The sequence below is a fragment of the Oreochromis aureus genome, linkage group 1 (genome assembly GCF_013358895.1).
Source record: "Oreochromis aureus strain Israel breed Guangdong linkage group 1, ZZ_aureus, whole genome shotgun sequence".
Classification (NCBI taxonomy): Eukaryota; Metazoa; Chordata; class Actinopteri; order Cichliformes; family Cichlidae; genus Oreochromis; species Oreochromis aureus.
Window position 1 is genome coordinate 1,732,038 of NC_052942.1, and position 72,089 is coordinate 1,804,126.

Here is a 72,089-nt window from a genome sequence, read left to right on the forward strand (position 1 = left end):
CAGGCTCGTCTCAGAGCCCGTATCCAAATGGATCTGTCGCAGTTTTGTGGAGATTAGATTAAATTTGGTGGTAATGTGATGCTGAGCTGTAAAGAGAGATAAAGTACCATCTGCTCCTCTATCCCATTTCTTGTTCTCTCGTCACAATCCAACGAAATCTTTTTTACTCACATTCCCAGGCACTGCCTGTTTTTCCTCATACATGGTTATTCCATCTATATTTCATAACTCCTAATTAAACATGTCCTTCTCTTTCCACTCTGCACTTCTGACTCTATAACTTATCTAAAGTACGCATAACTGTCTTGTCCATCTGAGTTTTAGTATTTCAGGATGCAGGGCCAGAGCAGTGGGCAGCATTTAACTATAGCTGCCAGTGATCTGCAGAATGCTGGTGGGTGGTGTAGGCACCAGTCTCATGCTGTACTCTTACTGCTTGTTTGTCTCTTATGAATTCATTTAGCATTTCTGTCCATAGTGAAAAAGCAGCATGCTGAGATAAGTTAAAAGGTTCATCTTCCAAGCAGTCGTCATTCCTGAATGACGAATTAAGAAGGCAGTCTTGTAACTACTCATTGATCTGTTCACCTTTGATGCAGAAAATCATAGACGTGAAGAAAAAACACCCACCTAGCACCAGATGTCCATGCATGTTTTTATCCTCGGCTAAATCTTGCTTGTCTCATTTGCATATTCAATTCAGTTTTATTTATACAGCGCCGAATCACAACAACAGTCGCCTCAAGGCGCTTTATATTGTAAGGTAGACCCTACAATAAAACGCACAGAGAAAAACCCAACAATCATATGACCCCCTATGAGCAAGCACTTTGGTGACAGTGGGAAGGAAAAACTCCCTTTTAACAGGAAGAAACCTCCAGCAAAACCAGGCTCAGGGAGGGGCGGGGCCATAATGTTTAATTAATTTATATTATATGTCGACATGTAATATAAATTCAGGGTCTGCAGCATTTTTTACACAGAGACACAGACAGGCATTCACACTCACATTCATTTAACCTAACGTCATGCATGTCTTCAGACAGTGAAAGCCAGACAACCGAGAGATTATGCAGATATAATATCTAGTAATATCCACCATCTCATTTAAGAAAATGGGACAAAAAAAGAAAATAAATGAATAAATAAATGTGTAAGTAGCTTTACTTTGCCAAAGATAATGTTTATTAAAGGTGCCTCTTAACATTAACCTTCACTCACTGAGCTACATTCTGTAAGGTCTAGTATTGCTTAGTTACTGTTAGTTTAAGGCCAGGACGACTTGCACTGGAAGTTGGTCATTTTATACATATTAAGAGCAACAGTGAAACTCGTGTGTCCTCTCGAATTTGGGAAAGATACCTGGATTATTTCCAGAACCTCTTAAACAGATTAAGGCAGTGGTTCCCAAACTTTTATTAAGCCCCCCTTTGTTTTACAAGAAAATCTTTGTGCGCCCCCACGACCTATCCCCCCCGCACAAACACACCCTCCAACCACACACACCCATATTTTGTTCTCAAACTCCATTGCAGTTTATTTCACACCTCAAACATTTAGTAAACAATTAAACAAATAAGAGTAAACTGCAATAAATTACAGGCAGCAATAAAATAAACTACTAACTCTTTTACATGACGTCCACATGCAGCTTTTTCTATGCGTTTGGACCTTTCGTCCCCACGTAAGCGGCGTTTCAAATCACCGAAAGTTTTTGCGTTTAGGTGTGAACGAGGATTACAGAGTTCGTCACGCAACGTCAAAGGTGTGTGCCTTTTTTCACGTCACGCTGTGCGCCACGTTATTGTTTATATGAGATGAATTTCTACAATGGCGGATAGAGACGAAATACTGTTAATCTGACTATCTTCAGGTTTTACACGCTTACATATACACACGCAGTTACTGTCCCTCCATTTAGAAAGGCAGAGGCGTCACGGTGTCATTATTTTACGTGTAGTTGTTTTTTTCCCTGTGTAATAATATTCAACATTGCTGTCAATACATTTTTCAAAAAATGCCTCTCTGTGCAAAATGGGTTCAAAAACATAAACAGCTGGAGGATGCTGTTTGTCCGTGATTTGGAGAGCCCAGCGCTGCTCCCGACTAATGAGGAGACCTACTGTGGCACTTGTGCAGGTGAAGCCAAAGGGAAGATATGCTTCACCATATTTTCTAGTCTTTGGCTTGGAATGAAGTTGGTTTGGAAACATATTGGGTGGGTGGTGGGGTCAAAAACCTGTCCATTATGCTAGCAGTGTCCAAGCGTTCTGTTTTTCTTTTCTTTTTGAACCACGCCCCGCTGCAATGGCTCTGCGCCCCGCCGCCCCCCCACCAGGGCGCCCCCCCACCAGGGCGCCCCCCCAGGGCACACGCCCCCCACTTTGGGATCCTCTGGATTACAGAATATCACTATATCACTATATCAGGGATGAGTTCTCTTTTTTTCTTTTCTGTTTTAAGGACTTATGTTAAAACTTAATGTATTAATCGACCCATTCTTATCCAAAAGTGATCAAATGGTGCCGTCATGTTGAAAAATTAAAAATTAAAATTATTATTTGCTAATATTTCCTCAGGAGTCAGCTGGAAAAAAGTTTAAATGGATGAATCCTGTTGTTGTTTCTACATTCAGTTCTGCCAGGGTGTATTCTTCTAAATGCCAGGCTGCTGTGTATTTTAATGTGTGTATTGTTTTGGAAAGTTCACTGAGGTCATGCCTTGTCAAAATTAACCATTGCTGATCGCTGCTTTTACACAAAGGCTGTTTGGTTTGACTCAAATGAACTTTAGGCTTGTGCGAAAGTTGTCAATCAACTTTTAGTGTGCACTAAACAAGTAGCCTGACAGTAGCTGGAAAGGTTCACCTCTAATTGGATCTCATGCTGTTTCTTTGTGGTCTGAAAGCAAATACATGTGAGGCTGAATGCACACTTGGAACTTGATGGTCTCTAAAGATGAAAGAGTTAAAAACTATGTATGACAGTGACATATTACACTGTGTAACACAGCTGCTTCAAGTTTCAAGGTTTTACACAAGGTTAAAATTAAAAGACTGAGTACTGTGTTCCAAATATATAAGCAGTACGAGTGTAGTCTGCACCACTCTGAGTGATAGTGATATAGTGAAATATAGTTAAAGCTGTAATTACTGTATTAGTTCTCATTTCTGCATAGTTCTTATTTCCTTACATCCTTTTTTTTTTTTTTTTGCCTGTCCCATTTGGATCTTTAGCCATCAGAATTGTTGTCTGAAGGCCAAGAAAGATGCCAAGCTTATTTACTTTACCAATTGGATCATCATGGCCTTGCCATATTGGTCCATTTGATTGACCTTTATTAGAATTATGTATTTATTTTATTTTATTTTCAGTTGTTACAGATGGGACAGACATGACTGGGGGATAGGACAGGGAGAAAGAATGAAAGAAAGAGAGGGAGAGAAAGAAAAATAGAGGGGAGAAGAGATGGTGAGAAAGGCGGGAAGAAAAAAAAGAAAAACAAACAAAACACCTGGATCACCTGTATGGAGATAAGAAAACAGAAGAGAAAACAAACAAAAAAGAGCAACATAATAAATACAACACCATCACAATAAACTAGCTAACAGTAGATAACAGTTGATACTAAATATTAAATGTTATTGTGCAGCACGCAAGATCAACAGCGCACAATGTGCTTTGAGGTAGCAGCCAAGAAAGGTGTAGCTTGTGTCTGTGAACACACGTGTGCACAACTGTGTGGATCAGCACGCTTGTATTCAAAAGGTTTCTCCATGTAACGATCTGGTAGGGAGTGTGGGGAGCCATAGCCCCGTCCCCCAGGGCATGAAGCAGGTATGGAGGAGATCCAGGCCCCAGACATCCAGAGGGCCCAGAATACGAGGACCCAAGGAGGACCATCGGGGCGGGGGCAACCGTGTTAAACACTTAAAACTTCTTTTAAGTTAGAATTAAGTTTTGGGTTAGATTAAAGGTTTACACATTTGTGACAGTAAACTCAGAGGTAAGAGGCTTTAAAAAACCATTAATACAAATGAAGGTCTTCTCAACGATTTGTTGATAACAGTCTCTGATTGGTTGGTGAACTATCAGAGGTCACTGAAAAATACCCATTGCCCAATCCTTAATTTGTGATCAAATGAAAAAAAATGACAGCACAAATGGACCACCAGTGCACTCGTTGAACTGTAGCACTGTCCTTTTTGTCCCCAGCTTGGTCTGCACACTTAATATTCTCGCAGCACCTGGTGAGGTTACCGCTGAGTTTTGTCCTATCATCACCTGTTGTAGACTTTCTAAAACTCTTACTTGCTGCTCCCTACAACCTGACTTTGTCTCAACCTGCTGTCCAATAATTATGCAAATTTAGTCTGTTTCAGTGGCTGTGCATACTTTCCTGCTGTCGCCTTTCTTCTTAGCCTCACTTGCAGCTGTTTTCTGTCCTCAGCTATCTGAATGTTCAATGTGGTGGCAGTGCAACAGTATCCAGATGGACTTCTGATGCCAACACTGCATACAGAAGCTCACAGAAAAGGTCACATTGACACTAAGCCAAGAGTAAATAAAGAACCTTTTTTTATCTCCTACACTCCACTGACATTCACACAGTAACAGCTTCTGTAAGCTATTGTAATCGACCTCTCCAACTTTGTTATTAATTATTATTATAAAGGTATAGCTTTAGCACATATGCTCGTCACGATCCTGGGTCTTATGACCCAGTGGTTTCAGTTTCTTGTGTTTTGTCATTTTGTATTATGGTTTGAGCAGTGTTGCCAACTTAGCGAGTTTTCAGACCCCTTAGCGACTTTTTTTTCTAAAAAGCGACTAGTGACAAATCTGGCAACTTTTTCTGGTGTTATTGGAGACATATTTATGACGACTTTTTGACGTGAAAACGCGTATCGCTCTTACTCTCAACAAGCAGCGGTGCTGCCATGGGCACCTCACCCGTGCCAAAGCACTCACAGGCGGAGGATAGTCCTCCCCCAGCAAATGAATCGCGCATGAGCGACGCCGCTGCTCCCGCACTGACTGTAACGCAGTTAGTTCTTCTTTTACTGTTATGTTGTTTTGTGGATCACAAGGTTTAAAACTACTTATAAACACACACTCACACACACAAAGTAACTCTACCAGAGTGCCAATCTCGGGTCACTTTTGCGGGTCCAAGCCCGGATAAAGGAGCAGGGTTGGAATTGTGACATTAAAAAACAATAATTACTAAAAGAAATTTAATTTGTAGTTCTAAATAAATTCTAACTGCATTTAGGACTTTTTTTCATACTTTATGTCTCTTCCACCATGTTATTTCTCTCTCCAACAACGTAGGTTACAATTACATTAGCGTGACCAATTATGCAAATTAGGCGATGACGTCATTTAGGGACTTCTAGCGACTTTTAGGACAGCCAATAGCGATTTTCCTTACTGAGGAGTTGGCAACACTGGGTTTGAGTCCACCTTATTAGTTTAATGATAATACCCAGTGGCCCAAAACACACTGCTAATCTGTTAAAACAGACCTGGATAGAAAAGGAGCTTATGGTTCATAGACTGGATTGGGCTTTGAGTTTCTCTGACTCTGCACTGGTCTCTTGGTGGCGCTGTCACTTGGTGTTCGCTCGCTCTGTGGTAGAGTATCACTTCCTGTTCCTGCTCAAACACAGTGGTGTTTCTGAGTAGCTTATCTGCTTAGCAATTTAATTAAAAACTTCTAAATACTTTCTTTCTTCATAGTATAATCTTCACGTGCTTCATCTGAAGCACACTCTCTGTGTACTCACTACCTAATTTATAGCCAAAGTATTCACTCACTGTCTCTGTACTGTTTCGATAGCTTAGCTTAGCTCGTAGCCGACTCGTTAGCACCATGGCTACTTCACCTGTCCCTCCTGCACTTTCCTGCTCATTGTGTCAGATGTTTAGTTACTCCTCGGCCTCCTTTAGCAGTAATGATACCTGTAACAAATGTAGCATATTTGCAGCTCTGGAGGCCAGGATTACTGAATTGGAGACTCTGCTTCGCACCCTTCATTCACCCGTAGCTAGCCAGGCCCCTGTAGCTGGTGCAGCCGAAGATAGCGTGGGCCCGCTAGCTGTTCCCCGGCAGACCCCAAGCAGCTGGGGAAAGAGAGGCGGCTGGGTGACGGTGAGGAGGAAGCATAGTCCTAAACAGAAGCCCCAGGTACACCACCAACCTGTTCATGTGTTCAACCGTTTTTCCCCACTCGGCGACACACCGCCGGGGTCAAACTCTGGTAATGGTGATTCTGTTCTCAGACATGTGAAGATAGAGACACCGGCAGCCATAGTCAATTGCCTTCCAGGGGCCAGAGCAGGCGACATTGAAGGAAATTTAAAACTGCTGGCTAAGGGTAAACGTAAATACAGTAAAATCACAATTCACGTCGGTGTCCCAGAAACGATGTGGGCTTCATAGATAATTGGCAAACCTTCTGGAGGAAACCTGGTCTTGTTAGGAGCGGCATCCATCCCACTTTGGATGGAGCAGCTCTCATTTCTAGAAATATGGACCAATTTATTAAACCCCCAAAATATGACTATCCAGAGTTGGGACCAGGAAGCAGAGTTGCAGACTTACACGCCTCTCTGCAGCTTCTCTCCTCCTGCTACCCCCAAAACCCATCTCCATAGAGACTGTGTCAGCTCCCAAACAGACAAAAACAAACTAAAACCAGCAACAAACAACTTAAACATAAAAATCACAAAAAAGAACAATACAGTATCCACATCTGAACCAAAGAGTAAAACAGTGAAATGTGGATTATTAAATATTAGGTCTCTCTCCTCCAAGTCTCTGTTAGTACATGACTTAATAATTGATCAACAAATCGATTTACTCTGCCTTACAGAAACCTGGTTGCAGCAGGATGATTATGTTAGTTTAAATGAATCAACACCCCGAGTCATTCTAACTACCAGAAACCTCGAAGCACAGGCCGAGGGGGCGGTGTGGCAGCAATTTTTCACACCAGTCTATTAATTAACGAAAGACCAAGACAGACTTTTAATTCATTTGAAAGCCTGATGCTTAGCCTCGTCCACCCCAGCTGTAAAACTCAGAAACCAGTCTTACTTGTTATCATCTATCGTCCACCTGGGCCTTACACAGAGTTTCTCTCTGATTTCTCAGACTTTTATCTGATTTAGTGCTCAGCTCAGATAAAATAATTATTGTGGGTGATTTTAACATCCATGTAGATGCTAAAAATGACAGCCTCAACATGGCATTTAATCTGTTATTAGACTCAATTGGCTGGCTTCTCTCAAAATGTAAAAGAACCCACCCACCACTTTAATCACACTCTAGATCTTGTTTTAACCTATGGCATAGAAACTGAACATTTAACAGTGTTTCCTGAAAACCCTCTGCTGTCTGATCATTTCCTGATAACATTCACATTTACAATAATTGATTACACAGCAGTGGAGAGTAGACTTTATCACAGTAGATGTCTTTCTGAAAGTGCTGTAACTAAGTTTAAGAATATAATCCACCCACTGTTATCATCTTCAATGCCCTGTACCAACATAGAGCAGAGCAGCTATCTGAACGCTACTCCAACAGAGGTCGATTATCTTGTTAATAATTTTACCTCCTCACTACGCACGACTCTGGATACTGTAGCTCCTGTGAAAACTAAGGCCTCAAATCAAAAGTACCTGACTCCGTGGTATAATTCTCAAACACGTAGCCTAAAGCAGATAACTCGTAAGCTGGAGAGGAAATGGCGTGTCACAAATTTAGAGGATCATCATTTAGCCTGGAGAAATAGTTTGCTGCTTTATAAGAAAGCCCTCCATAAAGCCAGAACATCTTACTATTCGTCACTGATTGAAGAAAATAAGAACAACCCCAGGTTTCTCTTCAGCACTGTAGCCAGGCTGACAAAAAGTCAGAGCTCTACTGAGCCAACAATCCCTTTAACGTTAACTAGTAATGACTTCATGAACTTCTTCACAAATAAAATTCTTATCATTAGAGAAAGAATTACCAATAATCCTCCCACAGATGTAATATTATCTACAGCTACTTTTAGTACCATCGATGTTAAGTTAGACTCTTTTTCTCCAATTGATCTTTCTGAGTTAACTTCAATAATTAATTCCTCCAAACCATCAACGTGTCTTTTAGACCCCATTCCTACAAAACTGCTCAAAGAAGTCCTGCCATTAATTAATTCTTCGATCTTAAATATGATCAACCTATCTCTAATAATCGGCTATGTACCACAGGCCTTCAAGCAGGCTGTAGTTAAACCTTTACTTAAAAAGCATCTCTAGACCCAGCTGTCTTAGCTAATTATAGGCCAATCTCCAACCTTCCTTTCATATCAAACATCCTTGAAAGAGTAGTTGTCAAACAGCTAACAGATCATCTGCAGAGGAATGGCTTATTTGAAGAGTTTCAGTCAGGTTTCAGAGCTCAGCACAGCACAGAAACAGCTTTAGTGAAGGTTACAAATGATCTTCTTATGGCCTCTGACAGTGGACTCATCTCTGTGCTTGTCCTGCTAGACCTCAGTGCTGCGTTCGATACTGTTGATCATAATATCCTATTAGAGCGATTAGAACATGCTCTAGGTATTACAGGTACTGCACTGCAGTGGTTTGTATCATATCTATCTAATAGACTCCAATTTGTTCAAGTAAATGGAGAGTCCTCTTCACACACTGAGGTTAATTATGGTGTTCCACAGGGTTCAGTGCTAGGACCAATTCTATTTACATTATACATGCTTCCCTTAGGCAGCATCATTAGAAGACATAGCATACATTTTCACTGCTATGCAGATGACACCCAGCTCTATCTGTCCATGAAGCCAGGTAACACACACCAATTAGTTAAACTGCAGGAATGTCTTAAAGACATAAAGACCTGGATGGCCGCTAACTTTCTGCTTCTTAATTCAGATCAAACTGAGGTTATTGTACTCGGCCCTGAAAATCTTAGAAATATGGTATCTAAGCAGATTCTTACTCTGGATGGCATTACCTTGGCCTCCAGTAATGCTGTGAGGAACCTTGGAGTCATTTTTGACCAGGATATGTCCTTCAACGCACATATTAAACAAATATGTAAGACTGCTTTCTTCCATTTGTGCAACATCTCTAAAGTTAGAAATATCCTGTCTCAGAGTGACGCTGAAAAACTAGTTCATGCATTTATTACTTCCAGGCTGGACTACTGTAATTCTTTATTATCAGGATGTCCTAAAACTCCCTGAAAAGCCTTCAGTTAATCCAAAATGCTGCAGCAAGAGTCCTGACAGGGACTAGAAAGAGAGAGCAGATTTCTCCTGTTTTGGCTTCCTTCATTGGCTTCCTGTTAAATCCAGAATTCAAAATCCTGCTCCTCACATACAAGGTCTTAAATAATCAGGCCCCATCTTATCTTAATGACCTTGTAGTACCATATCACCCCATTAGAGCACTTCGCTCTCGCTCTGCAGGCCTACTTGTTGTTCCTAGAGTATTTAAAAGTAGAATGGGAGGCAGAGCCTTCAGTTTTCAGGCCCCTCTTCTGTGGAACCAGCTTCCAGTTTGGATTCAGGAGACAGACACTATCTCTACTTTCAAGATTAGGCTTCAAACTTTCCTTTTGCTAAAGCATATAGTTAGGGCTGGACCAGGTGACCCTGAATCCTCCCTTAGTTATGCTGCAATAGACGTAGGCTCCCGGGATTCCCATGATGCATTGAGTTTTTCCTTTCCAGTCACCTTTCTCACTCACTATGTGTTAACAGACCTCTCTGCATCGAATCATATCTGTTATTAATCTCTGTCTCTCTTCCACAGCATGTCTTTATCCTGTTTTCCTTCTCTCACCCCAACCGGTCGCAGCAGATGGCCCCGCCTCCCTGAGCCTGGTTCTGCCGGAGGTTTCTTCCTGTTAAAGGGAGTTTTTCCTTCCCACTGTCGCCAAAGTGCTTGCTCATAGGGGTCATATGATTGTTGGGTTTTCTCTGTACCTATGAAGCGCCTTGAGGCGACTTTTGTTGTGATTTGGCGCTATATAAATAAAATTGAATTGAATTGAATTGAATTGAATTGAACTGTCCTCCCCACAACCCAGACTTCAACTTTATTAAAGCAGTGTGGAATCATCTTGACAACGAATGGATCAAAATCCATTCAACTTTTCAAACTCATTAAAAAAAAAATCAAAAAATCAGCTTTTGTATAAACAGCTTTTCCATTTATGTTTGAATCATTTCCACACCTATTTTCCATTTTCCTAGAAAAATCTAAACAAATGAGAGATGTTTCAAGACATTTGCACTTTACAGTTTAAATCACTGTGTCAATCAATTCTTATAATACATCACATTAGAGAGAATAACATTCAGCTACAAGAGCAATGTATCTGTATTTTATGAGACCTGGAACCCATTCTCAGTTTAAACAAGACACCTGGGGCTACAGCCTCACACATCTGTCATTTGGCTTCCTGTTTCATAAAAGAAGTGCACACAAGGCATGTATTCATTTAGCACTTGTGCATAGTTGTCCTTGCACATGCTATATCCACAAACCAGAGGTTATAAACTATGATGTCCAGTATGAAATCTGTTGAATTTACATAAATAGTACTGCAAGAAGCAATCCTATATAAGTAATATAGCTATGCACTTGGCCAACTTTACAGGCTACACAACAACATAAAGGACAGTCAGTCTACTTTAAATTTCATCATGAACAAGTGTACATAATTAAAACCATATATGGCTGTATACTTGTCAGGAGTTTTCCTGTATTGCAACTCAGGTCAGAATAAAGACACTCAGACAGACAGGTTAACGTGTACACGGGTGAGACTCATGGAGACTCGCACCCTGCAATAGTTGTCAGCCTTTATTCATAGCATTCTCAGAGACGTACAGGAAGAGATAAAATAGAACTGTGCTGCGTGCAGGCTTCCTGTTGAGTCTGCACAGAGCGTAACTTCCCCATTTAAGCTGAGTACTAAAAGAGCAAACACATCTAGATAATGAAATGTACTTTTGAGCATAACATAATAAAAATCCTAAAATCCTAAAATCCCTTAACATTCCCACCTGTTGTTTGATCTTTCCTTCTATATATGTACATAGCAACCACTAACATTGTATCAGTCTATGGCCACTTGTAAACATTTTTAGCCAAGACATCATAAAATAGTGGGTTTTGTGAATATGTTATATCCAAGTGTCTATCTCATTATCATCTTCTTCATTCTGTGATAGGGTGATGTAAACATGAATTGAAGCGGTTACCATTTTTGATACCATGTTCTTCAAACAAGGTATGACACATGAAGTGAAAAGACACAACAACGGTAAAAGAACACCAACAAAAACAAGTCCTTTAATCAGCAGGGACTTCCAAGAGCCGCTTAAAAGCCACGTAAGCCAGTCTTCTGTGTTTGTGGCATAGTCTCGTTGTTGTGCATCCCGAAGTTGTCTGAGTGTTTTCAGAGCATCAGTCATGTTCGATGAGTGCACATTATCTGGAATGTATGTGCAACATGTGTTGTTAAAGAGGACACATAGTCCTCCTTTCTCGGCGAGAATCATGTCCAATGCTACCCTGTGTTGCATTACTGCAATGCGCAGAGCGTCAATTTCTTGATCCTGTTCGTCGACGATTTTACATGAAGCATTCAGAAAAAGTCCAAAACGGTAGTTTAGAGTCTCTATTCTTAAAGCGTGTTTTCCTACCCCCACCCATGGGAAGAGTGCGTGAGTAACTTTTTGTCTTTCAGTCCAAAGTTTAAATTCCCCTGGGACATCGGAACCCCATACAGAATCATGCTGCTTGAGGTCCGGGGTGCTTCGTCTTGTCCTTGTTGTTGACGTTGAAGTTGACATGGCGTCCACGGTTATCTTGAAAGTGTGGTCAGATATGAAAATGGGGGCGCACTGACCTGTCCAGTTCCCAGGAAGGATAAAATAGGCCCGTTGGCCACAGAGCCAGGCCATCCCTTGCACCCAAACGGTGCCATTTGAGATGTTGCTGCTCTTCACGGGCCCTCCAGGAGCGTGTGTCTGTACTGCTTTGCAGTTGGTGGTGTTTCCCATTGGCGTGGATCCGTTCTCTTGGCGGTAGCATAGGCTGTGGCTTAAATTCCCATTGTTTTCAAGAAAGACTGGGAATGATTTAGCCTTACTTCTGTGCTTCACTTTCAGGTCAACCCAGAACCATTCGTCACATGTGCCATTTCATCCTATCTGGAGAGGTTCCTCATGGTTGACCACGATTCCCTGGAATTGATACCCAAGGCTGGCGTAGCTTGCGGCACACTTTGCCTGAATTATGTCCATTGCCTTCACGTACTAGGTGGCGTACTGTGTCGTTGGGGGCATATAGGAGCAAACATAGCAGTCTTTTCTGGGTGTGCTGTCATGTATATATCGATACCATGCGTTGTTCATCCATGGGTGAATGTGGTCTTGTGTCATGTCACGAAGATGTGAGTTGTCATGTGTCCATCTTGTCTGCAGGTGGTGTTGTTCATCTCTTTTCTTTCGGGTGAGTGTTAATAAACTCACCAGGAGTGCAACATTAGCCACTAGGAGGACGAGTGTCTTCATGATGACCAGACACACCTGTGACCTCTGATGAGTAGACTACCGGCAAGAAGAAGAGGGCGGGGTGTACCCGATCAGCCCTCCCTCCACCAATAACTCACCAGGAGTTAGGGGTGTCGGCGTCTAAACGTTTAGGTTGTCACTCACTTTTTTGCAGTGGCTTTGATGAATCCAGGACGGTCTTTCTGCTATTTTGCAGGCAGTAGGTGTGGTGAGTAGCACTTGATAAGGACCTTCCCACCTTGGTGAACTCCAATTTTTCCTTTGGAGTACTTTGCGTATATATATATATATTGCGTATATATACATATATGTATGTATGTGCGTGTATGTTTGCAGGTGTATGTATAACTTGTACATATCTTTCTTGTGTAAATGTAAATTTGTCATTGTGTAAATACTTACGCTATTGTGTACTCCACACACATGGAGAGATGCCAAACTGCCTTTCACTGTTCTTGTAACAGTGACAATAAAAAGCTATTCTATTCTATTCTATTCTATTGATCAGGATCCAATCACCTGGTTTCAACCGGCAAGACACTGGAGAGATGTCGCTCGGCAGTTGGTTGTTTAGAACAATCTCTTTATTCTCAAGTAATTTGGTCATCCATTCGGCTAGTGTAGTTTCTCTTATTGACTTATCTATGGGCTCACTTGTGGAAATGGTCTACCGTGAATGATTTCAAAAGGTGTGAGTTTCTGAGAACTTTGTGTCAGTCTCATCCACATTTTTACCAGGCCTATACACTCAGGCCATGGTCTCCCTGTTTCTTCCATGCATTTTCTCAGTCTCTGTTTTATTGTGCCGTTAGTTCTTTCCACTAGTCAGGCACTTTGTGGGTGGTAAGCACAGTGGTGTTTGATGCTGAATCCTAGTGCTTCAGAGACCTTACTGATTACTTCATTAACAAAATATGTCCCATTGTCTGATCTTATCAGAGTGGGGATGCCATATGTTGGAATGAAATGGTTGCACAAACATTTTGCTACTGAGATGGCATCTGCTTTTTTTTACTGGATAGATTTCTGGCCATTTTGAGAATACGTCTATGATCACTAGAGCGTATTTTGAGCCTTGGCATTCATTTAGCTCAATAAAATCCATGTGGATTGTATGAAAAAGATGAGGTGGTGTGGGAAAGTTACCTCTTCTGAGGTTTCCCTGTGCATTATGTTTTTGGCAAATCATGCATGTTCAGACAAATTCCCGAAATTTTATCTACCACCCCTCCCTCCTGTTGACACATGATTGCGTGTGTCAATAATGCAGCTGATATGTGTAGGGAGTTTGGTAGTATTGGTTTGCCATGACAAGTCATCAAGTCATCAAATCATTTTCTAGCTGTGCTCCACCTTTTAACCATTTCCTTCGTTCTGTAGTTGGTGCGGCTTTTTGTTCATTTATAAGCACATCAAGCGCTATCTGCATTGAGGTGTCGGACATTAATGTGTCTACAGTTTGTAGTGCTGCTGCTTTTGCGGCTTGATCTGTGAAGTTATTGCCTTTAGTGACCTCTGAGTTGTCTTTCTGGTGTGCAGCACATTTACATAATGCTAACTGTTTTGGCAATATTATCACTTCCAACAGTGCCTTTAAAAGATTTCCATGTTGCACTGGGTTGCCAGTAGAAGTAACCATCCCTCTATTCTGCCAAATTTTTGCAAAATGATGCACAGCTGCAAAGACATACTGGCTGTCAGTGTATATGTTTATGTCTTGTCCTTCATGCAGTTGACAGGCACGTATGACAGCCGTGAGTTCTGCGCTCTGTGCAGAGTGTGAGGAAGTTAGTGCTTTTGCTTCTAAAACTGTGTCTACTGTGGTTACCGCATAACCTACACAGTTCCGCCCAAAGCTATTTTTGGATGCTGAACCGTCTACAAAGATATTAACGAAACCAGCCTGTGGGGTGCTGTGAAGGTCAGCGCGTGGTTTTGTTTCCTCATCTAGCTTCCTAGCTCCTTTATACAGCAGTGTGCGTCACCATCTTGCAAAGTAGGGAGAAGTGTGCTGGGGTTTAACCGTCCACACTTTTCAATTCTGATGTGTGACTGTGAAAGCAAAATGCCTACATAGGAAAGTTGTCTGGCATGTGTCAAACTTTGCATTGCTAACAGTTCATAGCTCACAGCTCTAAAACTAGGCATCAACAAATCATACGCCTAATCATTATGTGTCACTGTGATCCACAAGTATGATCACTATGTCACTTACTAAACAAACAAACAAAAACAAAACAAATTGCCTATGGCATCAAGGCTTTGTGTTCATATTAATTGAGTGTAAGCTGCTTTCTTCATTGCAAGTGTTTGTTACAATAAGGTTTAATTCATGCATCTTATCACTGAGTTCTAAACTATCGCACTTCTGACTCTTTCCAAAAATAATTTCACATATAACAATTTGTGTATGTGTTGTCTATTCACTAATATAGTTGTCAATTATTTCTGTCATTATTTCTACCTTCTTTTGTTTATGACATGGCGGACGTCTCTAAACAGTCATGAGTCCAGCCTTCAATTTCAACCCAATTATACCTTCAGAGCTGTCTTTACACACCACAGGCACACATATTTCCTGTTTCTGCAGACTAATCGAACTCTTTTGTTTTTCTTTGTATTCATAGTCTATAAACCCTCTTTAATTCTACTAAATCTTGATCTAAAACCAATACACCTGTATGTCACGCTCACACTTCTAAATAGAGCCCTTTCAGACATCAGGAATCATCACACACACTGCCTTTCCTCTCAAACTTCCACTTGTTCACTCACTCTACTATGAACCTTTGTAGTGTTATTATTACTTATTTTTTATTATTTTTGTACAAATCACACCCAAACACTCAAAACCTACTACTCACAGCATTCACACAGTTAAAATCACTCAAAATATGCTTTCATACGAGTATTTCAGACATGCTTTTCATAATCAGAAAGAGCAAGTCAAAGAAAAACAACTGAAACCTCTAATCATTCTCACAGCACACACATAAACTGGAGTAAAAACTAAAACACACCGGCATCAGTAGTAACCTCAAGAGAGGTTACTACTGAAAGATATATAGTGGTCACTTACTATACATCCACAGTAATGAATTCAAACTCTATTTATACAATTGTAGTGAGCAAAACCAGCATCTCAGTCACAGGCATTTAGCAACATTTGCAAACAATAGTTATAAAGCTCAATAACACTCTAAACCGAATCTCCATGTGCGTCACTGCTCCTCATTAGCTTGGTAGTGTCCACATATTTAATTCATTATTTAATTCAGCTTCTCAATCTTGTAGCTTTAGCTGTTGTATACAGGGTTTGGCTCATTAGTTGTTAGTATAGGTTTGCTCTTCATCTTAACAAAGTCTCATCTAAGATGACAGGTTTACAAGCAGGTCAAGTGTCTCTATGCACCTGATTAGTGTAGTTATTTCCTTATTTTTTTCATCTCATATATCATTGTACTGAGTTTGAGCAAACCTTAAGCTTGAATCAGACTACTTTTAACAATCATCCACCTCATATCATAACTGACTGAGGTGCCTCCTCTTATTAATAGTATGTCATTATTAATGTTATCATTGTATTGTTTTTCCTTTTTTATAACAGCAATAGTATATTACAATACACTACTTTTACTACTAATATACAATAGTTTATTATTTTATATTTTATTATGTATCCATCATGGGTCTGTGTGAATCTGCAGCTTCACACCTTCCCAAGCTGGAGACATTTGCTTTTTCACACTCTTTCCTTGGCTGAACAATGACACAGCCGTAATATACCTTATGCATCTCTCTTTTTTATTTAATATATTTTCGTGTGAATTATCTGGTTTCATGCATTCTATTCATTCAGCTTGGTTGTCTTCCCAATTTTGTTTCATTTGTTAATACCAATTTACAGGTTGTTATCCTTCCTATTATCAGTTTGAATACATTAGATAAGCTCTAATTTAATTTAACCTTTTGTTTATTCCACTACATTCCTCTTTCCATGCTTTAAAATATTACAACTCTTGTGTATGCTTTGATTTCATTTTAGCTTCCTTTTCAGTATTTATTTCTGCTTGGAGGGTTTCTTATAATTTAGTCAATGCGGAGGGGCTACATTTTCCCTCCCACGTGGGACATTTTGGTTTTCTTTGGATTTCTCGATCTATATGCACTAATTTGTCTGGCGCCTGGACATTTTTTTCTAACCACTGCTCGTCAGCAGTGAGTTTTGAAGCTTCGTTACCCATTTTAATCCTTTACAACTACACAACTGCGGCACCTTCTCTGGCACGAGAATCGAGAGAGGTAGTTGACACGGCCTTCTACTTTCAAGCTATTCTTGAAAGCGTTGTTATCTTTACGTGATGAAACACGACCTATTTCTCTTTTCACCAGTACTTGGGTGGCCAACAGTAAACAAATTAGTGGAATAGTTCAGCCTCCTTATTGTGCTGTAAAATCAACTTATTCCACCAACAAAAATAAAACGACAACAATACCTTTTCAACGCGTTCTACGTCTTACGGACGAGGTTTATCTAAAAATGCTTCCAGCCCTTTTTCAGGCGAGCCTTTACTTTTAGAAACCCTTCTAAAAATGCTTCCAGCCCTTTTCCAGGCGAGCCTTTACTTTTAGAAATCCACCTAAAAATGCTTCTAGCCCTTTTTCAGGCGAGCCTTTACTTTTAGGAATGCTACCAACCCCTCTGGGTGAGCCAGACGTTTTACGCGAGGTGTCTCAGAGTGTTAATATTCACCTGGTTGCTGATTCACTGCCGGTCTCTCAGGTCCGCCTCATCGACCCCCACCGCCGTGGACCACTTTCAAAAACGCTGGCCAGAACCCGAATGTCACGTCTCTGGTCTTTTATCCTCTACCTAGAGAGGAGCTGTCGACAGACTTCAGCGCGGGCTTCTAACGACGTCAGGACTCGATGAGGTTTTCCTGTGGGGTCACACAAAAGTGTTGTGTCCCATCCGGCTCGAAGGACCAAGAAATGTCAGGAGTTTTCCTGTATTGCAACTCAGGTCAGAATAAAGACACTCAGACAGACAGGTTAGCGTGTACACGGGTGAGACTCATGGAGACTCGCACCCTGCAATAGTTGTCAGCCTTTAGTCATAGCATTCTCAGAGACGTACAGGAAGAGATAAAATAGAACTGTGCTGCGTGCAGGCTTCCTGTTGAGTCTGCACAGAGCGTAACTTCCCCATTTAAGCTGAGTACTAAAAGAGCAAACACATCTAGATAATGAAATGTACTTTTGAGCATAACATAATAAAAATCCTAAAATCCCTTAACAATACTCATAGGGAAAGGTAATCTAGATTGCAAAAGTGAAAATATCTACTTAAGATAGCATAATGTACAACGTATGGGAGACATTTTGTCAAGGTGCACAAGTGGATTTTTCTCCGTGAATCGCTACCTTATCGTGGTGGAGGGGTTTGTGTGTCCCAGGGATCCCAGAGGCTATGTTGTCTGGGGGCTTTTGCCCCTTGGTAGGGTTTCCCATGGCAAATTGGTCCTGGGTGAGGGACCAGACAAAGAGCGATTCAGAAGACCCTTATGAAGAGAACATCGAGGGAACAGTTTACCCTGCCCGGGATAGGGTTACCGGGGCCTCGCCCTGGAGCCAGGCCCGGGGAGGGTGCCCGAAGGCGAGCATCTGGTGGCCGGGCCTTAGTCCATGGGGCCCGGCTGGGCACAGCCCGAAGAGGAGACATGGGCCCATCCTCCTGCAGGCCCACCACCAGCAGGAGGCGCCATAGGGGTCGGGTGCATTGTGTGCCGGGCGGCGGCCAGGAGCGGAGGCCCTGGCGGACTGATCCCCGGCTGCCAAGACTGGCAATAGGGACATGGAGTGTCACCTCTCTGGTGGGGAAGGAGCCTGAGTTAGTGCGTGAGGTTGAGAAGTACCGGCTAGATATAGTCGGGCTCACCCTCACGCATGGCTCGGGCTCTGGAACCAGTCTCCTGAGAGGGGCTGGACTCTGTCTCAGTCTGGAGTTGCCCCTGGTGAGAGGCGGCGGGCTGGGGTGGGTATTCTAATATCCCCTCGGCTTGCTGCCGGTACATTGGGGTTTTTCCCGGTGGATGAGAGGGTTTGTTCCCTGTGCCTCAGGGTTGGGGAACGGGTCCTGACTGTCATCTGTGCTTATGCGCAGAGTGGCAGTTCAGAGTACCCAGCCTTCTTAGAGTCCCTGGGGGGGTGCTGGAAGGTGCCCCACCTGGAGACTCTGTTGTCCTGCTGGGAGACTTCAATGCTCACGTGGGTAACGACAGCGAGACCTGAAGGGGCGTGATCGGGAGGAACGGCCTCCCTGATCTGAACCCGAGTGGTGTTTTGTTATTGGACTTCTGTGCAAATCACAGTTTGGCCATAACGAACACCTTGTTCGAACATAAGAGTGTCCATAAGTGCACGTGGCACCAGGATGCTCTAGGCCGCAGGTCGATGATCGATTTTGTAATCGTATCACCAGACCTGCGACCATATGTTCTGGACACTCGGGTAAAGAGAGGGGCTGAGCTGTCAACTGATCACCACCTGGTGGTGAGTTGGATCAGGTGGCGGGGGAGGACGCTGGACAGACCCGGTGCACCTAAACGTGTAGTGAGGGTGTGCTGGGAACGTCTAGCAGAGGCCCCAGTCCACGAGATCTTCAACGCACACCTCCGGCAGAGCTTCAACAGCATTCCGAGGGAGACTGGGGACATTGAGTCCGAATGGACCATGTTCAGCGTCTCCATCGCCGGGCTGCTGCATTGAGCTGCGGTCGCAAGGTGGTTGGTGCCTGCCGTGGTGGTAATCCCCGAACCAAATGGTGGACACCAGAGGTGAAGGGAGCCACCAGGCTGAAGAAGGAGTCCTATCGGGCTTGGTTAGCCTCTGGGACTCCGGAGGCAGCCGACAGGTATCGACAGGCCAAGCGGAATGCGGCTCGTGCAGTGGCTGAAGCAAAAACTCGGGTGTGGGAGGAGTTCGGAGAAGCCATGGAAAAAGACTTTCGGACTGCCTCGAAGAGATTCTGGCAAACCGTCAGGCGTCTCAGGAGGGGAAAGCGGTGCTCTACCTGCACTGTGTATAGTGCTGGCGGAGCGCTGCTGACGTCGACTGAGAAAATTGTCAGGCGGTGGAAGGAATACTTCGAGGACCTCCTTAATCCCACTGACACGTCTTCCGAGGAAGCAGAGTCTGGGGATGAGGGGAATGACCCGCCAATTTCCGGGGGCGAGGTCACTGAGGCAGTTAAACAACTGCTTGGTGGCAGAGCCCCTGGTGTTGATGAGGTCCGCCCCGAGTTCCTGAAGGCTCTGGACGTTGTGGGGCTGTCTTGGTTGACACGCCTCTGCAATGTTGCGTGGAGATCAGGGGCAGTACCCCTGGACTGGCAGACCGGGGTGGTGGTCCCCATCTTTAAGAAGGGTGTGTTCCAACTACAGGGGGGATCACACTCCTCAGCCTCCCTGGGAAAGTCTATGCCAGGGTGCTGGAAAGGAGAGTTCGTCCGCTAGTCGAACCTCGGATACAGGTGGAACAATGCGGTTTTCGTCCTGGTCGCGGAACACTGGACCAGCTCTTTAGCCTCTCAAGGATACTTGAGGGTGCATGGGAGTTTGCCCAACCAGTCTACATGTGTTTTGTGGACTTGGAGAAGGCATTCGACCGTGTCCCTCGGGGTGTCCTGTGGGAGGTGTTGCGGGAGTATGGCGTGTCTGGCCCATTGCTACGGGCCATTCGATCCCTATGCAACTGTTGCAAGAGCTTGGTTCGCATTGCCGGCAATAAGTCGGACTCGTTTCCGGTGGGTGATGGGCTCCGCCAGGGCTGCCCTTTGTCACCGGTTCTGTTCATAATTTTTATGGACAGGATTTCTAGGTGCAGCCAAGTGGCAGAGGGCTTTCACTTCGGTGGCCTCAGAATCTCATCTCTGCTTTTTGCGGATGATGTGGTTCTGTTGGCTTCATCGGGTGAAGGCCTCCAGCTCGCACTGGAATGGTTCACAGCCGAGTGTGAAGCAGCGGGAATGAGGATCAGCACCTCCAAATCTGAGGCCATGGTTCTCAGCCGGAAAAGGGTGGAGTGCCCACTCCGGGTCGGGGATGAGTTCCTGCCCCAAGTGGAGGAGTTCAAGTATCTCGGGGTCTTGTTCGCGAGTGATGGGAGAAGGGAGCCGGAGATCGACAGACGGATTGGTGTTGTGGCTGCAGTGATGCGGACGCTGCACCGGTCCGTCGTGGTGAAGAGGAAGCTAAGTGTAAAAGCGAAGCTCTCAATTTACCGGTCGATCTACGTCCCTACCCTCACCTATGGCCACGAGCTGTGGGTAGTGACCGAAAGAACGAGATCGCGGATACAAGCGGCAGAAATGAGCTTCCTCCGAAGGGTGGCTGGCCTCTCCCTTAGAGATAGGGTGAGAAGTTCAGCCATCCGGGAGTGGCCCAGAGTAGAGCCGCTGCTCCTCCACATCGAAAGGAGCCAGTTGAGGTGGTTCGGGCATCTGACAAGGATGCCTCCTGGGCGCCTCCTAGGTGAGGTGTTCCGGGCATGTCCCACCGGGAGGAGGCCCCGGGGCAGACCCAGGACACGCTGGAGAGATTACATCTCTCGGCTGGCCTGGGAGCGCCTTGGTGTTCCCCCGGATAAGCTGGAGGAGGTGGCTGGGGAGAGGGAGGTCTGGGCTTCCCTGCTTCCCCCGCGACCCGGCCTCGGATAAAGCGGATGAAGATAGATGGATGGATGGATGGAGGTAGATTCAGTCTCCTGCAGCTGCTTAGCCCTGGTGGGTTCAGGTTCACTTTCGGTCTTATGAGTCACCTCTTGCAAGCAAAACCGTTAGCTTGGTTGTTACTCCAATAACAATTGTGGGTGTTCAACTCTTTATATTACTTTTCTATTAATGATACATCAGTAACATTAATAGCACTGTTGCCTCACCGGAAGAAGGTCCTGGGTCCAAATCCATCAGCTGGCCAGAGTCTTTCTGTGTGAAGTTTGCATGTTGTCCCCTGTGTTTGTGTGGGTTCTCTCTGGGTACTCGTGCTTACTCCCACAGGCTAAAGCAGGGGTGGGCAACCTTTTTGGCTCAGGGGCCACACTGACCTTTAAAATTTTAAAAACGGGCCAAGCCAGCACCAGATGCATACATATCAAACAAAAACATTAAGAAGGCATTATAGTGTTAATACTTAGATTCACTTTTAATGGGAACAGTGTTGTTGATCACCCTTTTTGGTCAGTGCATCGAAATCTGGTGTTAGTTTTGTTGTGGCAATTCTCAGAACAGATCTGAGGTGTTCATCACTCAGCTGGCATCTGTGGGATGCTTTGTTGTTGTTCATCACACTCAAAGTCTGTTCACATACATTTGTAGAGCCTAACAACACCAGCGTCCTCTGTGACATCTTCTGGATGGTTGGAAATTTGGCTGTGCTTAATGACGCGTAAAACTCATCCAGTTTAAGAGAGTTGAACTTCTCCTTTAAGACAGTGTCACATTGGAGATCAATCAGTTCCAACTGCAGCTCCTGTGGCGCTGTTTGTTGTCTTGTGTGAAGGGACATGACACCAGCTGAAGTGACTTTTCAGTTTTCCCAAAATCATAGAACTGACGGCAGAATTCCTCATGCAGCTCATCCAGTGATTTCCTGTATTTTTTCACATGTTGAGGTGCCTCTTTCCTCATAGCCAGTGTGAGGAAATGAGCAAACGACTTATTTGACATTTGTTTTGAGAATAAAAGTAGCTTGGTTTTAAAAGCCCTGACGTTTGTGTACATTTCATGCACAAACTGGTCTTTCCCTTGCAGCGTCACATTGAGCTCATTCATGTGTGTCAGTATGTCCACAGCAAAAGCTAAATCACAAAGCCAATCTGTGTCACTCAGCTCAGGAAAATCACCATCTTTCTCAAGTAGCTCCAAAAATGAGACAATCTCCTTTCTGAGCTCCCACACTTGTTGACATGCTTTCCCCAAACTTAACCAGAGGACATTAGAGTGGTAAAGCAAGTCCTGGGGATCAGCATCAATTTCTTCAAGAAACTTATCATACAAGTCCTCTCCCCGCATTTTCCCCTTTAGGGATTCCATGACCAAAAACTCGTCCGTTATCTCAAAATTGTCATTGATCCCTCTGATAAAAATTAAAAGCTGAGCGGTGTCCTTTATGTCATTACTTTCATCCAGTGCTAAGGAATATAATGTAAATGACTCCGCTTTTTTGTTTAGCTTGCTAGCTAAGTCTTTGTCGATTAGCTCTACACGGCGAGTCACTGTCCTGCATGATAAGCTAATTTGTTCTTGCTCTCAGGACACAAGATACCTGCTGTCTCTACCATGCACTCTTTGAGAAATTCCCCTTCAGATAATGGCTTGCTGGCCTTTGCCAATTTAAATGCCAGTAAATAACTTGCCTTCGTGCTTGATTGTTGGATGGTAGTTTGTCGGATAAAGGTGTTTTGCTGGGCCTGCAAACTAGCTGCTAATCTCTGAGCAGTAGTTTCTGTTCTTGCATTGACAGGTTGTTGGCATAATTAGGATGCTTGGTGGAAAAGTGATGGCTGATATTGTATTCCTTAAAAACCGCAACGGTTTCTTGGAAAATAAGACATACAGCCTTTGACCAAACTTCTGTGAAAAAGTATTTTGTTGTCCATTCCTTGTTAAACACTCGGCACTCACTGTCGACTTTTCTTTTTCTTTGGCCCAGTCAATGTCGCAGATGGGTTCAGAGCAGTAGCTGAGTAACAACAGAGAGTAGCCCGGGCTGGTACAGTTTTCAGTTTTCACAGTGCAAATGCGTACTTAATTAGAGTAACTTCACACTGTGTGTCCCTCCCCGCGACTTCATGGTTCGAGACACGGATGAGACACACCAATCTTTGGCGGGCCCGAATAAAAAGCCCAACGGGCTGGAGGTGGCCCATGGGGCGTAGTTTGCCCACCCCTGGTCTAAAGACATGTAATTAGTGGGGTTAGGTTAATCGGTTATTCCAAATTGGCTGTATGTGTGAATGTGAGTGCGAATGGTTGTCTGTGTCTCCCTGTTAGCCTCTCTGGCCTATGGCAACTGGGAAAGGCTCCAGCCCTCCCACGACCCTGAATTGGATCAACGAAGGAAACTGATGGATGACTGGTAGCATTACTGTATTACTGTTACTATTACTGTTAGGATGCCTGGGTCGTTGACCCAGAGGTTTGAGTTTATTATATTATTTATCATTTCTAGTCTTTGGTTTCTTGGTCTGTGTTCTGTCTTATGGTTTACGTCTCGGTTCCCTCTGTTGCAGTGCCTGCGTGTGAGTCTGTGTCTTTAGTTCAGTCTGTGTTGTTTCCTGTTTTATTTTGAAGGTCCATGTCTTATGTTAATGTATCTGGTTTTGCTTCCCCTGTTTCGTTAGGCCTGATTTGCCCCAGCTGTGTTTCCCTCCTGTTACTCATTCCCTGATTGCTCCCTCTGTGTATTTAAGCCCTGTGTTTCTGTGTCTGTGTCGCGATCTACCCTCATCTTGCTGTGTGTTCTGTCTGAGTAAGTTTATTTGCAAGTTGTTTTTTTTTGGGGGGGGGGGTTACCTTTTGAGTTTAGCAATAAATCTGAGTTTGAGTTACTTTCCGCCTCCGAGTGTCTGCACATTGGGTCCTCTTACTACCACTCCTGCGTGCACACAGCCTTCGCATAACAATTACAAATACTATCTCTGTTTTGGCCTAAATCTGACTGTGCACGGTTTCCCTGTTCGATTGGGAAAGGAGTGTAGAAACAGTTGAGAAACATGAAACTGTGAGAAACAGAGTAACAAAACATGGAAGGACACTTTGGTGGTTCTCTTTCCTGTTATATAAGATCTTAGTTAATATTATCCACTGCCAACTGCTGCGCTTTTATTTTTGTAACACTTTCTCGACTGCTCAAGTGTTATATAATCATCAAACTGACAGATACACTTTTTGGGGTTTTTTTTTGTTTCAGTATTCGTGAGTATGATGATGAGAATATGAAGACAAATTCTACGTACAGTCGACTAGTAGTGCTATTTATCAGTAACTAATTTAAACCTAATATTAATGTACTTGAATAATATTTTATTATAAGGTTTACTTGTTTCTAATATTTTTGTATTTATTATTATTATTATTATTATTTCATGTAATATTATTAATATAAATTTACTACTGATGATCTATGACTGCTGTTATTTAAATACTGTGGCACTGTGAAAACATGTATATGAGACATGTGGCTATGAGTTTTTTGTAGTAGTGTCAACTATCTTATTTTTCAAATCATCACATCATGTTAGAGGACTTGGAACATGTCCTTGTGAAGTGGTGTTTTTTTTTTGTTTTTTTTTTTGGTACCCTAATCTGGTCTTTAAGTCTGACGTCATTAGCCGTTTCCAGGTCCCGAAGTCAAATAAATAAATAATAAAATGAGCAGCGTTGCTGCTTTACCAGGTGTAACAATTAAGTTTAACATCCAGGCATCCATGAAAACAGAATTTATTAAATTTAACAGAGTTAGAAGTTAGCAGGAAGTTAGCTCGCTAGCTTCCACCTAAACATGATATAAGCTGTGTCCCAAAACGTCAGCTGCATCCTCTGGAGGCCGCATTTGAAGGCCGATTATGTCACAGCCAGGCGACGAAGGCTGTCCCAATTCATCGACTCCTTCAAATGCGTCCTTCATTTCCCCGAATTTGAAGGATGGGTTGGGTGTGTCCTTCGTGGCCCACCATATCCCAGAATTCATAGCGCGACCCAGCCAAATTTCAGCTGCCAACAATGGCGGCCGCTACTAAGTTTTAAAATTAGTCTTATTAATCTTTCTGGGTCACAAAATAAACTTTTAACATATTTTCAGGCGAGAATGTAGCTGTGTAAACTTCAAATGTCTGCTTGGTTTATCAAGACATCGCATATTTGCAAAAGTGCGCCGACGTTTTCGGAGATGTCTGTTACCCACCCGCTCGATAGCAAGCCGGGGGGGGTTCAATGGTCACTCCAGCCGGCGAGAGCAGCGGACTCCCAGCTTCATCGTTTTCAGACCCCCGCTCTTTCGCTACTCAGGTTAAACATGATATATAAGTCACTCAGATAACTTAAAAATGTAATTGTTTGCCTATTTTCGGTGTTTTATTTGTTCGTGAGTAAATCGGTTTGGCTGAGATCAAAGTTATTAGATTATTAGATTAAATAAAACTTTATTAATCCATCGGGTGGGTTCCTCCGGGATTTTCACACAGCTGAATAAATGTCAAACAGAAAACTGATTAAACCAAAGTGTGAGACGGTCGATAATTTACGCCAGTGTCCTGTTATATTTTAGATAGCAAGGAGCAGATGGCCGAGTTTATTAAACTCCACAGACACAGCGGTGACGCAAATCTGAAGGCTAGACCGTCCCATTTTACAGCCTCGCACTTCCGGCCTTCTCAGTCTTTGAAGGACCCAGCCCACGTAGACCGCGAAGGCCGGGTCCTCCGAAGGATGCAGCCGACGTTTTGGGACACAGCTATAGCATGTTCTGACTGAGAGATTTCTGAAAAAATTCAAACGTACAGCTCTGCTATCACTTCCAACATAAATGAAGACAGAAAACTAAACAGCAGTGACGTTTGTAGGGTTACTGAAGTTGGGCTAGCTGGTATATAATGATGTGCTACGTGATCGCTAGCGACATAGCTATGTTAGCATAACATAAACACAGTGAAGCTGGAGGATGAACGCTAACTTTTTTCCACTCGATAAAATTTAACGTGAGGGTTCCTGATGGTTAGGGACAAATGCAATCACATGGCAGGATGCTGTAAACGGACCAAACTTCAGTCAGGAGAACAACTGAGATAATCCATCCACAATACCAGGTTAGTCATTAATATACTGCTGCATGGGCTGGGCTGTAGTTACATCGGAAGGTTTTAAAAACTGAGCTTTAAAATGAATAGTGGAAATAAAAACAGAGTGATCACTGACTGTTTTTAGAGGTTTGTTGAGATTAAATGGAACAAGATACAAAACATTAAAACATGTTAAAAACACAACAGCCTTATTAAATGCAGAGTAGTTTGGACCCGGAAGCAGAATTCATACATCATCACTTAAAGACCGGATTATGTTTGTAGCTGTAAGACATTTCATATGATAGCTTTTAACTACCAGCACAGTCACATCAGATTTATGGGTAAAATGTAACTGATTAATAATACATGTAAGAGAGATGCCCAAACTAAAACTTTAAACCTCCAACATGTAAAATGGATAGCATTGATAATCTTGTTAGTGATTGGTATTTATGTGGAAAATTGTTGCACACACCCCGGGAGTAATGACACTTCTCAGAGGCAGCATCCTCAACAGAGAATTGCAGGGAAAAAAATCCACCTCAAAAACAGAAAAAGGGCCCTAAACATTCTGACTTGGACATAAACTTTGCATCAAAACCTGGTTTGAAGACTTATTTAAGTTTTTCATTTCATCAAAGTGCTTTCTTTCTGCCTGCCAAGTTATGTCTGCAGAAAACCGCGGGCAGGGTGATAATGATTCACTATAGAAGTACTGCAGGGTTTCATCCAACAAATATTTTCAATTATTCATACAGCTGACATTTTCTTTAATAGCTGTTCGATTGTTCAGTGAACAAAAGTCAGAGAATAGTGAAAAAAGCCCATCATTATACCCTGAAGCTGAAGTTAAGATATTGATATATCTTGAGTTTGTCAAAATCCCAAATATATTGTGTTTACTTTAATGGAAAAGTATGAATTTTCACATTTAGGAAGGCAGCATTTTTGACTATAATACTTTTCTGTCAAATAACATGAAATGGAATGGCAAATATGAAGTTGATCACTAGTCTAACTGACCAATCATTGCCCTTTGGACTCAAAGCCACATGTACCCATACATTCATAACATTTAAGTGTGTATATGTTTATTCTACCGCACATTCATATTCACAGCCAAAGTAGAATCAGCAGTTAACCTACCATGGACATCTCTTGACTGTGAGATAAGCCTGGAGTACCTGAAGAAAACCTGCACAGACATTTCACCAAGAAAGGTTTAAGGACCAAGGAGATTTGAACCGTAGTGAGGCAGCAGTGCTAACCACTGTACCACTGTTATAGCTCCACAGTTGGGCAGCATGGTGACGACGGTGTCAGCATTATTGCCTCGCAGCAAGAAGATCCTAAAAGCTGATGTGTACCGTAAACCTACGCATACGGATCAGTGTTTAAGGTTTGACTCCCATCATCCACTGGAGCATAAACTGAGTGCCATCAGGACACTACAACACACATCTAGAAGGCCCTGTGTAAATGTGGTTATCCCAGCTGGACATTTGTCAAAGCTGGGAAGGCGCCTAAAGAAAGCTCCAGCCGATCCAGGAGAGAAGGACAACCGCTGCCTAAACGAAAACCTGTAGTGATCCCGTATGTGTCAGGAGTATCAGAGCAGCTGAGATGGATTTTTTTCTAAACGCCACGTCTCTGTGGCTTTTAAACCCCAAAACACGCTGCATCAAACATCAGTCCACCCCGATACAAACAGAGTAACATAGTGTACGCTGTTAAGTGCCAGGAGGATTGCCAGGATTTATACATCGGGGAAACCAAACAACCTCTGGTGAAGCGGGTGGCACAATACAGAAGAGCTACCTCATCAGGCCAGGACTCTGCAGTCTATTTACACCTACAGGCCAGTGGACACTCTTTCAATGATGAGGATGTACACATCCTGGACAGGGAGGAACGCTGGTTTGAGGGCGGAGTCAAGGAGGCCATTTACATGAAAAGGGAAAGACCATCTCTGAATCGAGGAGGGGGCCTAAGGGTACATCTGTTACCATCTTACAACGCTGTGATTGCAGCCATTCCCCAACTCTCTGTGGATGGGACTCATGGCCATTGATCACTGGTTTCTGATCAATGAGGTTTGATCAGTGGTTGTTGATCAATGGTCATGAGAATTTGCAATGATCAAGGAACTGACCTCACAGCCCATTGTTCTTTCAGTGGCCTGGTTTCAGTCATTATGCAAATGTACTGTTTATAAGGTTTGGGGAAACCTGCAGTCAGCTGAGACTGAAGAAGTCACCTGGATGAGTGACGAAACATTTGTCCAACTCAAAACGTCCAGATCCAGCCCACTGCAAACCTCTGTTGTTTAAGTGGAAGAGAATGGATGGATGAAGCGATGGATGCCTCAAAGTACAACAACTGCTTCATGAATATGTGTCTGCAGGAACCCACTATTTTTTTAAGTTGGTCTGTCATCCAGATGGTTGAAGATAGCAAGTTATGAACGGAACCAGTGCGTTTGGTTGAGTGCTTCCTGCTAAGAGTTTACGAGTTTATAATCTAAGATGAAAAATCCCCTAAGACAACAATAACCTGCTGTCTCAACTTGGCACATATTATTTATTGGAAGCTAAAGCACAAAGCTGCCCATTATGTTCCATACTGATTTTGAAGACTATTAAGGCTTAGATTCCCCAGTCGACACGGCTCTGACCATCTTGGCTAGTGACCAAAAGTAAACCAAGGCTCACAGAGCCCCAGACTGTTGAGCGTCTCCTTCCTGAGCATCTTTTAAAGCTCTTCTTTTATAGGAAGTGGTTCATAAATATTTAACATGTAGCTGGGTTTTATCCTTCCACTCCAGCTATTTTACATTTTTACTTTACTCTATCCTCAGATGTTTTATGATCTCTGCGTCTTTTATTTCTCCAGAGCACATTGTAACTCTGAAAGAAAACTGCTGTACAAATAAAGTTGATTACTTACATTTTGAATTATCTGTCCTGCCCCTGTAACAGCCATAAAGACCGGTCGCAAGTCATTCTCTTCACCTTTCTCTTGAGGCTGGATTTGAACTTGCAGCTGTGGTTACAGTAGCCAATCTGAATTGGAGCCAAATTGTCATTATGTGTGGTGTCTTCCGACCCCACCGTGCCCTTACCCCGGATCCTCACTGAGATGGCAGCGGAAAGCTCGATAATCTGACAATCTCCGGACATTACTCTTTCTGGCCAGAAGGCAGGTGACTTCATTTCCAGTAATGGGCGGTTATTGCTGCAGAGATCTTCTTCTTAAAATGGAGTAGGTAATGGCCCGTGGTGCTTTGGGTGCTCGTCTAAGCTGCCTATTAGACCTTAATGTGATTTAAACTGTGGAGAGACAGTGAAAGAAGGTACAGTAGAAGAAAGAAGAGCCAAAGAGGAGAAGGGGCTGTTATGTGTTGGCTGCTTGTGTGTGTATTCAGACATGTTTGAAATGTGTACAAGACTGAAACCATGAAGGAATTTAAGTTGAACATGATCTGCTTTCAGAAATTCTGCCAGAAAGAAGGAATGATGCGCAGTGTAGGAATGAAATGAAAGAGAATAGGTATGCAGAAATTCTTTATTGTGCATTAATCCTGTGGCACAGACTGAGGAAGAATTACGCCACAAAAAAGGATATTGTGACGTATGCCCCACACACACACACACACACACACCGTTTTTGCTCATGATCACGTGTTTATTTATAATAACAATGCACCGTGACAGCTCGTTCCGGTCCAGCCAGCCTCCCGCTCGACTCTGCCGTCACTATATAGACACACAGAAGGAAGACACTGATGACACAGTCGCCACCACCTGTGGCTCACCTGCCTCCCGGTACCACTCCCTGAGCCCATCGCTCCACCTGGACCACACCTCCACCACAGATATATTGCGCTATGTGGGTGAAACTCTCAGTTTAAATATTTAGTAGTGTCCCCTGCTCAAAAACAGTGCTAAGAACAGAATCTCCTAAAATTAGCAGAGGTTTTCTGTCTCATTTATGTGTCATTTTCCCCTACTGCTATTCCTTGTTGGTGGTCGTATCATAACAAATTGAATGGATTTTTGGGGGGTTAACCTTTCTTTGGGGTGGCACAAAGAAAGGTTAACCCCAGCTGCTCTACCTGCTGTAACTCAGCAGGTAGAGCAGGTCACCTGCTAATTGGAAGGTTGGCAGTTTGATCCCTGGCCGTGGCAGTCGGCATGCCAAACATCCTTGGGCAAGATACTAACCCCAAGTTATTCTTGAACACGTCCACTGGAGTGTGAATGTTAGAAAGCACTTAAGCGTAGTAAAAAAAAGTGTATGGGTGAATGAAGCATATTGGATATATTATATATATATTGTGTACTCACAAAGAACAGCTTAGTCTGCTCCTGTCCTCTGGTATTTTGGCTCCACAGCTTCCGCCTGTGCAGTGAATAGACATGATGTTGTGGTAAACATCTTGCATTTCATTTAGGCGCCAAATGTAAGAGCTCAGACTAGCCACACAGTTGTGAACAGAACTCTACGTAACTGACACCTCTTGCTATAATTTCAGTCTGAGAGATAAATATACACAGCAGACATGAAAATGTGATTATTATTATCAACAATTTCAGTGTATTTCTCAGTGTTAATGTAGGTTAAGCTTAGGTTTACACACATTTTTTTCTTAGTTGCAAGCTGGACAGAATTATGCATTGAAAATTGATGTTACTTCTTATTGAAAATTGATGTTACTTCTTAAAGGACTTGATCCTAATAGTTGCTTTATGTGCAGCAGCTCTTTCACATTTAAGGCATAAAAAACAAGCATCCTAAAACCTGTAGTCAGAGTGCTTTGAGCAGTCCTCGCTCCAGTTATACTCGCAGCTTAGAACCCACTCACAGAGTTAAATAAATGATTCACAAGTTGAACACATGTTTATAAATATAAAAAAATAGTCTGAATTGTAAGAAACCGATAAATAAGAAAAAAGACAAATCTAACATGCATGTAAACCACACAAAGGTCAAACTGTAAAGTGTGTGTTACAAATTGTGCAAATGGGACTGGAGCCATCTGTGGCACCAGCTTGATCTTCACTTGCACCATCTGTACTGTGGGTGTTCTTGTCATTTTTTATGGTGTGAAAAGGTTTTTTTTATGATGTGAAGCTGTTCGGATGTCTTGTCTCTATTTACACTCTCTATTTATTTATGAACACATGAATATATGAAGAAGCCTGTAAATATTTTACATTATCATTATCATTAGTCAGTCAGTAGTTTATTTTAACAGTAAAGCCTCAAATACAGACAACAAATAACCCAAATACTTTTGAAAACTGTAAGAAAATGACTCTGGGCTGGTTAGCACTGCTGCCTCACAGCATAAAGATCGTGTGTCTGAATCCACCATCTGGTTCGGCTCTCTATGTAGAGTTTCCATGTTCGACTCATGTTTATGTGGACCGTCTCTGATTACTCTGGCTTCTACAGTCCAAAGACATGCAATTAGTGGAGTTAGATTCATTGATCATTCTAATTTGGCCATAGGCATGAATGGCTGTCTGTGCCTCTGTGTTAGCCCTGCGACAGACAGCTGGGAAGGCCTCCAGCCTCCCTGCAACCTTGAACTGGATAAGCGAAGAAGATGGGTGGATGATACTAAAACAAATCTTGGAGATTCTTTTGCAGAATATTAGCAAAGCTTAGACAATGAAGACATAACGGGATTCTGCTAGAGAAGGAAACAGGACATGTAAGTGGTTTCCTTCTCTTGCTCAGAGGTATGTGCCTGAAACAACTGCATGAAGGATATCTACTCTCACTGACATTATACTAAAAACTGTAACAGTATATAATGTATATGACATCATTAAATGTTTTAAATTGTTCAAATGTAAAAGCTGCCCTTTTTATGTTTGGGGCACAGTATTAATAAATAACATTATTGATAAATTGTATTCATCAGTTTTCCTTTAAGCATGCTCTCATCTTTGGCAAACACCAGCGTGCTTCACAGCAGAAAATTATTCCAGTCTTAACTCAAAGTCCATTTGCCAAGCCCGGCTGTCACAGCGATGGAGTGTCCCGGTAAAGGCAGAGGTAACCTTGAGTCACAGCTTGCAGCTTTTCCTCAGTGCTGCCAATAAGATTTAGGATATCATGCTGAAGAAGACACTGCTGATCGGCTCTTACCGGAGATGTTTGGGTGAAAAGCAGTGTCCTTTCTTTCTCCCCTAATTATTCATTTCAGATGAAGTTACGTATTCTCAGACTATAAACATATTGTACTCTTTATTTCACCGTTTTAATCCGATGGCTGGATTTGCCCATCATCGTAAACATTATCACCGCTTAATAATTACGTTTCCAGTCATCGCAGGAAGTTTTGTTCCTTTTTTGGCTTTGGGGACAGAACACAGGAGTCTCTGCTGATTCCTTTCCCCCCTGTCCTGCATCTGCCTCCTCTTTTCCAGCTGCATCTCCTCCACCTGAACGTTCCCACTGTGTGGAAATGGATTTCTCTCACTTTTGGTGCAAGCAGCAGGTTATTTGCATTTCCAGCCATAGTGCTCATTTCACAAAATTACATGGGACAGGGTCTGGGAATCAGCAGTGGGAGGTAGAAATCATCACAAAGCTCATTTCTTTCAGGATTCTCAAAGTGGGGAGTGAGTCGAGGAGCTGCTGAACTTTTTGCGAGCTGATTTTATTATGCTTGTAGTCAGCAGGTTATTGCTTGAAAGGTCGAAGCACCTCAGCTGCATGTGTGCATGTTAATACACCAAATGAGCTCATTTATCCACATAAAAGGAAATACGAAGCCTGTGAGAGAGAAGAACTGTCTTTAAAAAAAAAATCAAGGTTTGAAGGTCGGTGCATTTCACCTTGAACAGGCAGTGCTGTTCCAACCTTTTGAACCTCTCATCTTCAGACAGACCGCCATGAGCGAAGGCGCTGCCAATCACCAGAACAAGCATCTGTGAATCTGCTCTGTCTGCCTTTTTTCTTCCCATCCTGCCAAAAAGCCCAATTGGGGGAATCAGGCAGTGATTAGTTTCCCTTGAGCCACATATGAAGGACGATCCACCAAGCTTGTCCTCATTAAGCCTCCATTAGCACAAGTGTAATGGATTTTTAATGAAGAGGGGGAGACACAAACACAACGATGAGCTTGACTTGACCCCGGCATCAGCGGGGAGCCGTGTCAATCAGCGCCCCCGAATCCTCCTCCTCGTTTTCCTCTGTCGCTGTCCTCAGGGACTTAAGTACACAACAATTCAAGCTTTCAAGTAATCCAACTCTTTTTTTTTTGTTTTTAACACTTCTTTGTATCTAATAAATCACATTTAAAAAACTGCAAATTTATTTCCTGTTAATCTTAAAAGAAGAAAACACAGCCCCTCTGACGCATGTCGTCTCTCGTGAGAAAGCTGTTTCTTCCATTTAATCTCTCATTAGCTGTTTTGTTTTCTCGCTCTTCCCCAGTGAGTCAATTGTTTTCATGTGGATCAGACGACACTGATGAGAAGTCTTGAGGAACAAAACAGAAGCAATCATCCTCTTTTTACCAGGAGCGCGATTTTTCCCCGACTGTGTCGACTCCCATTTCACGACTCCGACAAACACCATTAAGTTCCTTTTGTAATTCGCAGCGTTGAGTTAGGCCTGCGTGGAAAGCCATTAGAGCTGCAGCAATCAGACAATGGAGAGTTTACAGTTAAGCACAATCACATTCAATTCAATTCAATTTTATTTATATAGCGCCAAATCACAACAAAAGTCGCCTCAAGGCGCTTTATATTGTACAGTAGATAGCACAATAATAAATACAGAGAAAAACCCAACAATCATATGACCCCTATGAGCAAGCACTTTGGTGACAGTGGGAAGGAAAACTCCCTTTAACAGGAAGAAACCTCCGGCAGAACCAGGCTCAGGGAGGGCGGGGCCATCTGCTGCGACCGGTTGGGGTGAAAGAAGGAAAACAGGATGAAAGACATGCTGTGGAAGAGAGACAGAGATTAATAACAGATATGATTCGATGCAGAGAGGTCTATTAACACATAGTGAGTGAGAAAGGTGACTGGAAGGGAAAAACTCAATGCATCATGGGAATCCCCGGCAGCCTACGTCTATTGCAGCATAACTAAGGGAGGATTCAGGGTCACCTGGTCCAGCCCTAACTATATGCTTTAGCAAAAAGGAAAGTTTGAAGCCTAATCTTGAAAGTAGAGATAGTGTCTGTCTCCTGAATCCAAACTGGAAGCTGGTTCCACAGAAGAGGGGCCTGAAAACTGAAGGCTCTGCCTCCCATTCTACTTTTAAATACTCTAGGAACAACAAGTAAGCCTGCAGAGCGAGAGCGAAGTGCTCTAATAGGGTGATATGGTACTACAAGGTCATTAAGATAAGATGGGGCCTGATTATTTAAGACCTTGTATGTGAGGAGCAGGATTTTGAAATCAATTCTGGATTTAACAGGAAGCCAATGAAGGAAGCCAAAATAGGAGAAATATGCTCTCTTTCTAGTCCCTGTCAGTACCCTTGCTGCAGCATTTTGGATTAGCTGAAGGCTTTTCAGGGAGTTTTAGGACATCCTGATAATAAAGAATTACAGTAGTCCAGCCTGGAAGTAATAAATGCATGAACTAGTTTTTCAGCATCACTCTGAGACAGGATATTTCTAATTTTAGAGATGTTACTTAAATGGAAGAAAGCAGTCTTACATATTTGTTTAATATGTGCATTGAAGGACATGTCCTGGTCAAAAATGACTCAAGGTTCCTCACAGCATTACTGGAGGCCAAGGTAATGCCATCCAGAGTAAGAATCTGCTTAGATACCATATTTCTAAGATTTTCAGGGCCGAGTACAATAACCTCAGTTTTATCTGAATTAAGAAGCAGAAAGTTAGTGGCCATCCAGGTCTTTATGTCTTTAAGACATTCCTGCAGTTTAACTAATTGGTGTGTGTTACCTGGCTTCATGGATAGATAGAGCTGCGTGTCATCTGCATAGCAGTGAAAATTTATGCTATGTCTTCTAATGATGCTGCCTAAGGGAAGCATGTACAATGTAAATAGAATTGGTCCTAGCACTGAACCCTGTGGAACACCATAATTGACCTTAGTGTGTGAAGAGGACTCTCCATTTACATGTACAAATTGGAGTCTATTAGATAGATATGATACAAACCACTGCAGTGCAGTACCTGTAATACCTACAGCATGTTCTAATCGCTCTAATAGGATATTATGGTCAACAGTATCGTACGCAGCACTGAGGTCTAGCAGGACAAGCACAGAGATGAGTCCACTGTCAGAGGCCATAAGAAGATCACTTGTAACCTTCACTAAAGCTGTTTCTGTGCTGTGCTGAGCTCTGAAACCTGACTGAAACTCTTCAAATAAGCCATTCCTCTGCAGATGATCAGTTAGCTGTTTGACAACTACTCTTTCAAGGATGTTTGATATGAAAGGAAGGTTGGAGATTGGCCTATAATTAGCTAAGACAGCTGGGTCTAGAGATGCTTTTTAAGTAAAGGTTTAACTACAGCCAGCTTGAAGGCCTGTGGTACATAGCCGATTATTAGAGATAGGTTGATCATATTTAAGATTGAAGCATTAATTAATGGCAGGACTTCTTTGAGCAGTTTTGTAGGAATGGGGTCTAAAAGACACGTTGATGGTTTGGAGGAATTAATTATTGAAGTTAACTCAGAAAGATCAATTGGAGAAAAAGAGTCTAACTTAACATTGATGGTACTAAAAGTAGCTGTAGATAATGTTACATCTGTGGGATGATTATTGGTAATTTTTCTCTAATGATAAAAATTTTATTTGTGAAGAAGTTCATGAAGTCATTACTAGTTAACGTTAAAGGGATTGTTGGCTCAGTAGAGCTCTGACTGTTTGTCAGCCTGGCTACAGTGCTGAAGAGAAACCTGGGGTTGTTCTTATTTTCTTCAATCAGTGATGAATAGTAAGATGTTCTGGCTTTATGGAGGGCTTTCTTATAAAGCAGCAAACTATTTCTCCAGGCTAAATGATGATCCTCTAAATTTGTGACACGCCATTTCCTCTCCAGCTTACGAGTTATCTGCTTTAGGCTACGTGTTTGAGAATTATACCACGGAGTCAGGTACTTTTGATTTGAGACCTTAGTTTTCACAGGAGCTACAGTATCCAGAGTTGTACGTAGTGAGGAGGTAAAATTATTAACAAGATAATCGACCTCTGTTGGAGTAGCGTTCAGATAGCTGCTCTGCTCTATGTTGGTACAGGGCATTGAAGATGATAACAGTGGGTGGATTATATTCTTAAACTTAGTTACAGCACTTTCAGAAAGACATCTACTGTGATAAAGTCTACTCTCCACTGCTGTGTAATCAATTATTGTAAATGTAAATGTTATCAGGAAATGATCAGACAGCAGAGGGTTTTCAGGAAACACTGTTAAATGTTCAGTTTCTATGCCATATGTTAAAACAAGATCTAGAGTGTGATTAAAGTGGTGGGTGGGTTCTTTTACATTTTGAGAGAAGCCAATTGAGTCTAATAACAGATTAAATGCCATGTTGAGGCTGTCATTTTTAGCATCTACATGGATGTTAAAATCACCCACAATAATTATTTTATCTGAGCTGAGCACTAAATCAGATAAAAGTCTGAGAAATCAGAGAGAAACTCTGTGTAAGGCCCAGGTGGACGATAGATGATAACAAGTAAGACTGGTTTCTGAGTTTTACAGCTGGGGTGGACGAGGCTAAGCATCAGGCTTTCAAATGAATTAAAAGTCTGTCTGGTCTTTCGTTAATTAATAGACTGGTGTGAAAAATTGCTGCCACACCGCCCCCTCGGCCTGTGCTTCGAGGTTTCTGGTAGTTAGAATGACTCGGGGTGTTGATTCATTTAAACTAACATGATCATCCTGCTGCAACCAGGTTTCTGTGTAAGGCAGAGTAAATCGATTTGTTGATCAATTATTAAGTCATGTACTAACAGAGACTTGGAGGAGAGAGACCTAATATTGAATAATCCACATTTCACTGTTTTACTCTTTGGTTCAGATGTGGATACTGTATTGTTCTTTCTTTGTGATTTTCTATGTTTAAGTTGTTTATTGCTGGTTTTTGGTTTGTTTTTGTCTTTTTGGGAGCTGACACAGTCTCAATGGAGATGGGTTTTGGGGGTAGCAGGAGGAGAGAAGCTGCAGAGAGGCGTGTAAGACTGCAACTCTGCTTCCTGGTCCCAACTCTGGATAGTCATATTTTGGGAGTTTAATAAATTGGTCCATATTTCTAGAAATGAGAGCTGCTCCATCCAAAGTGGGATGGATGCCGCTCTCCTAACAAGACCAGGTTTCCTCCAGAAGGTTTGCCAATTATCTATGAAGCCCACATCGTTTCTGGGACACCACTCAGACAGCCAGCAATTTAAGGAGAACATGCGGCTAAACATGTCACTCCTGGTCTGACTGGGGAGGGGACCAGAGAAAACTACAGAGTCCGACATTGTTTTGGCAAAGTTGCACACCGATTCAATATTGATTTTAATGACCTCCGATTGGCGTAACCGGGTGTCATTACTGCCGACGTGAATTATGATTTTACTGTATTTACGTTTACCCTTAGCCAGCAGTTTTAAATTTCCTTCAATGTCGCCTGCTCTGGCCCCTGGAAGACGTCTGAAGGTTTGAACTGTGATAAGTCTGATTTTTTAAATTCTGATTCAATGCAGGCAACTACTATTTGATCCAAGTCTTAGTGGTTGGATCCAAGTCATATGCCAACGTTTTGTCCAAAGTCCTGCAATGTCCTATGGCCACTTCAATTAAAATAAATAAATTAATTAATCTTCCTTCCTCCCAATAAACCAAAGGCAAATTAAAAAATCACTGTAAAACAGATCCGTATATTTAACAGTGAAAGACAGTAAAAATACGACAGGAAAAACCTGTTAACTATAAAACAGTTTAAAAGTGTTGATTTGATGTGAAATTGCTGTAAATAAAGTAATGTGGAAAAACCGTAATATGTACATTTTTTCTCTGAAAAAAAATACATAAACCTACTGTAAATCACTCTTGCATAGTTTTTTTAACGGAAGATTCCAATAAAGTTTAGAACAGGCAAACACAATGTTTTTTACATTTATTTATTGAAAAAAATACAGGTTTTAATTGCTGAATGTAGGCATGGTTGTGCTGGTAATGGATACATGCTGTAATATGACTTTGTGATTTTTGCATTAATTTCACATAATAATAATAATAATGGATTAGATAGCGGTTTTCAAGAAGCCAAAAGCACTTTACATTAAATCCATTCTTGATTCATGGCACATTTAATACAGCATATTCTTCCTCAAATTGTAATATAACAGGTACATATGTCCCAAGATCTTTATACTAGAAATGTATTAGGGCAATTTTTGGATGTAGTTTTTGTAAAGAATATGGGATGTAGCTGTTAAATCTACATTCTGTTGAACTCAATAAACCATGAGCTTAAAATGTAAAAGCCAACAACAACTTGAGAGACCTACAGCTAATGATAGACATACTATATTATTGAGTGAATTCATATAATCCCAAAAGTGTTAAAATAATAATCTGTTGTCTGTTCTGTTTATTCATAGTTAATTATCATATGAAGAAAAAAGATTTTAAAAGCATCTCCTCCCAAAACTAGGCGTTTTCCCCTGAAGTTTAGAGCACCCTTTCACATCAAGGCGCCTGATTTCAAACGGGCCAATCAGCGCACTGCATCAGGCTCCACCGCAGACAAAGTCTGTACAGCTCCACACAAGTTTTGCTTTGGACTACGGCAGCACGCTGTCTTCATTTTCGTGGACTTGTTTCTCATTTTTTTCATTTAACGTCTGCCACAGCTCGTCTTCAGTTACTACGGTAAGAAAATAATCCAAATTGGTTTATTTATCGACAGCATTGTGTTGCAGGCAGTGAAGGCGCAAATGATAAATTTACGTTAGCTTTAACTCGTTTCTAGCATTAGCGTTAGCTACATTAGGCTGAAAAGAGCCTTGCAAAACCAGCAGTGCGCGTTTTGAGACGTGTTTTGGAGACGGGTGTATTAATGGAAACCGTCTAATTAGTATAGCTATATTTCAATGCTTTGTCTAAATGCGGCCTGGATTTTCCCGCCTTGTTTGACATCCGGCTGAAGCTTTAAGTTAGCTAGCCTCGCAGCTGTGTCAGATTGACTATGTATTTTTGCAGCATAAGTGGAGAATCGGTTCAGTCCGTGAAAGCTTATGTTTTGCATTGCAGACTGCATCGTAATGAACCCCGGTGTATTTTTAAATGTGTTGAAGTAAGTTGTAAGCAGGTGTTTTCTGGATATGCTGCTTTAAAGTCTCACTTCTACCGCCACCACACTGGTACCGCAACTGTTTCTCAGAATGCTACCTTAATGGGTTTGAACTGCACTGTCTCACTTTGTGAACGCCAATGTGAGGGAACTAAAGCTTTGATTGCTCACTTAAAGGAACACATAGAAGAGGCATGTAACTTGTCCAGTGAGAGGATGTCAAAGTGTGTTCTCTGTAAAATCTACATCTACCTCCCATATGTCTAGAAAACACAAACGTTTGGAAAATGTGATTTGTGGTTTAAACAAAGATACTCAGTCAGAGTCCATCTACAAGTGCCACCATACAGGAAGGTGCCAGTGTATCAGATACAGAAGACCCTGGTATGGATGGGTCTAATTTCAGTGACCTGTATCTCAGAAATGTATGTATGTTTTACATTAAACTACAGGGACAGCATCTTCTGCCAGCATCTACCATTCAAACCATTGTTGAAGAAATACAAAATATACATGAATTGGGACAGATGTATACATTGAATAAACTAAGGTCACTTCTAAAAGATATGTCAGTTTCAGATGACGACATTATAAAAATCTGTGACACAGGAAAACAATCTGACTTGTTCTCAGCTTGTCACACAGCTTAGAGGGAACATTGATCGCAGGTGCTTATCTTAAAGAACATAGGGGATGCAATTGCAGGAGTGCTTCCGGACCTTCCTGATCAACTTCTCAAGTCAGTAGACGATACTTTGAAAACACTTGGTGCAGAAACCACAGATGATTTAAAGTACATTACAGAAAATGACCTGCTGCCAGTGCTCAAGCCCATACAAGCCAGAAGACTAGTGGCTGCCTGGACCCAAAATGGTAAGTGTAAAACATTGTCACCACACCAAATGCACAGAGGGCTGTTGAAGTTGGAAATAGTTAGAATATGAGTGTTCCTGAGTCTGATGATGTGACCATCATTATTCAACCATGCTTTCTGTGTAAATAAAACTTGGATGCTTTGTGGGGCAGTTTAATACACTTTGAGTTTTGAAATGCAATCTATCAGACAAATTGCATTAAGTTTTGACCACGCTGTGTAGCCTTAATATCTCAAAATGTATCTATGCAGTGCAGAATTTAACATAACAGAAAACATGATCTAATGCATATTAGATCATATCATATCTCTTTTTTATGTACTTTTAAAGTCTCTGGCACTTCGACACCAATTGCTGTACATTCCTCTCCAGTGTATGTCCTTCTTTCTCCACCCTTAATTTCTTCTTCACCAACATCATCCACCACTACTTCATCACCTTCAGGAATCTGTACACCATTACTACCAAACTGGGTAGAGAGATTTGAGATACCATGGCAGAGGCTCCCTGAGGAGTTGGTACAGAACTTGGAAAGACAGAAAAGACCAAGCGCAAGACAAAGACGAGAAATGGTAAGGATTGTGGTCTCTGAAATGATGAAGACTTGTAAGAATCAAATCAAACACAATACTACAGAGATAGCAAAAAGGATGGTGGCCAAGTATCCAAAGTCTCTTCAAGATGTGATTGATGGTGATGTTATTGGACCTGGATATCATTCCCTGGTAAAGCAACTTCAGGCAAGAGTTGAAAATGTCAAGCGACCTGACACACCAAAGGACAAAAAACGTAAAGCAATATCAGATGACGGCAACGACACAGATGAAATACCAGCTGAACAAAAAGCAAGGGTTCAAGACACATATGGCTGTATTAGCTGGGAGCCAAAGCATTTGCCACTCTCTGAGACTGTGGAGAGTCAGCTTGAAAAAAAAGAAGAAATGAAGAAGCTGTGGTAAAATGTGGTAAACCTGTTATTTTTGTTTCTTGGATTTTAATTTTCCCAGTTTTAAAGATATTTGTATTCCAATAGTAGAGCTGGGCGATAAAACGATAACAATATGTATTGCGAAATAACTTTTTCTTGATAGAAAAATTAAACTATTGCGATAGGCCTCATCTCTCTTGTCCTCTTAAAAAAAAAAAAAAAAAAAAAAAAAAAAAAAGAACAGCCAATCCAAATTAAGTAGCGCAGAGCCGAACCAATCACAGCCGCAGCGTCACGTCACGTGACTTGTTACGTACAGCACAAGCGCCAAGGCGCACATGTGTATTTGTTTTTGCAGCCGTGCAGCCCGGGTAATGAAGGAAAGGAGTTTGCCAACTAGAGAAAAATCAACCGAGAGCGTGAGCGAAGGTTACCGAAGAGAAAACAGATGATGGTTCCAATGCCGGAGAGCTTGCCGAACAGAAGGGCCACAGAAGTTCCGTAGTGTGAAGGTATTTCGCTATTTCAAGTCTGACAAAAACAGAGTAAGCAAGACTGTAAATTGTGCCGAAAGCAAGTCTGGAAATACAATAAAGCGGTGCATGCTCAATCTCTGACTGAAAGCGCTAATTCGTCATTCGGCTTTTGTCAGACTAAAGTAACTGTTAAAACTGTTTGAAAAGCTAAGCTATACAACAAGGAGAGATTGAGAATTTCCTTTTAGTTCTCAGTTTATTTGATATTGACAAAAGTTAGTCAAATTTGTCTGTTCTTCTGTAAAACGACCTAAGATTTATTTTTAGAATTAATATTTTGTTTCTAATTGGAATTGACAATTTAGTCTGTTTTGTTTGTTCTATTTTGAAACTTAAACGCTTTAGCGGCTGCCTTTTGTGTAGTTTGCAATATTTGCCTTTATTTATCTGAAACTGAAGTCTCATGTTCCTTAAGTACATCTGCCCTGTTGAACTTATTATGGGAAATAAATATTTTAATTAAAACAAGCTGCTAATTATTTCACATTTTACTTGTGAGCAACGGCACATTTAAATCTTACAAATATAGTTATTTGGCTTATATCGTGATATATATCGTTATCGCCTGAAATGAAAAAAACATATCGTGATGTGAAAAAAATCTTATATCGCCCAGCTCTATCCAATAGTGTAAAAGTATGCTGCATGTACATTGCTGGCATTTTGTAGTTATCCAAAAATTTGCAGTTGAAGTTCTCAAAACAAGTGTAAAGTCTTTGTTTGTTACCTGATGCAGTTTGAAGATGTACATTTTCAGCTTTACTGCTCAGTTCTGTGTGCAAAATATGTGGGTGTAAACTTGTTCCTGTAATTTCTTCAATTCAGATTTTCTTTCAATTATAGAAAAAATGTTTCATTCTCTATATTTGTATTTGGATAATTTGAAAAGTCAAGATTCTACGTGTACTGACATTTATGTAGTGAGAACAGCACCAAAAACACTTAAGGGTGTCTGAATTTTCTGCTAAAGGTAATGTGAAATATGTGTGCTCAACTTACAGCACTGGTTTTGCACAGTTTGAACAGAACTTGTAAGAGTTCTGTGATTCCTCACTGTTGCTGTCATGGAGATAACTAGTAACTATTTGTGATTTGTTGAGTAAAAATGTAAATGTTTGATGTTCAAAACATCAAAGATGTTAAATAAAATACTTTTTTGGAAATTTAAGGTGGACATTTTTGTGTTACATTTAGTAATTTGAATAAAATCATGGTTTGTGTATTAAGCTTACAGAGTAGAACACTTAAAAGCACTCTAGTCTGAAAACGGTTCTGTATCATCTGATAACAGCAATTGAACTGCTAAGCTATCTGAATATTTTACTTATACTCACAAAATATTTTTTGCATTAAATAAAGTAGTTGATAATTGATACTATCAATTGAACAGTGAAAGGTGATCATATTTCATGAGGTAAACACTCATGATAGTTTGTCATGTCATATTAAATTATGAAGTAAAACGGTGTTAATAAATAGCAAAATTCTTTATTCAAACAGTAAATTATTTCATAAAACAAACTCAAAGCAACAGAACTAGCACCCTTTTAGTCATACTAGTTAAAAGTGTTTCACTATAATATTTACAGGGAAGTTTTCTAATCTTTTTTTTATAACCATTAAAAAGGGAAACTGCAATGCATTTTTAAAGTAAATTCTGGCAATTTTTACAGAATAAAATTGTATTTTATTATTGTTTTGATAGTTACCGTAATTTTACGGTAGATTTCTGGCAACCACAGCTGCCAGCGTTTTACTGTAAAATCTACAGTTTTTTGGTTTTTTTTACAGTAGGATGTTGGATGATGTGGCCTGTTTTCCTGCTCCAGAATAATGTTTGGGCCAATGAGATGCCTCCTTCATCCCTCCAACATTTGCCAGTCTCTGTACTGGGAGTTCTACATCCTTTACTGAGATCTGCTGGACTCTAAGAGGATAAATAAATGTGCAAAAAGTCAGCAGTGTGAGGTGTTCTGCAGCATCCACAGGTTCTAACTTGTGAACGATGCAGTGAATGACAGTCAGGTTAAGCATGATGCTTTCACACAGCGGTGTAGCTGCTCCTCTTTATCAACCCCTCACAGCAGCTGCACCATTACTTGAAAAGCAGCAAACCGTGCCTGTAATTTCTTGACAGATGCCCTTCATAGCAAGAGTGTCTAATTGCAAACAGCAGCCAGTGCATGGCTGCAGCTTCACAACCTGAGAGCTGCACAGCTCACCTTTATTCTGATGTCAGCTATCAGGTAAGTAGTTCACACACAGGTATATTTGTAGGAATTTATAATACTCTGGATCCAGTTTATTCATTTTTTATTTACTTAAATTAATGTTTAGTCAATTAACAGTAGTTTTCACCCCCTCATCACTCAGTGTCATGTTTGTTGTCATAGGTTTGCAACAACACTGTTGTTGTTTTCACTGTAGATTTTCGAGATGCTAAAAGTCAGAGAGGTTGATCTGATGAAAGAAAAGTTGAGTTTTTATAAAAAGTAATCAGTCTCCACCCACTCAACCCAAATATAAAATTTCTTACATAAAAGTCTTAGATTAAAGTGCATGGCTCTTTTTTTTTTTTTTAGTTCAGAGGTCAGAAGAAGCATAAAATTCCCCTTTTGCCTATTTTCTATCATGTTATTCACTGCGAGACAAAAGCTCAGGCTTAAGGTTTTTCCTTTGGCTCTGTATGACGCCAAAGTTCTACATGGTGCTCTCAGGCACATAGCTTATACTGTGAGCACAGAAGACCCATTCACCTGATGTTTGTGCCTTTTATTTAAAAGGAACAACGATCTGACTCTTGTATTAAAGGGAAACATTGAAGGAAAACAGCTTGTTTCACGCAGAGGATGAACTGGATGGAGAGGTTGCATCCAGGTGCAGTATAAGCTAAATAAAGATTATTTTGAACTGTGCATCATGCTAATTTACTTGAGTAAAGTCCATGAATAAAATATGTAGCTAGGAATTAGCAGAGCAGTCCATTAGGCCAGTAGGACATTATTATATGAACATCTACCCTTTTTTCCGCTTTTTGCTCCATCATCAGCCTCTGAAATTAAACATTTTCTCCAGTTATTGGCTGAACTGAACAGAAACTAACAGCATTTCATTTAAAGACTTTCAACTTAATTGCTTGCTCCACAGGGTCTGTTGTAATTAATGCTCTGGCTCTGTAATGCAAGTGTGATCAACAACGGTCAGCATACTAAAGATGCAGAGATATCGGAGGAGTTGGTGTACTTTTCTTTGTTTAAGGTATCTGTATTTCATCATCAATCACTGAAACACATCAGGCACCAGCAGTGCACGGAGCTAATAAAGGAGAAAAAATAATCATGATTACTTCAAGAGGAACCAAATTACCAAAGGCCCAGACCAACCTTTGGTCTCTAAACGAATAGCAAATTGACGAAAGTCCAAGGTCAATCACTTGGGATCATTTGCTTTGGTATCAGTTCAGACAACACAGTGGCTCAGCGAACACACTTTTACATTAGTGAAGAAAAGGTTTGCAGATTAAAAACTCAGAACTTTGTACAAAACAGATTTTTATCTTGAGACAGATTAAAGTGAAAGAAAAACCTGATGTGCAAAGCAAATACAAAGACAATAATTGTGTTCTCAAAAAAAGGTGAAAAGCTAAAAAAAAAAAAAAAGAGCATAATTTACAAGTCAGTTCTTTCCCAGCTGTCTGGGGACAGATGAGACAAAGCCATGGATATAATAGGATGTCTGCACAGATCCATTACACATCAGCATCTAAAGGTCTTATAATTGCCATAATTGCCAGTCAGCAGTTAAGCCTGAGATCGAAACGGGGCCTTTAAAGCACACATGCATTCTGCTTTTTGATCATGAGAGAAGCTCTGGGTCACATTATAGCTGAATGGTCATTCGCAGCATTTGGTTTAAGCTAACCTGTATAAGTGTGCGAGTCTTTGAGCAGATGTTGCCACAACACAATACGGTTATTTTGGTAGTTGTGCAACTTGGGCACATTGGGAATCATAACTTTTGCATCGAAGTTGGGTGTCATCTAAGACATTGGTATTATTTCCAACGTTTTTCCATTCTTTATGTGCATTCCCAGCTCTATGGGAATCCCCCCACCTTAAGGTACCTATGTGTACCTTTTCCAAGACTTTCCAAGGTTCATATACCAGTGCATTTCAAAATATTTGAACACTGTGAAAAAGTTCATTTTTTCATAATTTAATTAAAAGAAAGATAAACTGACATGTAAAGTCAGTTTCCATATTCATTATGTGTAAAGTGGAACATTTAAGCCTTTTATGCTTTAATTTTGATGATTATGGCGAATCAGAAATCCAGAATCTCAAATTATTAGAATATTTTATTTAGAGTTTGAATAAATTACTATTTATGTGATGGCCCTCCAGTCCGACTCGCTCCCCTCTCTCACTCTCACTGGTTTTTCTTTCTCACTCTCTCTATCCATCTGTGCTGTTTGTGCACAAACCACAGCCCGTGTTTTAGAGGAGGGTCTTCCTCCAGCTCCTGTCCATCTGAGCTGATTACCTCACCTGTTGGTAAGCTAATGATCAGTGTTGGGTAAGTTACTTTAAATTAGTAACTTAGTTACATTACTAGTTACTTCTCTAAAAAAGTAACTCAGTTACTTCAAGTTACTCGTTACTTTCAAAGTAACTAGTTACTAGGGAAAGTAACTTTAGTTTTACTCAGAATTCTCTTGTTAATGTGTTGCTTCCGTAACTGGATACCCAGCAAGATTGCCAGTCTTCTAGCTTGCTTACTTGCCACAAGTGCACTGTGCCACCTACCAATAGAAAGGAAAAATAATGTGCACATTTCCACGAGAGAAATCCCACGCCTGGACCGTCGTTGACCGCCGCCATGATTCTAGCCTGCTTTTACATCCAACACAAAAACTGCAGTCGTGGTGCTTTTGATTGTACTCAGAACTTGGAAATTCTGCCTTCTGAATAGGAAGATGTAGGTAACACCAGACTGCAGATGAGCTGCATACAGAGCTGGACTGGGACAAAACAATCGTCCCCGGCATTTTGACTAGAGACCGCCCACCATTATAGGAAAAATCATAAAGCCTTTGAATGAAAATAAACACTGTTGTGACAGTGATGTACACTGTTCTGATGGTATATATGTATCAATCTATCAGTTGTTTGTTGTAAGACTCAGATAATTATTTTTTAAAAGCGAGACATTTTAAATGAGAATAATAAAGAAAAGTATTTCTTTGTGCCCCCTTTCCTGTTAATGCCCTACCTGGCCCCCTGGCAACACTTTGCTAGACCCGCCCCTGCACAGTTACCAGCTGTCAGCTACTTAGAAAAGGATCCTGGTGTTATTTGTCTCTCAGAAACAGCTCATAACTTCCTTCAACTCATTCATGTCACCTAAAAGGTAAACCTGTTTCTCCATCACCTGTTCAGCTCTGATGATTCAGTAAGGACATCTCCTGGTTTCATCTGCATGTTTCCCTCTCACCAGATAACCAAACCGATATCATGACCAGCAGCTTTACAGCTGTGGCTCCAGCAAACATCAGCTGATACTAGAAATTAATATTAAATAAATTCTAACAACAGCTGATCAAGCTTAAACGTGCTGCTGTTGTTTAACGCGACATCCGCTGGTTTCCTCTTTCTGGCGCAAAGTGGGCGATAAATAAACAAGAGAGAAAAGCCGATCAGCTGATCATTGATCAGTTTCGTGATTGAAGTAGAAACGGGAGAGGAGAGAATGAGAGAAGAAGAGGCAGCTGTGCAGCTTCAGCTTTGTGTCTTTTTCATTGTAGCTGAAGTCCGGGACAAACTGTGTTCCTTTTCACCTCAGTACGAAAACGCGTAATATTTTCTCTGAATACCAGACGATTCTGTTTTTTACGGACGGTTGGCAACTCTAATAATTAACCGTATGAACAAAATAAAGTTCAACATCAGTAACATAGCACCCACCCAGCTGTATAGAAACTCCGTCATGCTAGCTAGCACGCAGTACGCGAAAATGTCAGCATACCGAAAATAAACTCCACCTAAACTTGGTTTATATCTGACTCCGATAGACTGCAGGTCATAACTTCTTACCTGAAGTTCAGTTCACCTGACACTCGGACCGGCGGCCGCTCGGGTCTCTCCTCTTGCCTCCTTTTCCTTCATCCACCTGCTGGCTTCCACCACTTGCTAATGTTATTGAATCTGTGGAAGCTCGCGATATCCACCACACTAAGTAACGAGTAACGAGCCTATCTAAATCCCAGTAACGAGTAACGCGTTCCTGGTTTTGGCATAATAACTAGTTACCGTGCTCGTTACCACAATAATAACGTAGTTACTGTAACGCGTTACTTAATAACGCGTTAGTCCCAACACTGCTAATGATCAGCTGTCCCATTGTTAACAATGAAGAGTCAGTGGAAGTTTTCTCCCTCTTCTGTGAGAGAGAGCAGCTTACCTTCTGCTCACTTCTGTGCAAGATATCTGGACTTGTGGTTTGAGTAAACCTGAGAGTGAGTAATCTGATGAAGAGGACAAATCAAGGATTTGTTTAAGTGGGGCCTCTTCATGACTGAGAAGTTTTGGATCACGCTGCTTGGAGCTTCTGTTAATCATTGACACAGATGTTATAGTGCTCGGTCACCGTTACATTTTTCATTGTAAATAAACGCACTGAATCACAGTCTGAGTCTATTAGAAAAACCTAAGACATGAAAATTTAGACAACATAAATATTGTATCTCTAATTCAGGCCTGAATCATTGGGAAGAGTACTGGCTTTCTTCCGTTTGTGCAACATCTCTAAAGTTAGAAATATCCTGTCTCAGAGTGACGCTGAAAAACTAGTTCATGCATTTATTACTTCCAGGCTGGACTACTGTAATTCTTTATTATCAGGATGTCCTAAAACTCCTGAAAAGCCTTCAGCTAATCCAAAATGCTGCAGCAAGAGTCCTGACAGGGACTAGAAAGAGAGCATATTTCTCCTGTTTTGGCTTCCCTTCATTGGCTTCCTGTTAAATCCAGAATTGAATTCAAAATCCTGCTCCTCACATACAAGGTCTTAAATAATCAGGCCCCATCTTATCTTAATGACCTTGTAGTACCATATCACCCTATTAGAGCACTTCGCTCTCACTCTGCAGGCCTACTTGTTGTTCCTAGAGTATTTAAAAGTAGAATGGGAGGCAGAGCCTTCAGTTTTCAGGCCCCTCTTCTGTGGAACCAGCTTCCAGTTTGGATTCAGGAGACAGACACTATCTCTACTTTCAAGATTAGGCTTCAAACTTTCCTTTTGCTAAAGCATATAGTTAGGGCTGGACCAGGTGACCCTGAATCCTCCCTTAGTTATGCTGCAATAGACGAGGCTGCCGGGATTCCCATGATGCATTGAGTTTTTCCTTTCCAGTCACCTTTCTCACTCACTATGTGTTAATAGACCTCTCTGCATCGAATCATATCTGTTATTAATCTCTGTCTCTCTTCCACAGCATGTCTTTATCCTGTCTTCCTTCTCTCACCCCAACCAGTCGCAGCAGATGGCCCCGCCCCTCCCTGAGCCTGGTTCTGCTGGAGGTTTCTTCCTGTTAAAAGGGAGTTAATCCTTCCCACTGTCGCCAAAGTGCTTGCTCATAGGGGGTCATATTATTGTTGGGTTTTTCTCTGTATGTATTATTGTAGGATCTACTGTACAATATAAAGCGCCTTGAGGCGACTTCTGTTCTGATTTGGCGCTATATAAATAAAATTGAATTGAATTGAATTGAATTGAACTTGTCAGATTTCCAGATGATGACCACCCAGATGCTCGACGAGGAAGCTACACCACAGAAGGTCACTGCTCAGAATGCCACATGCTATATGGAAGCATATTAATGGGAAATTGACAGGAAAAATAATGCGGTAGCAGATGGTGCACAAACAACAGGCATGAGGATTATTAAGAATTATAGAATAGACTTAGAGTTTAGCAAGGGTTGGGCTGAGGCTGAAAGTCCATCAAGCGCAGCCATGTTTTTAATAAGGAAGAAGCTAAAGGTTTCATTTCCCTAATAACCTAACTGACTCCTTAACCAAAGACCATATCAGAAGTCTTACCTGGGTATGGAGAAATGGAGCTGGACTATTGCTCAGAACTCGAGTTGTCTTTTCAGATGAAAGTGAAGGTCCTAGAGTCTGGAGGAAGACTGAAGAGGGACAGAATCCAAGCTGTTTGAAGGACAGTGTGAATTTTCTGCACTCTGTGACGACTTGGGTGCCATGTAATATGCTTGCAGTGGTGGCGCTTAGTCCACCGTGTTTTATCAAGTTCAAAGTCAACACATCTGTCAACCAAGAGATTTTAGAGCATTTCTCGCTGCCAAGCTTTATTGAGAAGCTCATTTCCTTTTCCAGCAGGACTCAGCACTCAGCCACAGTGCCAAGACTTCGATCAAATGGTTTGGTGACCGTGCTGTACTGTGCAGGTCTGGCCAGGAGGCATCCCTGAAAAAAATCCCATAATCTATCGGGTACTGTCAGGTGAACATGAGAAACCCAAATCCAAAGAGTGGCTGAAGGCCACTATTGAAGCAAACCTGGGCTTTAATAACACCCCAGCAGTGCCACAAGCTAATCTCCTCCATGTTACGTCGCATTGATACAGTTATTCATGGAAAAGGATCCCAAAGTTTCTTAAAAAAAAAAAAAATTAACATACTTTTTTAAAAGTTAGGCAATTCTATATTGTGACTCCTTATTTCATTAATCTGAGGCAAGATTCTAATGATGAAAGGTACCTGAACTCTCACTGAGTGAGCTGTAAGCCATAATCATCAAAACGGGGGGATGCTTGAAATACTTCATCTTAAGTGTAATGACATCATGTTCTCAGCCAGCAAAATACCTTTTTTTTTAAATTGTAATCTTCTGTTGCCTTCTTAGTAACTGTATAAAAGTATCCTCCCACACAGATTTCAACTTGGTCACAGGTGAAGGACAGAAAAAGCTTTGAGTGATCAGTAAGATTTTCATGTGACGATGTGAAAGGAGAATGATTGAGGAACCAAAATGCACACTTGTACGCAAAATAAACTCTGTCACGATGTAGGACAGACGGATGTGCAGACACAGATACACACAAGGGCAACGAGGGAACAAACCACATTAGGGAACTGCGGCTAAGAGGATACGGCCGGGAAGCACAGCTGGAAACAATCTAGCAGGAGAGACAGGAGAAGCAAAACTGAACATGACACACACCAGACAGGAGACTATCAAAGTAAAGACATAACACTCTGGGTCAATGACCCAAGAACCCTGACAAGATTAGCAAAGAGCTATAAAAAAATCATTTTGTTCCTTTAACCATTTTAATCTGCATGTTTAACTAGACAGATTCATCCATACAGGCATACATACCACTTCATGCCTTAAACTTTACAGATAGGTTTGAGTGTTTTTTCCCTTGGTTTTTTTCTTATTTTGTCTGTTGTGCAACCTAAGTAACATTTCTGCAAATATCAGAATGAGTGACCTTGAGCTAACACTTGATGCAGTTCTAAATGACTAGCACTTTATAAATGTGAATTGTCATATTTACAGATAGCAACTTCTTAGAGTCCAGGCCAAAGTCGTTGTAGTGGAACCTTTTGAAGTGGAAGGACATAAGCCAGTAACTCCTTTACAAGATGAAAGGTTTTAGATAAATGGAGCAGGTTCAGAGACAAGGCTGAACAAATGACGACAAAAAAAAAGCCAAAGAGAAAGGCAGAGGGAATGAAAAGCCGAGATCAAAAGGAGAGAGCAGAGAGCCTGTAATGCAGATGCACTTTCCAATTATTGTATCATTTTGACCTACTGGGCAGCTGCACATGTCATAAAACTTTTGTAGATATAATGTTCTGATGAGAACAAAACAGACACATCCAACTATGAATTGGTGCAACAGCTGTCTGCTCTGAAGATATGTCCCTGAGGATCTTGCAAAGGTTGTAAACTGGCTATCAGCTTAGGAAAGCAAATAGCCTTCAACCCTACCTCTGGCGCCGGTGCCCACCTCTCAATTTTAAATCCATGTAGACATTGAGGGTTCTTGGGAGGGGCCGTGCTAACACCTGCTGCTCTCTGGCAGCAGCACCATGCCCTCCCTTGTTTTAAATGCACTTTAGAACAACACGCAGCAACACTACACATGAGCGGGAGGAGGGAGGTATGGGGTCTTCACACACCCCGTTCTCTACTAGCCATCGGGCGGGGGCTGGGAGGAGGTGTTGGCTGTCCGATTGGCCTCCCTGCTGCTGCGGAGCCTGGGGCGGTCTGCTTGCCTCCACCCCGGGGAAAGGGTCACATCTCTTGGGTCTGGTGCGTTTCCCCCTCTGGGGGCGAGGGTACCTGGACCCAGGGCATAGAGTATGTTTGGGGAGTATGATTGTGTGTACATGTCTATGTATGTCTATCCCTACGTTGGGTGAGTGCTGAGTGTTTGTATATGTGTGCATGAGGGTGGGAAAGCATGTTTATGTCTGTGTGTGCCTGTTTGTCTGTGTCTATATGTCAGGTCGGGTCTTAGACTCCACCTCCTGGGTACTCCCAGGCCCTCCAAGTGTGGAGGCCTATCTCCCCTCACCACACTCCCTGCTGGTAGCTGATGCCCTCAGGGGTTGGTGCATTGGTGGTTCTTGGTGTCCGGGCTGGGCGCCAGGTATGCACCGGCTCACTCCCCGTGGCTACTTGGTGGGGCCCGATGCCTGTCGCTCGGTCAGGCCTCTTCCGAGCAAAGGGGCCCTCGGCCTCCGGCCTCGGGCCTGCAACTCGGTTCACTCTGGCACAGCTGGCTGCCGGCAGAGCCGGCGGGCACGCCGGTGCAGCCCCTCTGGCTTCTGCTCCGTGGCTACTGGGTGACCCCTCGCCTGGGGATCTCCTCAGCCCTTCCCAGGAAGGTGGCACGGATGCCCCTCCGTGGTACTCCTTGGGCTCTCGCACTCTGGGTCCTCTGGATGTCTGGAGCCTGGATCTCCTCCATGCCTGCTTCATGCCCTGGGGGACAGGGCTATGGCCCTCCACACCCTCTAGCAGACCGTTACATGGGAAAACCTTTTGTATACAAGCGCGTAGATCCACACAGGTGTGCACACGGGTGTTCACTGTTCGTAGACATAAACTACACCTTTCTTAGCTGCTACTTCAAAGCACATTGTGCGCTGTCTGTCCTGCGTGCTGCACAACAACTTTCAATATTTAGTATTTACTGCTGTTCACACTCAGCTAGATTAACGTGATGGTGTTGTGTTTAGTATGTTGCTTTGTTTTTGTTTGGTTTTTTTTGCTTGTCTTCTCTTCTTTTTCTCTCAACAGGTGATCCAGGAGATTTTTTTTTTTTCTTTCTCTTTGTCTTTATAAGTGCCCTTTCTCCCTCTCCCTTTTCCCTTCTGTTTTTCTTTTCCTTCCTCTCTTTCTTTCTCCCTTTCCTGTCCCCCAGTCATGTCTGTCCCGTCTGTAACAACTGAAAATAAAATAAATAATAACAACAAAGTTTGATCAAATGGACCAATACGGCAATGCCATGATGATCCATTTGGCAAAATAAATCCATTTGGTATCCTTGTTGGTCTTCAGACAACAATTCTGACGGCTTAAGAACCAAATGGGACAGACAAAAAAAAAAAAAAAAAAAAAAGGAAAGCAAATAGCCAGTCATTACCATCTGACTGAAAGCTGCTCGTGTAGGGTCTTACAATATGAAGTGTCTTGAGGCAGCTGTTGTTGTGATTTGGCGCCATATGAAAAAACTGAATCGATTACAGCACTGTTCTACTCTGTTTGGTTACTTAGTAAATGGGACATGCTGCACAATGTATACATTTTTTTTTATCAAACATTTATACTCCAATGACCACACTGAGAGTTCAGTATCTGAGCGTTCAGTATCTTGGCTAAGATATGCACACTGGAACAACCAGGGATCAAACGAACAACCTTCCACTTTTAGCAGAGGACTTGCTCTACCTCCTGAGCCACAGACACCTACAACCGAGCACCTAGTGGTGAGAAAAAGCTTTTTTCAGCTGATTCAGCTCTCTCAGAGTTTTACATGCATTTGTGACCACTCACCTTGATTATTGTTGGTATTGATCAGGCCTCACTATCACACTTACAAATGGTCCAGAATGCTGCTGCTCGCCTGCAGACAGGGACATGCATGAGCACATTACCCCTGTTCTTGCCTCTTTACACTGGTTGCCTGTCCATTTTAGAATTTATTTTAAAATTTTATTATTTGCTTTTAAAGTTTTAAATGGCCTGGCTCCTACTTACCTGTCAGACCTTCAACACCTATACACTCCACAAAGGTCTCTCAGATCAACTGACCAGTCACTCTTTGCTGTCCCCATGTGGAGACTGAAACACCGGGGGGACCGAGCTTTTGCCGTTGTGGCCCCCAAATTATGGAATAAGTTGCCCCTCCATATTAGGCTGACCCCAACACTTGAGATTTTAAATGATTTTTAAAAACACACCTTTTCTTCAAGGCAGTTTAGGAGTAGCACCAGGTCAGCTTCTAGTTAGTGTTAGTCAGTTTTTTTTTTCACTTTTAATCTTCTTTATTTTGTTAATTTTATTTATTGGATATTTTATTGTCTGTTTTATTCATGTTTTACTATTTAGAATTATTGTGGCTCTGTGTGGCTGTGCTGTTTCTTCCTGGTACCAAGTAACACCAAGGCGGACTGGAGATGGGCGATGGTCAGTAGGGGGCGTACGAGTTCCGACTGGATTACCGTCTCTCGAGTGGAGAGAAGAGGAACCGGACTCACCTGCTGACGAGGAGCAACCCATGCAGCTGGGACGGACTAAATTCACCCGGAGGAGAAGACAACTGGTGGGTGAGTGTTTTCTGTGCGGGAAGAAGGGGCATTTTGTGGACGTCTGTCCCTCGTGGCTAAAAGACTCAACCCGTCAGTTAAGGTGGGGATACTCCACCTCAGCTGCCCCACTAAATTACGGTTTCTTTCCCGCACCCATTCTTGTGACGCACTAATAGACTCGGGAGCTGAACAAAGTTTTTTGGATGAGGCTTTGGCCCACAAAATGGGTTTGCCTGTTGTTCCTCTCCCTGAAGCGCTCCAAGTGTCAGCGCTAAATGGCAGACCTTTAGCTGCTGTCACTCACCGCACTCAAGAAATCACACTCACTCTCTCCGGCAATCACACTGAGCAGATGTTCCTGTTTCTCTTCAAGGCACCTGACACACCCTTAGTTTTGGGATTCCCCTGGCTCCAGCGACACAATCCACAGATTGATTGGGCCAAGGGATGTATCGTGGGGTGGAGCACCCGTTGCCATGAGCAGTGTTTACGCTCTGCGGTGCCGGGTTGCACGTCAGATGATCCTGTGGGGCCACCCACTTGCCCCGACTTGTCAACCGTGCCCGCTGAATATCACGATCTAGGTCAAGTCTTTAGCAAAGACGGGGCCCAATCGCTGCCTCCTCATCGTCCGTACGACTGCGGAATTGATTTGCTCCCAGGCGCCCCCTTGCCCACTAGCCGACTCTATAGTATCTCGAAACCCAAGCGCGAGTCTATGGAGCGCTACATTACTCCCTGGCAGCTGACATCATCCGCCCCTCCACCTCTCCCTTGGGCGCAGGCTTCTTTTTTGTTGAAAAGAAGGATAAGAGCCTACGCCCCTGCATTGACTATCGGGGACTAAATAAAATCACAATCAAAAACAAATATCCTCTACCTCTGCTCGCCTCAGCTTTTGAACTCCTTCAAGGGGCCACCCATTTCACCAAACTTGATCTCCGCAATGCTTATCACCTGGTCCGCATCCGCGAGGGGGACGAGTGGAAGACAGCCTTCAACACCCATCTGGGTCACCTCGAGTACCTGGTAATGCCGTTCGGACCCACAAACGCCCCTGCTGTCTTCCAAGCCCTGGTAAATGATGTTCTACGGGATTTTTTGAACCACTTCGTGTTTGTTTATCTTGACGACATTCTGATTTTCTCCAGGTCCAGAGCTGAGCATGTTAAGCATGTGAGACTGGTGTTGCGCTGCCTGCTGGAGAATTGGCTGTTTTGCAAAGCGGAGAAATGTGAGTTTCATGCCTCAACTGTCTCTTTTCTGGATTTCATTACTGAACAGGGCCAGTTGCGAGCGGAGCATTGCAACTGGCCCTGTCAAAGCTGTGTTGGAGGTCAAAGCTGTGTTGGAGTGGCCTCTGTCGGCACCCGGAAGAAGTTGCAAAGTTTTCTCAGATTCAGCAACTTCTACAGACGTTTCATCCGGGACTTCAGTAAGGTAGCATTGCCCCTCACACAACTTGCATCGCTCAAACAGCCGTTCCTGTGGTCTCCAGCAGCTCAGCAAGCATTCGACCGTCTCAAAAGCCTTTTCGCCTCGGCCCCCATCCTGGCTCAGGCTGACCTCGCCCTGCTGTTCGTGGTGGAAGTGGACGCTTCTGATTCAGGAGTTGGGGCGGTTCTCTCTCAGCGCCAGGAAGGTAAATTACACCATTGTGCCTTTTTCTCCCGTCGTCTCACTCAGGCCGAAAGGAATTATGACGTGGGCGACCGGGAGCTTCTTGCCATCAAGTTGGCGCTGGAGGAGTGGCGGCACTGGTTGGAGGGGAGCGAACATCCTGTTGTCGTGTGGACAGACCACAAGAACCTTGCCTACCTCCAAGCAGCTAATCGCCTGAACGCCCGACAGGCCAGGTGGGCATTGTTTTTTGCACGGTTTAACCTAACCATTACCTACAGGCCCGGGTCCCGGAACACGAAACCAGATGCCTTGTCACGCCAGTTCGCGCCAGACACGGACCCTGAGGAGAAGGAGAGGCCCATTCTGCCGGCCTCGTGCATTGTGGGGACTCACCTGGGAGATAGAAAGGGTGGTCCGAGATGCTCAGCAACAAGAGCCCGACCCCGGCACTGGTCCAGCAGGTAGATTGTATGTTCCCTCAGCGGTCAGGGGTAAATGGTAAATGGCCTGTATTTGTATAGCGCTTTACTAGTCCCGCCTAGGGACCCCAAAGCGCTTTACTGATCCACTCATCCACCCATTCACACACAGGTGGAAGCAAGCTACAGTTGTAGCCACAGCTGCCCTGGGGCAGGCTGACAGAGGTGAGGCTGCCATATCGCACCATCGGCCCTTCTGGCCAACACCAGTAGGCGGTAGGTGAAGTGTCTTGCCCAAGAACACAACGACCGAGACTGTCCGAGCCGGGGCTCGAACCAGCAACCTTCCGATTACAAGGCGAACTCCCAACTCTTGAGCTACGATCGCCCCTAAGGTTATCCACTGGGCACACACCGCGCGGTTTACCTGCCATCCGGGCAGGACTCGAACTGTCACCTTTTTACAAAGGCTGTTTTGGTGGCCTCCTCTCTCTCAGGACTTCCGGGAGTATGTGGCCGCATGTCCTGTGTGCGCTCGAAATAAGACGTCCAACTCACCTCCATCGGGACTCCTTAGACCACTGCCTGTCCCCAGCCGGCCATGGTCGCACGTCGCTCTGGACTTCATCACTGGTCTCCCTCCATCCTCTGGTAATAATAATAATAATAATGGATTGGATTTCATATAGCGCTTTTCAAGGCACCCAAAGCGCTTTACAATGCCACTATTCATTCACTCTCACATTCACACACTGGTGGAGGCAAGCTACAGTTGTAGCCACAGCTGCACTGGGGCATACTGACAGAGGCGAGGCTCCCATATCGCGCCATCGGCCCCTCTGGCCAACACCAGTAGGCGGTAGGGTAAAGTGTCTTGCCCAAGGACACAACGACCAGGACAGAGAGCCCGGGGATCGAACCGGCGACCTTCTGGTTGCAGATACGCTTCCCAACCCCCCTGAGCCACGGTCGCCCCCGTAAAACTGTTATACTCACCATCATTGACCGTTTTTCTAAGGCTGCCCATTTCGTTGCTTACCAAACTTCCCACCGCTAAAGCGCTATATAAATACAGGCCATTTACCATTTACCGCTCTAGAAACTGCCCAGCTCCTAACCCAGCATGTTTTTCACCTTCACGGCATTCCTCTGGACATTGTTTCTGACCGTGGGCCCCAGTTCACCTCTCAGGTGTGGAAGATGTTTTGTGCCGAGCTGGGGGTCCAGGTCAGCCTGTCTTCTGGTTTCCACCTGCAGACTAATGGGCAAACTGAGCGAGCAAACCAGGAGCTGGAGGCCATGCTGCGCTGCGTTTCCTCCAACCAGTCGTCATGGAGTGAGCAGTTGGCGTGGGCCGAATACGCCCATAACTCCAGCACGGCGGCCACTACAGGTGTCTCTCCCTTCGAAGCATCCCTGGGGTATCAACCCCCACACCTCTCCATCACGGAGGGAGAGGTGGCCGTACCTTCTGTCCAACATCACATGAGGCACTGTCGACGGATCTGGCGGACGTCTCGAGCGGCCCGACTGCGTACGAGCGCACAAAATAAGAGACTGGCTGAACGCCGCCGCGTCTCTACACCGGCCTATTGGGTGGGCCAGCAGGTATGGCTTTCCTCTAGGAACATTGCTCTGTGCACTGAGTCCAAGAAGCTGGCTCCCCGGTTCCTTGGACCCTTTTCTGTGCAACCCGTCCTGAATCCAGTGACTGTCCGGCTGGCCCTCCCGCGCAACATGAAGGTACACAACGTGTTTCATGTTTCTCAAATTAGGTCGGTCCGGACCAGCCCGTTGTGCCCGCCTCCCGGGCCCCCACCACCCGCCCGGGATCTCGCTGGCGCTTCGGCATATACCATTACTCGCATATAGGATGCCAGGCGCCGCGGTAGGGGCTTCCAGTTTCTGGTGGATTGGGAGGGGTACGGTCTGGAAGAGTGTTCCTGGGTGCCGCGGTCCGCAATTCTCGATCACGGTATGGTGAGAGAATTCCGCCGTCAGCACCCAGACAAGTTTCATAGGTCGCCCGGAGGCTCCCATTAGAGGGGGGGGTACTGCTGCTGCCCCCCTGCTGCTGCGGAGCCTGGGGCGGTCTGCTTGCCTCCACCCCGGGGGAAAGGGTCACATCTCTTGGGTCTGGGTGCCGTTTCCCCTCTGGGGCGAGGGTACCTGGACCCGGGGCATAGAGTATGTTTAGGGAGTATGATTGTGTGTACATGTTCATGTATGTCTATCCCTACGTTGGGTGAGTGCTGAGTGTTTGTATATGTGTGCATGAGGGTGGGAAAGCATGTTTATGTCTGTGTGTGCCTGTTTGTCTGTGTCTATATGTCAGGTCGGGTCTTAGACTCCACCTCCCTGGGTACTCCCAGGCCCTCCAAGTGTGGAGGCCTATCTCCCCTCACCACACTCCCTGCTGGTAACTGATGCCCTCAGGGGTTGGTGCATTGGTGGTTCTTGGTGTCCGGGCTGGGCGCTCAGGTATGCACCAGCTCACTCCCGGTGGCTACTTGGCGGGGCCTGGTGCCTGTCGCCGGTCAGGCCTCTTCCAGGAAAAGGGGCCTCGGGCCTCCGGCCTCAGGGCCTGCAACTCGGTTCACTCTGGCACAGCTGGCTGCCGGAAGAGCCGGCGGAACGCCAGTGCAGCCCCCTCTGGCTTCTGCCCGTGGCTACTGGGTGACCCCCTGTCTGGGGATCTCCTCAGCCCTTCCCAGGAGGGTGGCACGGATGCCCCTCCGGTGGTACTCCTTGGGCTCTCGCACTCTGGGGCCTCTGGATGTCTGGAGCCTGGATCTCCTCCATGCCTGCTTCATGCCCTGGGGACGGGGCTATGGGCCTCCACACCCTCTAGCAGACCGTTACATGGGGAAACCTTTTGTATACAAGCGCGTTGATCCACACAGGTGTGCACACGGGTGTTCACTGTTCGTAGACACAAACTACACCTTTCTTAGCTGCTACTTCAAAGCACATTGTGCGCTGTCTGTCCTGCGTGATGCACAACAACTTTCAATATTTAGTATTTACTGCTGTTCACACTCAGCTAGATTAACGTGATGGTGTTGTGTTTAGTATGTTGCTTTGTTTTTGTTTGGTTTTTTTGCTTGTCTTCTCTTCTTTTTCTCTCAACAGGTGATCCAGGGATTTTTTTTTCTCTTTGTCTTTGTAAGTGCCCTTTCTCACTGTCCCTTTTCCTTCTGTTTTTCTTTTCCTTCCTCTCTTTCTTTCTCCCTTTCCTATCCCCCAGTCATGTCTGTCCCATCTGTAACAACTGAAAATAAAATAAATAATAACAACAAAGTTTGATCAAATGGACCAATACGGCAATGCCATGATGATCCATTTGGCAAAATAAATCCATTTGGTATCCTTGTTGGTCTTCAGACAACAATTCTGACGGCTAAAGAACCAAATGGGACAGACAAACAAAAAAAAAAGACAAAAAAAAAAAGAGGGGGGGGTACTGTCATGGTCGGACGGTCCTTCCCGGGCGACCTGCCTGTGTGTGTCTCTCTCCTCCTCCCCACCCTTGTTGTCTCCACCCAGTGGCCGACACACCTGCACCTAATTTGCCACCCCAGCTGTCACTAATCATCCTTCGTCTTGGGCTGAGGTATTTAACTGTGTGTCCAGACGGCAGTCGACGCTGGATTGTACTTGAAGCTCGGTAGTAAAGAGTGTTTGTTACTTGCAACATAACTTTAGCCGGCTAGCCTTCTCACCTGTTGTTGTCACTCGTTTGTAGGAGGAAGAGATACAGAGCAGGAGGTTGGAGAGAACTCTTGGTGGCGCTGTCACTTGGTGTTCGCTCACTTTGTGGTAGAGTATCACTTCCTGTTCCTGCTCAAACACAGTGGTGTTTCTGAGTAGCTTTTCTGCTTAGCAATTTAATTTAAATCTTTTGATACATCCCTTTTTCATAGTATAATCTTAACGTGCTTCATCTGAATCACCCTTTCTGTGTACTCACTACCTAATTTAAGGCCAAAGTATTCACTCACTGTCTCTTTACTGTTTCGCTAGCTTAGCTTAGCTCGTAGCCGACTCGTTAGCACCATGGCTACTTCACCTGTCCCTCCTGCACTTTCCTGCTCATTGTGTCAGATGTTTAGTTACTCCTCGGCCTCCTTTAGCAGTAATGATACCTGTAACAAATGTAGCATATTTGCAGCTCTGGAGGCCAGGATTACTGAATTGGAGACTCGGCCGCACCCTTCATTCACCCGTAGCTAGCCAGGCCCCTGTAGCTGGTGCAGCCGAAGATAGCGAGGCCCGCTAGCTGTTCCCGGCAGACCCCAAGCAGCTGGGGAAAGAGGGCGGCTGGGTGACGGTGAGGAGGAAGCATAGTCTTAAACTGAAGCCCCAGGTACACGACCAACCTGTTCATGTGTCAACTGTTTTTCCCCACTCGGCGACACACCGCCGGGGTCAAACTCTGGTAATTGGTGATTCTGTTCTCAGACATGTGAAGCTAGAGACACCGGCAACCATAGTCAATTGTCTTCCAGGGGCCAGAGCAGGCGACATTGAAGGAAATTTAAAACTGCTGGCTAAGGGTAAACGTAAATACAGTAAGATCATAATTCATGTCGGCAGTAATGACACCCGGTTATGCCAATCGGAGGTCACTAAAATCAATATTGAATCGGTGTGTAACTTTGCCAAAACAATGTCGGACTCTGTAGTTTTCTCTGGTCTCCTCCCCAATCAGACCAGGAGTGACATGTTTAGCCGCATGTTCTCCTTAAATTGCTGGCTGGCTGAGTGGTGTCCCAGAAACGATGTGGGCTTCATAGATAATTGGCAAACCTTCTGGAGGAAACCTGGTCTTGTTAGGAGAGACGGCATCCATCCCACTTTGGATGGAGCAGCTCTCATTTCTAGAAATATGGACCAATTTATTAAACCCCCAAAATATGACTATCCAGAGTTGGGACCAGGAAGCAGAGTTGCAGTCTTACACGCCTCTCTGCAGCTTCTCTCCTCCCTGCTACCCCCAAAACCCATCTCCATTGAGACTGTGTCAGCTCCCAAAAAGACAAAAACAAACTAAAACCAGCAATAAACAACTTAAACATAAAAATCACAAAGAAAGAACAATACAGTATCCACATCTGAACCAAAGAGTAAAACAGTGAAATGTGGATTATTAAATATTAGGTCTCTCTCCTCCAAGTCTCTGTTAGTACATGACTTAATAATTGATCAACAAATCGATTTACTCTGCCTTACAGAAACCTGGTTGCAGCAGGATGAGTATGTTAGTTTAAATGAATCAACACCCCCGAGTCATTCTAACTACCAGAAACCTCGAAGCACAGGCCGAGGGGGCGGTGTGGCAGCAATTTTTCACACCAGTCTATTAATTAACGAAAGACCAAGACAGACTTTTAATTCATTTGAAAGCCTGATGCTTAGCCTCGTCCACCCCAGCTGTAAAACTCAGAAACCAGTCTTACTTGTTATCATCTATCGTCCACCTGGGCCTTACACACAGAGTTTCTCTCTGATTTCTCAGACTTTTATCTGATTTAGTGCTCAGCTCAGATAAAATAATTATTGTGGGTGATTTTAACATCCATGTAGATGCTAAAAATGACAGCCTCAACATGGCATTTAATCTGTTATTAGACTCAATTGGCTTCTCTCAAAATGTAAAAGAACCCACCCACCACTTTAATCACACTCTAGATCTTGTTTTAACGTATGGCATAGAAACTGAACATTTAACAGTGTTTCCTGAAAACCCTCTGCTGTCTGATCATTTCCTGATAACATTTACATTTACAATAATTGATTACACAGCAGCGGAGAGTAGACTTTATCAAAGTAGATGTCTTTCTGAAAGTGCTGTAACTAAGTTTAAGAATATAATCCACCCACTGTTATCATCTTCAATGCCCTGTACCAACATAGAGCAGAGCAGCTATCTGAACGCTACTCCAACAGAGGTCGATTATCTTATTAATAATTTTACCTCCTCACTACGCACGACTCTGGATACTGTAGCTCCTGTGAAAACTAAGGCCTCAAATCCAAGTACCTGACTCCGTGGTATAATTCTCAAACACGTAGCCTAAAGCAGATAACTCGTAAGCTGGAGAGGAAATGGCGTGTCACAAATTTAGAGGATCATCATTTAGCCTGGAGAAATAGTTTTCTGATTTATAAGAAAGCCCTCCGCAAAGCCAGAACATCTTACTATTCGTCACTGATTGAAGAAAATAAGAACAACCCCAGGTTTCTCTTCAGCACTGTAGCCAGGCTGACAAAAGTCAGAGCTCTACTGAGCCAACCATCCCTTTAACGTTAACTAGTAATGACTTCATGAACTTCTTCACAAATAAAATTTTTTATCATTAGAGAAAAATTACCAATAATCATCCCACAGATGTAATATTATCTACAGCTACTTTTAGTACCATCGATGTTAAGTTAAACTCTTTTTCTCCAATTGATCTTTCTGAGTTAACTTCAATAATTAATTCCTCCAAACCATCAACGTGTCTTTTAGACCCCATTCCTACAAAACTGCTCAAAGAAGTCCTGCCATTAATTAATTCTTCGATCTTAAATATGATCAACCTATCTCTAATAATCGGCTATGTACCACAGGCCTTCAAGGTGGCTGTAGTTAAACCTTTACTTAAAAAGCATCTCTAGACCCAGCTGTCTTAGCTAATTATAGGCCAATCTCCAACCTTCCTTTCATATCAAAAATCCTTGAAAGAGTAGTTGTCAAACAGCTAACAGATCATCTGCAGAGGAATGGCTTATTTGAAGCGTTTCAGTCAGGTTTCAGAGCTCATCACAGCACAGAAACAGCTTTAGTGAAGGTTACAAATGATCTTCTTATGGCCTCTGACAGTGGACTCATCTCTGTGCTTGTCCTGCTAGACCTTAGTGCTGCGTTCGATACTGGTGACCATAATATCCTATTAGAGCGATTAGAACATGCTGTAGGTATTACAGGTACTGCACTGCAGTGGTTTGTATCATATCTATCTAATAGACTCCAATTTGTACATGTAAATGGAGAGTCCTCTTCACACACTAAGGTCAATTATGGTGTTCCACAGGGTTCAGTGCTAGGACCAATTCTATTTACATTGTACATGCTTCCCTTAGGCAGCATCATTAGAAGACATAGCATAAATTTTCACTGCTATGCAGATGACACGCAGCTCTATCTATCCATGAAGCCAGGTAACACACACCAATTAGTTAAACTGCAGGAATGTCTTAAAGACATAAAGACCTGGATGGCCGCTAACTTTCTGCTTCTTAATTCAGATCAAACGGAGGTTATTGTACTCGGCCCTGAAAATCTTAGAAATATGGTATCTAAGCAGATTCTTACTCTGGATGGCATTACCTTGGCCTCCAGTAATGCTGTGAGGAACCTTGAGTCATTTTTGACCAGGACATGTCCTTCAATGCACATATTAAACAAATATGTAAGACTGCTTTCTTCCATTTGCGCAACATCTCTAAAATTAGAAATATCCTGTCTCAGAGTGACACTGAAAAACTAGTTCATGCATTTATTACTTCCAGGCTGGACTACTGTAATTCTTTATTATCAGGATGTCCTAAAAACTCACTGAAAAGTCTTCAGCTAATCCAAAATGCTGCAGCAAGAGTCCTGACAGGGACTAGAAAGAGAGAGCAGATTTCTCCTGTTTTGGCTTCCTTCATTGGCTTCCTGTTAAATCCAGAATTGAATTCAAAATCCTGCTCCTCACATACAAGGTCTTAAATAATCAGGCCCCATCTTAACTTAATGACCTTGTAGTACCATATCACCCTATTAGAGCACTTCGCTCTCACACTGCAGGCTTACTTGTTGTTCCTAGAGTATTTAAAAGTAGAATGGGAGGCAGAGCCTTCAGTTTTCAGGCCCCTCTTCTGTAGAACCAGCTTCCAGTTTGGATTCGGGAGACAGACACTATCTCTACTTTCAAGATTAGGCTTAAAACTTTCCTTTTGCTGCTAAAGCATATAGTTAGGGCTGGACCAGGTGACCCTGAATCCTCCCTTAGTTATGCTGCAATAGACGTAGGCTGCCGGGATTCCCATGATGCATTGAGTTTTTCCCTTCCAGTCACCTTTCTCACTCACTATGTGTTAATAGACCTCTCTGCATTGAATCATATCTGTTATTAATCTCTGTCTCTCTTCCACAGCATGTCTTTATCCTGTTTTCTTCTCTCACCCCAACCAGTCTCAGCAGATGGCCCCGCCCTCCCTGAGCCTGGTTCTGCCGGAGGTTTCTTCCTGTTAAAAGGAGTTTTTCCTTCCCACTGTCGCCAAAGTGCTTGCTCATAGGGGTCATATGATTGTTGGGTTTTTCTCTGTATTTATTATTGTGCGATCTACTGCACAATATAAAGCGCCTTGAGGCGACTTTTGTTGTGATTTGGCGCTATATAAATAACATTGAATTGAATTGAATTGAATTGAATCACTGTTGGATTTTTGCACTTTGCTTTGTGTTTGGAGACTGTTTTTGAGCACTGTAAATAAACGCACTGTTTGCTTTGCATCCAGAGCTTCGCGACTGAGTTCGTATTTTCCCATTACCCGTGACATTTGTTGCTGTTTTGTAGACTGTTATTTTTACTCATGCTGCTGTAACAAACAATTTCCTTGTGGGATCAATACAGTATCAATCTTCTATCCACTGATTATATAAGAACACAAAACCTTTGGGTCATGACGTAGTGGCATGCCAACTAACAATCTCTTCCTCTATTTATGTTGTTGTAATGACAAAGTAACAATGTTATCTTGATCAGGAATGTTTATACACTCCAACGTAAAATCATCTATTAGAGATGCAAGCTAATCATAGTGTCCAGTACAAATGTCTTTAGTTGATCCTTACAGATGATGTAAATATCAGCATATGTGAGACTTGCAGGGCCAGCAGACACACAAACCCAGAGCAGCAGTGGATCTTTGGGGGTCAACCGTGATATGAAGTAAAACCAGGTAGCAAGAGGAGGTCTCCGTGACACCAGCTCTCTGCCTTGAGCGAGAGTCTACTGAGATGCGAGTGTGTATGTGTAGGTATGTATGCGAAAGCAGCAACTGGAATAAAGTTGTCAAGGTCAGTCGCCCTGCGAGTTTGTCACTGTTACTCGGCTCCTCGTTACGCCACAGGCTTCATTAGCCGCCTGATTGGCCTTGAGTTCAGCACCCTGATGAATGTGTTTTGTCACAAGAAGTCATTATAGATTGCAGTGGTCATGGCTGACCTGCACACACAGATGTGCACACAGACACATACACAGAGCTACCAAAGATTTTAATATCCCATTTTAATATAGGAAGCATCTAAATGTAATTGACCAAGATGACATTAACTAGAAGCATCAGTCTGGCCAGCATTGGATGCAAATTAGAAATCACTGTCTAATGAAGTCTAGATAGAGACACTGAACAGCTTGAGTGCACACATACTATTTTCCCTCGCACATACACTTACATTACACACACACACACACACAAAGACTTCAGGGGCTACAGTGACATCGGAGTCTGAAACTCAGACTTAATTGGATGCAGGCAGCGGGTAAACGACACAACTAAAAGCACAGTGGATGGAGGTCAGGGTGGTAGTTGCCACATGTCAGAGTGGGCTCCTCAGAGAATGGTAAGTGTCTTTGCTGTGCAAATCTTCACGTTTCACTCCTTACAGAGAAAGATTTCAAAATCTGTCTTTCTATCCATGCACATAAAAATTCCACTCATTGTACCCAGAGCTGTGCAGGATAAAGAACTAGTCAAATAATTAGACATACCAATGCCAGTATAAGAATGAGGCTCCCCACATTCTGGCAGCAGTACATAGTCAGCACAAACATTTGCTTATTTTTTGCATGGCAGGGCAAGTGAAGGTTTAGTTATGAATCACATAAGAAAAATAAGCTCTTTATGCAGTATTGCATCCCACCAGATTTCTTTTGGAATCACTGTCATTTCTGCTGTTTTATACCAGTATTCACACAGCCATAAAACTATGCATGAGAAATATATAAAATAGAAATGAGCCTTTCGATTACTCTTTATAAATAATAATAAAGTTCCTTTTAACAAAAACAATCAAGAAGCATTGAGCTAGGCTAGCTAGGATGATTAGGAGCTCTTTCTATCACCAACGTGTGCTTGTATGAGAAACTGTGTGTAAAAATGGACGTAGCTTCTGGGTAAATGTGAATGTGCCTTAAACCTGCATCCTTTGTAATAGACAAGAGTGGAAGTTGAAGGAAAAATGGCCCCATAACTCTGTGAGTTTAGCAACTGATGAAATGATGGCCTCAACTTCTTGTTGAAAGTCATATTAAATGTATGATGTTTATTTTGTAAATTATGGCACCCACTGGGATGAGTAGGTGACCATAAACTGCATGTCCGAGAGCGGCCGGCCTAGGTTTGAGTCTGACACGCGGCCATTTGCTGCATGTCTTTCCTGTCATTCTTCACTGTACCCTTTCAAATAAAGCTGTAAAAAGGCCAGAAAATTAAGGCACCAACATCAGTGGCCAAAAGGACGATAAAGCAGGGTATCCTCTACCATGTGACTCACAGGTTGCTAGCCAATGAGCATGCAGGATCCCTTGAATTCTAATCCCTAATGATGATCCGTTGATGTGTACAACCACTTTTTCATGACTTATGTGCCGGTATATAAATAACTTCTTCTTCTCCTACACCTTATTCTTTCTTAATTGGAGAGTAAGCAAAAGAGTACTGTGAAGCAGATGTGCCTGGAAAATTACTGCTTAAGATAATTTTTTAATAAAAAGAAGATCTGTCTCCTTGCAAGCAAAGGATAAAGAAATGAGTGTAACCACTGACCCATCTGAAGCCCTGGGACATAAAATGTGACGTGCACCCCCCTAGAGTCTTAACTGCACGTCATGTCGACGCAGCCCACAACTACTGTGATTGGTCTGTTCCAGAGGTGGTAATTAACAAAGTACAACTACTTAATTACTGTACTTAAACAGAATTTCAAGGTATCTGTACTTTACACTACTTACGTTTTCCAAACAGGCTCGTTACTTTAGGTTCATTAATAGTTTATACTCGGCAGTAAAGAGGGCCGTGTGTGCAGGTAAGTTGTGCTTGTGGTCCTCAGCATCTAGCTAGCACTAGAGAAGAGGATGAAGCATGAAGGGAACGAGATTTTTTAAGTGTCAAGTCATTTCAAACGCAGCCTTTCTATCAGCTCAACACACAAACTGTGTGCAGTTTGTCACACAATGTGTTGCAAGCTAAAAGTCCAGGCGCTATTAGCTATTTCTAACTTTATTGTGTTATTGAAAGGTTGCATGAAAACACTGGGTAGTTTTGTGCAGGATAAACCAGTTAGCTGCAGTCCTGTGGTGAATTCACAGTAAAGCTGTGCTGGGACACAGTGGCTGTGATGCTCATGTTAGGTTACAACAAGTGTAGCAAAGTTTCATTTGCATTTAAGCCGATGTTGCTTAGATTCATTCATTGAATTTCAACTTTATACCAACTCTATACGGTCTAAATAAAGACAGTATAAACAGTGTAGTGTCAGTGTAGTGCAGGGGTGTCCAAACTTTTTTCACTGAGGGCCACATACATAAAAATATAGGAGGGGCTGGGCCACTTACTAGAAATTAGGTATATAACCTTAACTGTAGTGTATTAAAGTTAGAAAAATCATTTAAAAGTGGTCAAATGTGTTATATTGTTGAATATAATTAAAGACAAAACTGCCTTCATCACAGCTTTCCATAAATGGATCTTTATTGATTTATTCAGAAAAAGCTTTGGTAGCTCATTCTCAGAACAGCAGCAGATTTCCTCTTGGACAGAAGATTTACAGCACAGAGAAAAAACAATAAAGGGGAAAATGGGACGGGTACATTTCAAGCTTGTTATTTAAGTTCTTAGGCTTAGCAACACACCTATTAACGTTCGTTTGAAACTGTTATCAACATTAACAGACTGAACTGGACTTAATAACATGAGTCCATATAATTTTAGTAAATTATTCTGGTGAGTATCAGCTGCGCTGGGTATGTAAATCGGGCCATCCAGCCGCGGTGCTGATCCGACGCCACTCGTGCCAAAAATCCGGACAAATGTCACCTGATCAAGGAGCAGATCTGCATCAGATGAGATCAGCTGACTTTGCGTGTGCGTGCACTGTGCACAGCGGTGTGTACTCTGTGTGTTAACAAGAAAAACGCATATAAGAAAGTGGAGCGCAAAAGCAGGCTAGTGACAGAATTGATGCGCATTATTGATATTTGAAGCATGTGTACCTGCACATGCATGCTTATTAACACACGGGTACTGTGGAATATATTTTTTACTCACCTAAAGCGCTCGTGCTCTCGTCCACTCCCCGCAAAAAAAATAGCAGCTGTGCGCCGTCTGTGGCATCGGTGCTCTCATCGCATGCGAAAATCAAAAGCACAGCTTTATCAGACAGTTGCAGTTTAATGTTGGCTGACGAGTCTTCAATGCGTCGAACAACTGTATTTCTGGACATGCTGACGTTGTTGAAGTCCTGCACTTTTTCCGGGCACATTATTTCGGTGACTTTAAGGAGGCCGTATTTTATGAGGTCTCCATCTGAAAAAGGCTTGCCATGTCTTGCGATGAGTTGGGCGACCTCATAACTGCTATTGGAGCCTTTTCCTGGACAATTTGAGCACGAAAAAAATACTGTTGCTGACCCCGCAGGATAGCTACCCTTTGCTTTAATTTCTGCTCTCGCTCAGCACCAGTGTAGGATGCATAGGCCTGATGTTTGGTTTCATAATGACGTCGTACATTATATTCTTTCATAACTGCCACAGTTTCAGTGCAGATCAAACAGACACACTTCCCCTTGAATTCTTTGAAGAAATATTCACTCTCCCACCGTGTCTGAAATTTTCTGCACTCACTTTCTACCTTTCGCTTCTTTGGTTCTGCCATGTTTGGTAACTTGGGGTCAATTTCTTCTGTGATTGTCCTTTTTGGTGGAGCAACTGCCTTTATCAACACTGGCTCCCCCTGGTGTTAAAAATAAGAAGTGCAATACACTCAAGCAAAAGTTGAAGTGCGGGCCATTTTATATTCTATTTATAAAATTACTTGAGGGCCAATTAAAAATGGACCGCGGGCCGGACTTTGGACACCCCTGGTGTAGGGGATGGACATTAGGCAACACAGCTGTGAAACATCTGCTGACGTCTCGTTGAATTCAGTTGTGTAAAGAGCAGCAGGTCAGCTGATCACATCCTGTACACTAAGAAAATCTACTGAAGCTCACATTAAAAATGAGTTATGAAGGTTGAGTTATGATTCTTTTCCCCTCGCTGAGCCACTACAACCAATATTAGTGTTCTCTCACCTGCTGAATCCCACTGTAACCCCTGACTGTGTTCATTTCACTGTTTAGTTGTGGAGGCAAAGTCATCCTCTACTAGACTTGTAGTCAAGACCGCCTAAACCGAGACGAGACGAGACGAAGACTCAGACCGAGACAAAAAAGTCTTTAAGCTGCAGCCAGATGCTGCTTCGTTTATGGGTGTCAGGCATATTTATGTGTTTTTGCGATGCACTCACACAGCCCTCCTCATCGCTGTCTACTGTCTCACTCGCTTACGGAGAGGACAGACACACGCTCCACTTGACTGTCGCGTCTCTCACCCTCTCTGTTTTTCACATAATGATATTATCCTATATCCTCGCATGTGATTGGCCACAATATGGAGGGATTGGAGCATAGCTGAGCCACTGTGTGAGAGCTGAGCAGCGAAAGGAAATTAAGTGAGGGTAGAAATGACTGAAAGATTAATAGGCTCTGTTTTGAGTTTTGTTCAAAAAAGAATGACTTCATATAGGAAAAAAATATATATCACATATGCAGGACACCTTAAACTAGTTTTTTAATTAAGCAGCAAGGCAGAACAAAGTCGGGGCTGTATCAAGACACGAGGACTAAACCCCAATTCAACCAGACCCAGAACTGATCCAGAATTAAAACAGGACTACAGCAGTTCAAAATCAGGACTACTTAGGACTTAACCAAAGATCCAGAACCAGAATCAAAACTAGATGATAGTAGCACTAAAATCATCATAGACCTGCACGACACTTATTTTTTAATTCTACCAAAGTACACTATTTAGATTCAGAAAAGTTTATATAATTATTTAGCCTTGTTGTGCAAACAAGCCTGCATAACTTAATAAATATAGAATTTGAAAAGTAACAAATGGTATCTAAAAAGTTACACTAGGCACTAGATACATGTTCTGATGAGTTTTGGCAAACAACCATTTGACTAACATGTGTGTCTCACCTGCTCTTGTTCCCTCTCTGTTCTGTCCTCATTCTCCTCTCCCTCTCTGTTCCTCTCCCTCTCTGTTCCTCTCTCTCTCCCTCTCTGTTCCTCTCCCTCTCTGTTCCTCTCCCTCTCCCTCTTTGTGCTGACAATCATCAAATATACAGTTGAAACCAGATATTTACCAGTGATGGGAATAACGGCGTTACAAGTAACAATGTTACTTTTGTCAGTAACGAGTAATCTAACTAATTACTATTCCTATCGTTACAACGGCGTTACAGTTACTAACAAGGAAACGCGGTCCGTTACTATTTTTCAACAAACAGACGGTTGAAGTGCATCTTATATCAGTTGCACGGAAGTAGCTGACTACGTAAGTAATCTGGACGCTACAGCTTTAAGCAGCTGCGCGCTCCCGCGGAGGGCAATCACGAGCACTGTCTAGCACAACACCTGGAGCTAAGGGGGCAAAACAATCGCATGAGTGCTGCTGTTTGACTGAGGAAGAATAAAGTAGTCGTGGTAAGTCAATCACATGACAAAGCAACATGGTGATATATACCAGTTTATAAATTGTGTTGATAGGCCACGTAAAACCAGAGTCATGATAAACAAGATATATGCGGCGTTTTTTCCTCAATAGTTTCGCCACGTTAGAGCTAGCAAGCACTCTCTGCTTATGAGCAAAAAACAAAACAAAACAGGGGAAGTTTTAGGAGTGACGTCGAGAGAGAGAGAGAGCAGAAAAAGAGAGAGAGCGAGTTTTGAGATGTGAGAGATTTGTGACGTTTAACTACACAC

At 42.9% G+C, this 72,089-nt stretch overlaps 1 long non-coding RNA gene across 1 annotated transcript; it reads left to right on the forward strand.

Annotated features, from left to right (window-relative positions):
* The first annotated feature begins 22,987 nt into the window (after nucleotides 1-22,987).
* LOC116326347 lies at nucleotides 22,988-38,155 on the forward strand. The gene is made up of 3 exons (XR_004199920.2): nucleotides 22,988-22,998; nucleotides 23,119-23,121; nucleotides 38,086-38,155. It is a non-coding gene; the product is annotated as an uncharacterized LOC116326347 (long non-coding RNA).
* The last annotated feature ends 33,934 nt before the right edge of the window (nucleotides 38,156-72,089 follow it).